Source organism: Malania oleifera, chromosome 4 (assembly GCF_029873635.1).
Source record: "Malania oleifera isolate guangnan ecotype guangnan chromosome 4, ASM2987363v1, whole genome shotgun sequence".
In the NCBI taxonomy this organism is placed as follows: Eukaryota; Viridiplantae; Streptophyta; class Magnoliopsida; order Santalales; family Ximeniaceae; genus Malania; species Malania oleifera.
Genome location: NC_080420.1, coordinates 118,727,819 through 118,799,907, shown reverse-complemented (window position 1 = coordinate 118,799,907; position 72,089 = coordinate 118,727,819). Strand labels below are relative to the sequence as shown.

At 36.7% G+C, this 72,089-nt stretch overlaps 3 protein-coding genes across 5 annotated transcripts; all 3 read left to right on the top strand.

Moving 5' to 3' along the window:
• Positions 1-188: 188 nt before the first annotated feature.
• Positions 189-3,324, top strand: LOC131154150 (bidirectional sugar transporter SWEET16-like). 2 transcript variants are annotated; one of them, XM_058106707.1, is made up of 6 exons: positions 189-516; positions 611-647; positions 740-950; positions 1,114-1,275; positions 2,254-2,373; positions 2,768-3,324. In XM_058106707.1, the coding sequence occupies exons 1-6, from the start codon at positions 483-485 to the stop codon at positions 3,080-3,082; spliced, it is 879 nt and encodes a 292-aa protein (XP_057962690.1). In that variant the 5' UTR covers positions 189-482; the 3' UTR covers positions 3,083-3,324. The 2 variants fall into 2 exon arrangements, with proteins under 2 accessions (XP_057962690.1, XP_057962691.1); XM_058106708.1 differs by lacking the exon at positions 611-647 and having other exon boundaries at positions 280-553.
• Positions 3,325-48,838: 45,514 nt separating this feature from the next.
• On the top strand, positions 48,839-52,898 carry LOC131154149 (bidirectional sugar transporter SWEET16-like). Of its 2 annotated transcripts, XM_058106705.1 has the most exons (6): positions 48,839-49,181; positions 49,276-49,312; positions 49,393-49,603; positions 50,034-50,195; positions 51,082-51,201; positions 52,367-52,898. In XM_058106705.1, the coding sequence occupies exons 1-6, from the start codon at positions 49,148-49,150 to the stop codon at positions 52,688-52,690; spliced, it is 888 nt and encodes a 295-aa protein (XP_057962688.1). In that variant the 5' UTR covers positions 48,839-49,147; the 3' UTR covers positions 52,691-52,898. The 2 variants fall into 2 exon arrangements, with proteins under 2 accessions (XP_057962688.1, XP_057962689.1); XM_058106706.1 differs by lacking the exon at positions 49,276-49,312 and having other exon boundaries at positions 49,074-49,218.
• Positions 52,899-53,905: 1,007 nt separating this feature from the next.
• On the top strand, positions 53,906-54,703 carry LOC131154531 (uncharacterized). The gene has a single exon (XM_058107356.1). The coding sequence runs from the start codon at positions 54,085-54,087 to the stop codon at positions 54,604-54,606; it is 522 nt and encodes a 173-aa protein (XP_057963339.1). The 5' UTR covers positions 53,906-54,084; the 3' UTR covers positions 54,607-54,703.
• Positions 54,704-72,089: the final 17,386 nt, after the last annotated feature.

The following is a 72,089-nucleotide window of genomic DNA, read 5'->3' as shown; positions in this document are numbered from 1 at the left end:
ATTATAAAATAATCACTAAATTTTCTTATATTTACAAAATTGACTCCACCTATAAATAGAATTACTTATAAGTTATAATTACATTATTTTTTAAATGTTTCCAAACAAAATCTTAGCCTCTTACGTCACCTTAGCGCTCATTTATATATATATATAAGACGACCAAGATTAAAGTTTCGAACTTTAGTATACCATGGTTGTAAGATTGTCGGATTGAGAACCGTATTGCCAAGCATTTCTCTCCACTACAAGATGAAGAACATGAGTTTAGGAGTGCTCAGTTAGTTAATGTACGTTTTCACACCCAAAAGAAGAAAGAAAGTCACCGCAAGAAGAGGAGAAGGGAAAGTAAAGGCACCATCAATCTCCACTATATATCGTTCGTCAGCCACACACTCTACATCTGGTCAATTCTCTGACATGCCCCGGATCTTCCCTCTTCATTCCTTCTTCATTACTCTGTTAATTGCTTCGGTACTCCCATGGCTGCCTTCAGCTTCATTGTGGGCATCATCGGTCGGACCCTGAAATACTTCTTCTCTGTTCTACACCTGTTAAGTTTCATCTTCAATTCTCCAAACTAACATTTTCCTGCAATTTCCTTTTCCAGGCAATGTAATCTCCATACTAGTTTTCGCTTCTCCCATGTAAGTAAATTCTCTGTGTCTGTCTGTCTCTGTCTCTGTCTCTGCCTCTGCCTCTGCCTCTGCGGCGAGTGACATGTAAGTGGGTGTGTCAGAAAAACGTTCTCAGGAGTGGTGAAGAAGAAATCAACAGAGGATTACAAAGCGCTTCCATATATAACCACGCTGCTGAGCACAAGCTTGTGGACTTTCTATGGGCTTCTCAAGCCGGGAGGCCTGCTCGTCGTCACCGTCAACGGCACCGGAACTGTTTTCCAGTTCATCTATGTCACTCTGTTTCTCATCTATGCTCCCAATAACAAAAAGGTACTGATAATCAAATCAATCAATCTCTGTTCTGTAATTGGGAATGTGAAGTTTTTATCTGCAGTAAAGGGCTCAAATGTGCAGCAATTGCAGAGATGGGTCACGGGTTACAATTGAAGAAGTAATGAAATCATCACTGTGACTTTGTTTCTTTTTTTTGCAGGTAAAGTTGACGAAGCTGGTGGGCTTGTTAGATGTTGGCTTCCTTGGTTTAGTAATTGCAATCACTCTGTTAGCATTCCATGGAGACATGAGACTCACTTTCTCTGGAGTAATTTGTGCAGCATTCACCATTGGCATGTATGCAGCACCCCTATCAGTCATGGTAAGCTTTTACATTTTTTTTTTTTTGGTTTTTTTTTGGTTTTTTTTTAAAGGATATTAACACACTTGAGATTGGATCCTGCTATTTAACTCTGATAGCGATAATATGGTTCGTGTGACTTTAATATTTTTAATTATTTGTTTGAAAATTTTAAAATTACTTCATTAATCATTTTGAAGCTTGTACCCGACAGCATGAATAGAGTCGACATGGATCCGAATGGAAGTAGGGTCCATTTTGGCCCTATGTGTTGAGATGCTCCTGGGATGCTAGCTTTAGAATGCTGTTTTCCTTAATGGTTTGTTTAGAATTTGAAAAATATTAGGAAAAGAAAAAGAAAATAAGAAGGATTAATAAAAAATATATATACAAAATCAATGAACAAATATTCAATTTTCCACATATTTAACATTTGCTTTTATTACTTTTTAGTCATATTATAGTAACTTTTATTTTAAATGGTATTTAATTTAGAGAGAAGATATAGCGGAAAATGAATTTCTTTCTCATTTTCCTTTGCTTTTCATTTCAAAAGTTTTAGACTTGAAAATTTTATTCTAGGTACACTTATACCTCATCCCCTGACTTGATGTTAAGTTCCGAAAAAGGTATAAGGTAGCATAATTTGCTTATCAGAAAAAAGAAAAAAAAAGAAGATATTATGGGTCAATTTGGATAAAAAATTTAGTGGAGAGAGAAAAGAAAAGAAAGAAAAATGGGAAGGAAACTCATTTTTCATTATATTTTTCTTTCTATATCGATTACAAATAAAAAGAAAAAATTATTCTAATATAAATAAAATTAAAAAAAATTAAGCTTTGATGGAGTATAAAATCAAATTTGTGTGCATTGATTTTATATATATATATATATATATATATTTTCTCTTTCACTTTTTTTGATAACCAAACAAAAGAAAAAAGCTTTTTTGCAATTTAGAAAGAATGTTAGGTGCTAATTCAATTGGATGTGGAACAGAGAACAGTGATAAAGACGCAGAGTGTAGAGTTCATGCCATTTCCCCTTTCATTTTTCTTGTTCCTCAACGCCAGCTCCTGGTCTACTTACGCCCTGCTTGTCAAAGACTACTACATTGGAGTAAGTTTTCTTATTTTCTTGACCTCTCTGCAACAATTTCTTCTTACCATTTATGGTTTTAATGAGAGCATGATTCACAATTTGGTCAAATTCACAACCAACAAGTAGTGTTTGGTTTACACCTAATAATAAGTAATTATTTCAAAAAGTACTTATAATAGGTAACCTAGACAACTTTTAGATAAGCACTTCTTAGAAAAATATAATTTAAAAAAATTACTTTTTCATGAATAATCCCAAACAATCCCTCAAGAAAAGTTTGACTTATTTTTAAGGACAAAGCTGTGAGCTCCGCCACCGAAAGCTTTTAGCATATATACAGCAGTGGCCAATGCTGAAAATTAGAGAATACCTACATGATTTTTCCTTTTCAACAATTCAAATGACTCCATAGGTGCCAAATGGAATTGGGCTTGTGTTGGGTTCTTCCCAACTACTGATCTATGCAATCTACAAGAACAAGTCAGAGTCTCCAACCTCAACTGAGAAGATGGAGGAGGAAGAAGGCTCAGCCCACCTGGTTAGAGGAGCAGTTGAAATGCAGGCCTTCGACAACGACGACGCTGCCAAAACGAAAAACCAAAACCTCCGCAAGGGGCGGAGCCTCCCGAAGCCGAGCGTGTTGCGGCAGCAGAGCTTGCAGAAGATCATGAAGACATTTTCACTGAGTCCATATGAGTTGCACCATGGTTGGCCCAATGAGAAGTGAACTGGGAATGTGAACAATGGCCACCTCCCTCTTGATGATTCCAATGGAAGCCCAAATGGTGATCAAGAGAGTTTTGAGTCTTGGATGGAACTCCAAGTGCATTATATTCCAAGAAGCCTCATTTATATTGTATGTGAATAGAGAGGTGGAAGAGGGAGTTAGGGTTGGCTTTGATCTAAAGTTATCTTTGTGAAGCCTTTTTAGGTTTCCTCAATGTGCAATAAAAATGGGATAGATTTCAAGTTATGGGCCCAAAATGGCCCTCTTTTTTCTTTTTCTTTTTTTCGTTTGAAAGTGGAGTTTTAATCTTTTGGCAAAACTCACGTTGATAAAACTAAACTATAAATTTCACGAAGGACGACTTTAATTATGAGTTTTTGAACAAATTAGATGATTTCGAGCATAAATTGTCAAGCTATTTACTAAAACTTGGAAGGGTTAGCCCTTATGTAGAAATTGGATTTTGAAATTTTAAATTTGAATAAGTTATTATATCTAATTTCTATTTTTTGGCCATGTTTTTAATATTTCCAAAATATCCTTATAACTACTAATAAAAATTTCAAAAAAAGCTCCTAGAACTACCCACATATATTTTTAAAAAATTCCTATAACTCCCTATAAATATTTCAAAACAAATACCCCTAAATCACCCATTGCTTTTCTAGAATAATATTTTTTTAAAAAAATTTATTTATTTACTAACTTTTTAAAAATTATTTTATCATAATTATCACTCAAAAGTCATGGAGCCCGCAACTAGTTTTTTATAAGAACGGTTAGTTTGGGTTTTGAAAATTTAAATATACAGCAAAACCCTTAATTTTGTTTAAAAATAAGTTTTTGGCTTTTTTCAATTTTTGAAAATATTTTTTTGACAAATTAAATTATTAGATTAGTTTGTCTAATCATGTCAAATTATAAATAGTCATGCTTATATGAAAAAAATTTAGCACTAGAAGTAACGCTTAGCATATATATTCCTGGCCTAAAATGAATGCGATGTAGTGTTTGAATTGTATTTAAAATAAGTGGTATTTCGAACTATTTTTAAACATATTTTAGATTACAAATATTACTATTTTTAAATTAAAAATTTTATTAATAATTATTTTAATTATTTATGATTAAAATTTAATTATTTTTATTTAAAAAATAATATAAACTTATTAGTTTTAATTAAATATAATCTTTTTATTAATGTTCATTTATAACATATTACCATCATATTAAATTATGATAAAAATAATATTATTAATCAAATTTAAAATTTAATTTATTTAGTGCTCATTTAAATTAATAAATAGTTTTTGTTCAATCTAGAATTGAATTATAATAACTAATATACCATAACATATGGTAAAATAATATATAGTTATTTTAAAATATATTTTAAATAAAAATGATAATATATTTACAACTAAATTTAAATGATAATAATATTAATTTTCTATTTAAAATTTAATTATTTTATATTAACTAAAATAGTATAATATTCTTATTTATTAGCTAACAATAATCTTACTATTAATTTATATTTATAAAATATGATTATCACATTAAGTTATATTAAAACAAGTATTAATAACTAAAATAACAAATTTTAATTTATTTAATATTAATTTAAATTTAAATATGGTTTTTATTTATTTATTTTAGAATTTGATTATATTTTATTAATACTTAATAGACTATAGTGCATTGTAAAATAATGTATTGTAACGACTCGAAGAATAATGGTATTTAAATAATAAAAGAAAGGGAAATGGAAATCGGAAACAGAAGGAAGCAGTCGACGACGTTGCATTTTGAAAAGGATAATCCCGAGAAAATTTCCAGCTCTTCATCGACAAATACAGGGGACTCGTCGACGAGGGTATAACAGGAGCTCGTCGACGAGGACAAGATTTGTCGACGAAAATATAATTGGGCTCGTCGATGAAGAAATATCGAGGGGATGACTTTGGGGTTCTGAATTTCGTCGACGAAGGGGAGAGTTCGTCGATGAATTTTCTATTGACCTCGTCGACGAGGTGACATGGCTCGTCGACGAAGGCCACCGTTTAAATAGGCCTAAAATTCATTTTTAACCAAAATTTCCTGCGCAGAAGTTCTCTATCTCTTACCCTTCGGTTCCTCCTCCTTCTTTCTTCGATTTCGGGTTGGATTTCCGCCGCAAGTCTACCGAAGCGGATCGTTGGTTGGGCTAAGTTGGAAACCATCCCAAATCTAGGGTAAGGCTTTCTACTCAGTATTTGGTTAATTGACAGTTGTAGGAAGTGAAATACGCGTAGAAATACTGAACTTTAGTTATGAGGAATTCCGTTGGGAACCCTACGGGTGCGGGACAAATTTTCCTAGGGGCTTTTCAAGAATTAGGTAAGGGGATAAATTAAGCTAGTTATTTTATGAAAATGCATTATATTATTAGAGCATCTGATTTCAGAAAATATATATATTTATTTATGATTATATATTTGGGAAAATACTGTTGAAAATAATGGTATGTTGAATATGCGAAAAATCTATTAGTGTGGCATGAGTAAAAAAATTGTTATGAAATACTGTTTTCTAGGAATGTGTGAATGATACAAATTTTTATAATGGAAAACCAGCGTATGGGTCGAGATTTTGATATATTTGCTGGCGTACGGACCGAGCTATGTGTATGATTTGCTAGCGTACGGGGTGAGCTATGGATATGTTTGCCGGCGTACGAGCCGAGCTATGGAAATGATTTGTTAGCGTACGGGCTATGCTATGATTTGCCGGCATACGGGCCGAGCTATGGTAAAATGTGTAATACCGGCGTACGAGCCGATGATTTTCATGATATACGTATATATGCAAAATGATATGATTGATTTAATAATTAATGATATGAAATATCCATGTATCACAGTTTCAGTATATGTTATATGATATCAGAACCTGGTTGGTTTGGTCTAGGCTAGCATTTGCACGGTATCGTTACTATGTGTCCATGGTCTTCGTGATCATGATATTTGTGTTAACACCGCTGTACGGAGTGGTGTGAGATTGGATGGTCGATGTGGTTTTTAAAAAGTGTGTGAGCGCCACTGGTGTACGTACCAGGTCTGGCAGACCCATCAGACTTACAGACTGTACTTTTGACTTGGCAGTGGTCGGCCAACCATTGTCAGATCCCGCCTTCGGGCATAGTCATGTGGGGGTAATACATGACAACAGCCAGCTAACCTACTAGGGATGTTTTTGTATTATTATTATTATATAAAATGAAATATGTTTATGGAAATGTAGTATGTTCTGCCATGTTTTGATGATATATATGTTTTCCCAGATTTGATATAACAGTTACTGAATATGTTCTGTATGGTATATGTATAAGTATAACACGAAATACTCATGTTGCCACACACTGGTATTAGTTTATTTCCCTTACTGAGAGGTGTCTCACCCCAAAATTTTATAAATTTTTCAGGAGCCCCAGATAGGAGAGCAGGAAAAGCCCCGCTGAGCTAGTGCTATTTGTCTACCCTCTTTGAAGGGTAAGTTTTAGTAAGGACAATCGATTTTTGTGGGAAATGTCTCTAGATCTTGTTTTTGGGATGTATATACTGAAATACAGTGAATATAGTGACGCTGGTATTTATGGTATTGTGATGGATGTTTTGGTATTTATGATAATGTGATTGTATGTTTCCTACTACTTAGGCTTCCGTTATGTGTTCTGATGTATCCTTTGTACCCATGTGTCTAGGTGGATTATGATCTGCTGAGATTTATGATATTGATTTTATTATATAAAAAAAAGAAAAATTAAGCAGGTCGTCACAGTTTGGTATCAAAGCCTAGGTTGTTAGGTTCTGTAGACTTTAGAATGCAGTGGAAACAATACCAGAGTTTAGGAAATGATTTGAGGTTTTGTTCTATAGTCTAGAGGCAGGAATTCCGTAGTAGTTTCTGTGTTTTTCCTAGGGTGACGATTTCAGGAAAACCATAGTAAGCTATTGTCGGGTTGTGTTCCTAGAATGTAGGACTGAGGATTGGAAATGAGTTAGAAATGTTAAGATAAGTGGTGAGGATAGGTGGGTAAATTATGAGGATAGGATTACTGAGTTGCAACTGCTATTTTTCAGGATGGATCCAGGAGGAAATAGTGCCCATGCGAGTGGCAGTGATGGAGAGGACCATCAGGTGCATCTGGGACCGAATCTGACGCGGTATTACGTAGCGTGGCTCAACAAGTTATGGCTGAGATCGCTAGGAGTTCGAGGGAGCAGATTGGTCCATCTGCAGGCAATGGGTGCACTATAGAAAAGTTTACGAAGATGAATACTCCAACATTCTCAGGTGGAGTTGATCCTGTAGCCACTGAGAACTGGATGCAGGAGACTGAGAAAGTCTTGGCTATGTTGCAGTGTACTGAGGAATAGAGGGTCCTCTTTGCCACCTATAGATTAACGGGAGAGGTCGAGAGGTGGTGGACTGCGGTGAGACTGCTGGAGCAGCAGAGAGCGACTTCGATAGCCATGGCATGGCACCGGTTTAAAGAATTGTTCTTTGATAGGTATTTTCCAGCTACGGTTAGGGAGGCTAAAGTAGAAGAGTTCTTGAGTCTGAAGCAGGGATAGCTATCCGTCCAGTAGTATGCTGTACGTTTCATTGAGCTCTCTCGCTTCGCCTCGTATATTGTTCCTGATGAAGTGAAGAAGGCGAGGCAGTTTAAGAGAGGCTTGAGACGGAGTATATTCAAGCAGGTGGTGGTGCTACGGATCCAGGACTTTGCTAAGTTAGTCGACAGGGCAGCCTTGGTAGAGATTGGTGAGCATCTTGATGCAAAGGAGCAGGGATAGAGGAAGAGATCTGCATCTACCGGCTACCAGCAGGATCATAAACCGGGTCAGTGGATGAGAGGAAATCATGGCAGAGGGCGGAGGTAAAAGACGGGAGGACGCGAGGTGCAGACAGGGCAGGGTCCTCCAGTCTGTCAAACTTGTTGTAATGACCCAAATAATAATGATATTTAAATAAAGGGAAATGGAAATCAGAAATAGAAGGAGGCAGTCGACGACGTTGCATTTTGGAAAGGATAAACCCAAGAAATTTTTCAGCTCCTCATCAACAAATACAGGGGACTCGTCGATGAGGGTATAATAGGAGATCGTCGACGAGGATAGGATTTGTCGATGAAATCTCTACAGGGTTCGTCGATGAGGTGACGTGTCTCGTCGACGAGGAAATGCGGAGAGAGGTTATGGGGTAGTCTAAATTTCGTCGATGAGGAGTGGGTTTCATCGACGAAATTATTGAAGGACTCGTCGATGAGATGATGTGGCTCGTTGATGAATCTAGCCCTATAAATAGTGAAAAACTCAGATTTTTTTATGGAAAGTCAGTGCAAAAATCCTCTCTCTCTCATCCTTCGGTCCTTCCCCCTTCTTTCTTCAATTTCGGGCCGAATTTCTGCCTGTTCGACGATCTGAAGCCACCATGACGCTCTTGGGAAAGTTCTTTGCAAATCTACAAGAGCGGATCGTCGGCAGGGCTGGGTTGGAAACCATCCCAAATCTAGGGTAAGACTTTCTACTCAGTATTTGGTTATGTGAAAGTTGTAGGAATTGTTATACGCGTAAAAATGCTGAACTTTAGTTCTGGGGAATGCTGTTTCCAAGGTCTTGAACGGGGAACCCTACGGGTGCAGGACAGATTTTCTTAGGGGCTTTTCGGGAATCAGGTAAGGAGATAAACTAAGCTAGTATTTTATGAAAAATGTGTATATTGTTATAGCATTTGATTTTAGGAAAATAAATATATTTATATAGGATTTATATTTGGGAAAATACTGTTGAAAATGATGATATGTTGAATATGCAAAAAACCTATTAGTGTGGCATGAGTAGAAATTGTTATGAAATACTTTTTTTCTGGGAATGTGTTAATGATACAGATTTTTATAATGGAAAACCGGTGTATAGGCTGATATTTTGATATATTTTTAGGTGTACAGGCCGAGTTATGTGTATGATTTGCCAGCGTACGGGCTGTGCTATGATTTACCGACGTACGAGCTGAGCTATGTGTATGATCTACCAGCATACGGGCTGAGCTATGGATATGTTTGCCGGCGTACGGGCCGAGCTATGGAAATGATTTTCGAGCGTACGGGTTGTGCTGTAATTTACCGATATACGGGCCGAGCTACGGTAAAAATGTGTAATACCGATGTACGGGCCGATGATTTTCATGATATACGTATATATGCAAAATGATACGAATGATTTGATAATTAATGATATGAAATATCCAGGTATTACAGTTTCAGTATATGTTATATGATATCAGAACTTGGTTAGCCTAGTCTAGGCTAGCACTTGCACGGTACCGTTGTTATATGTCCATAGTCTTTGTGATCATGATATTTGTGTTAACGCCGCTGTACGGAGTGGTGTGAGATTGGATGGTCGATGTGATTTTTAAGAAGTGTGTGAGCGCCCCTGGTGTACGTACCAGGTCAGGCAGACCCATCGGACTTACAGACTGTACTTTTGACTTGACAGTGGTCGGCCAACCATTGTTAGGTCCTACCTTCGGGCCACACAACCCAGTCATGTGGGGGTAATACATGACAACAGCCAGCTAACCTACCAGGAATGTTTTTGTATTATTATTATATGAGATGAAATATGTTTATGAAAATGCAGTATGTTCTGCCATGTTTTGATGATATATATGTTTTCCCAGATTTGATATAACAGTTATTGAATATAATCTGTATGGTATATGAATAACACAGGATACTCATCTTACCACACACTGGTATTAGTTTATTTCCCTTACTGAGAGGTGTCTCACCCCAAAATTTTATAAATTTTTTAGGAGCCCCTGAAAGGAGAGCGGGAAAAGCCCTACTGAATTAGTGTTATTTGTCTGCCCTTTTTGAAGGGTAAGTTTTAGTGGGGACAGTTGGATTTTTTTGGAAGTGTCCCTATATTTTTTTTTTGGGATGTATATACTGAAATACAGTGGATATAGTGACTCTAGTATTTGTGGAATGTGATGGATGATTTCGTATTTATAATATTGTGATTGTATGTTTCCTGCTGCTTAGGCTTTCGTTATGTGTTCTGATGTATCCTTGTACCCACGGGTCTAGGTGGATTATGATCTGTTGAGTTGGGATTTGTGGTATTGATTTTACTTGTTAAAAAAAATGTGGAAATTAAACAGGTCGTCACATTTTGGTATCAGAGCCTAGGTTGTTAGGTTCTGTAAACTTTAGAATGCAGCAGAAACAATACCGGAGTTTAGGAAATGATTTGAGGTTTTGTTCTACAGTCTAGAGGCATGACTTCCGTGGTAATTTTTGTGTCTTTCCTAGGGTGATGATTTCAAGAAAACCATAGTAAGCTATTGTCGGGTTGTGTTCCTAGAATGTAGGACTGGGGATTGGAAATGAGTTAGAAATGTTAAGATAAGTGGTGAGGATAGGTGGGTAAATTATGAGGATAGGATTACTGAGTTGCAACTGCTATTTTTTAGGATGGATCTAGGAGGAAATAGTGCCCATGCGAGTGGCAGTGATGGAGCAGGACCATCAGGTGCAGCTGGGACCGACTCTGACGCGGTATTACGTAGCATGGCTCAGCAGGTTATGGCTGAGATCGCTAGGAGCTCGAGGGAGCAGAGTGGTCCATCTGCAGGCCATGGGTGCACTATAGAAAAGTTTACGAAGATGAATCCTCTTATGTTCTCAGGTGGAGTTGATCCTGCAGCCGCTGAGAACTGGATGTAGGAGACCGAGAAAGTCTTGACTGTGTTGTAGTGTATTGAGGACATAGAGGGTCCTCTTTGCCACCTATAGATTGATGGGAGAGGCCGAGAGGTGGTGGACTACGGTGAGACTGTTGGAGTAGCAGAGGGCGACTCCGATAGCCATGACATGACACCGGTTTAAAGAATTGTTCTTTGATAGGTATTTTCCAGCTACGGTTAGGGAGGCTAAAGTAGAAGAGTTCCTGAGTCTGAAGTAGGGACAACTATCCGTCCAGTAGTATGCAGCGCATTTCATCGAGCTCTCTCGCTTCGCCCCGTATATTGTTCCTGATGAAGTGAAGAAGGCGAGGCAGTTTGAGAGAGGCTTGAGGCGGAGTATATTCAAACAGGTGGTGGTGCTGCGGATCTAGGACTTTGCTGTGTTAGTCGACAGGGCGGCCTTGGCAAAGATTGGTGAGCGTCTTGATGCAGAGGAGTAGGGATAGAGGAAGAGATCTGCATTTACGGGCTACCAGCAGGGTCATAGACCGGGTCAGTGGCGGAGAGGAAATCATGGTAGAGGGCAGAGGTAGAAGACAGGAGGACACGAGGTACAGGCAGGGCAGGGTCCTCTAGTTTGTCAGACTTGTGGCAGGAGACACTGGGGAGAGTGTCGAGTAGGAGGCGTGGTGTGCTATCGCTGCTGTAGATCGGGGCATATGGTGCAAGACTGCCCTACCCCACCAGATACAGTTCCAGCTCCCAGACCATACTAAGGAGGTTATCAGGTGCCACGTGGGGGCCAGTAGAGGAATACAGCTCCAGCCAGGGTGTTTACTCTGACGTCGGGTGAGGCTGGGACAGCAGGTGACGTGGTGACATGTATGGTTATTATGCTTTCTTTTAAAGTTATTGCATTATTTGATTCAAGAGCTACACACTCGTTCGTGTCTTCGGGTGTGTTAAATTATGTGGGGCTGAAACACAATCATTAGATGTTGAATTGTTGGTATCTATGTCGATCGGGTTAGTAGTGAGGTGTAGTAGGGTGCTCCGAGGTTGTCCAGTCGATATTCAAGGAAAGACTTTGTTTGCTGATCTGATAGTGCTGGACATGCACGGGTTTGATGTTATATTTGGCATGGATTCATTGGATTGGCTAGCAGTTAATTTTGCCATCATAGATTTCCGAGCACGAGAAGTGATATTCACATCTCCGGGGGAAGCAGAATTCAAGTTCGAAGGGTCACAAGTGCAATCCCCACCTCAGCTAGTTTCAGCTATTCAGGCCAGAAGACTACTGTTGAGTGGTTGTCAAGGGTTTGTAGCTGTTGTGAATGAGATGTTAGAGAATGAATTGAAACTTGCTAGCACGCCTGTAGTAAAGGAGTTTATATATGTTTTTTCAGATGAGTTACCAGGCTTGCCACCCGATCATGAGGTAGACTTCCCGATCGACCTACCTTCTGGTACAACGCCGGTTTTTAAAGTACCTTATTGGATAGCGCCAGCAGAATTGGTAAAATTGAAGAATCAGTTGCAAGATCTACTTGATAAGGGCTTCATACGACCCGGTGTATCTCCGTGGGGAGCTCCAATTTTATTTGTGAAGAAGAAAGACGAGACTATGAGGATGTGTATAGACTATAGGGAGATTAATAAAGTGACAATCAAGAACAAGTATCCTCTACCCCGTATCGACGATTTGTTTGACCAGCTCCAAGGTACACGGGTGTATTCGAAGTTTGACCTCAGATCCAGCTACCATCAGGTAAAAGTGAAAGCAAAAGACGTCTCGAAGACGGCCTTCAGGACCAGGTACGGGCATTACGAGTTTCTTGTTATGCCGTTTAGTTTGACGAATGCTCCTGTGGTATTTATGGACTTGATTAACAGAGTCTTCCACCAATACCTAGACCAGTTTGTTGTTGTTTTTATTGATGATATACTGGTCTATTCGAGGAGCTATGAGGAGCATAAGACGCACTTGAGGCAGGTTTTGCAGACACTTCGAGGAAAAAAGTTGTATGCCAAGTTCAGTAAATGTGAATTCTGACTTGAGAAGGTCGTGTTCTTGGGGCATGTTGTATCTAGAGACGGTATTTCTGTGGATCCTAGCAAAATTGAGGTGGTAGTGAATTGGGCTAGACTGAGAAATGTCCAGGAGATCAAGAGTTTCTTGGGGCTAGCTGACTATTACCGCCATTTCGTTGAGGGATTCTCAGCTTTGTCAGGACCTTTGACATGACTGATGAGGAAGAATGTCAGATTTGAGTGGGACAACAGCTGTGAGCATAGTTTTCAAGAAATGGAGCAAAGATTAGTCATAGCACCAGTATTCGTTATCCCATCAGGGAGTAAAGGGTATGCCATTTACAGTGATGCGTCCTTGAAGGGACTTGGCTGTGTATTGATGCAGTATGGTAGGGTAGTGGCGTATGCGTCCAGACAGTTAAAAGAATATGAAAAGAACTACCTTACACATGATCTTGAATTGGCTACAGTGGTACACGCATTGAAAATTTGGAGGCATTACCCGTACGGTGAGCAGTATGATATTTTCTCCAACCACAAGAGCTTAAAGTATTTCTTCACGTAGAAGGAACTGAATATGAATTACGTAGAAGTATTTCTTCAAGAGCTTAGAGTTAATTACGGATTTTGATTGTACCATCAATTATCACTCGGGGAACCCAAACGTGGTAGCTGATGCATTGAGCAGGAAATCTAGGGAATCAGCGTTGGCAGCTATGGAGATCCAACATCCGATCATGATAGATCTAGAGAGACTTGACATTGAATTGATCAAGAGTAATCCTTCAGTATATATCACCAGTCTAGTGGTACAGCCTACTCTGCAGGAAAGAATTAAAGCCGCTTAGAAAGAAGACCCAGAGTTAGTAGAGGTGATGGACAGAGTGCAAAGTGGTTAGGGGGAGGAATTCAGTATTGCAGATGACGGAACTTTGCGGTTCCGTTCCAGATTATGCGTTCCTGCCGATACAGAGAACAGAAAGACTATTTTAGAGGAGGCTCACAGATCTTTGTATACAGTTCATCCCGGTAGTACGAAGATGTATAGAGATCTGCGAGAGTCGTACTGGTGGAGTGGTATGAAGAGAGAGATCGCCGAGTATGTAGCCCAATGTTTGATGTGCCAGCAGGTAAAGGTTGAGCACCAGAGGCCGGCAGGCTAATTGCAGCCGTTATTTATCCCAGAGTAGAAGTGGGATCATATATCTATGGACTTCGTGTCAGGATTGCCGATGGGATTATATGGCTAGAATGCCATCCGGGTGATTGTTGACCATTTGACTAAGACCGCCCACTTTATACTTATCAAGATCAGCTACTCCCTCAACCGTTTAGCAGAGATCTACATTCAGAAGATAGTTCGTTCTCATGGGGTGCCTGTATCGATTGTGTCAGATTGAGACCCGCGTTTTACGTCACGTTTTTTGAAGAGTCTGTAGGAAGCACTAAGGTCTCAATTGTCATTTAGCACGACATTACATTCTCAGTTAGATGGGCAGATTGAGAGGACGATACAGATACTAGAAGATATGCTCCGAGCATGTGTTTTAGATTTTGGGGGTAGTTGGATTCAGTTCATGCTGCTGGTAGAGTTCGCATATAATAACAATTACCAGTCTAGTATTGGCATGCCACCATTTGAAGCCTTGTACGGTAGGAGATGTCGATCTCCTTTGTATTGGGACGAGATAGATGAGTGGCGAGTTGTGAGACTAGAGCTGGTACAGCAGGCGTACGATAAGGTTCGGCTCATCAAGGAAAGAATTAGTGCAGCTCAGAGCCGACAGAAAAGTTATGCTGATAATTGTCGTAGGAATTTGGAATTTGATGTGGGTAATCATGTGTTTTTGAAGATAGCTCTGATGAAAGGGGTTATGCGATTTGGGAAGAAGGGTAAACTTAGTCCTAGGTTTATCGGTCCATTTGAGATTTTGGATAAAGCGGGGCCGGTGGCCTACATGCTAGCTTTACCATCTGTGTTGTCTAGGATCCACAACGTATTCCATATTGTTATGTTAAGGAAATACGTCCCAGATCCTTCTCATATTATCAGTTATGATGAATTAGAGCTTAGTGATTCACTGGTGTATGAGGAAGTACCAATACAGATTCTGGATAGGAAAGTACAGGAGCTACGTAACGAGAAGATTCCTCAGGTAAAAGTTTTGTGGAGGAATCATGCAGTAGAAGAGGCTTCTTGGGAGTCTGAAGAACAGATGAAACAGAAGTATCCTCATCTATTCCAAGGAGTCTAAATAGGTAAATGTAAGTAGTTAGGTAGTATTTCCTTTGCAGGTACATATAATGGTTTAATTAGTGAGGTATTTTAGTTTTGTGAGAATTTTTCTTTTGTATATGTAATCTCCCAAGACTCGGAATGTAACCACGGTATTCCTCTACCATAAGTGAGGGTAAGTAATAAAATAAGTAGACCCTTGTCTTGTTAAGGGATGACGTGTAACGACCCGAAAAAAATTGATATTTAAAATTGAAGACAGAGGAAAATGGAAACATAAACAGAAGGAGGCCGTAGACTTCATCGATCAAAGAAATTGCCAGAATTCATCGACGAATACAGGGGTTCGTCGACAAGTGCATGAAGGAATTCATCAACGAATACAGGGGTTCATTGACGAGAAAATATCAAGAGAGGTTTTGGGGCAGCCTGAATTTCGTCGATGAATATAGGGAGTCGTCGACGAATTTACTGAAGGATTCGTCGACGAATCTAGTCCTATAAATAATTAAAAATCGGATTTTTATCTCATTTCAGCGCCCCTCTCTCTCTCCTCTCTCTCTCTTTCTCTCTCTCTCTCTCTCTCTCTCTCTCTCTCTCTCTCCTACGACTCTCTCTCCTTCTCTCTTCATTTCTAGGCCTATTTTTTCGCTGGATTGAAGATTTGAGGCTACCACGACGCTCTTGGCGAAGTTCTTTACAGTCTGCCGGAGCTGATCGTTGGAAAAGTAGAGTTGAATTTCGTCCCAATCTTAGGGTAAGGCATTTTATTCAGTATCTGTCTTTCCCTCAGTTATAAGAAATGTTGTAGGTAAGAAAATACTGATATTTTGTTATGGGAGATTGTGTTTTCAGGATGTTGAGTTAGGAATCTTGCGGGTATAGAGCTAGAGTTTTATAGGGGCTTTTCAGAGTCAAGGTAAGGGAAATATGCTATGCTAGGATTCTTCATAATGCTATCAGAGATTTCATAGACACATATTTATACTAGTTTATTATACAGTATTTACAGAATATGAGTTTAAATGCTTGTGTGGCCTGAGTAGATTTTCGTGTGATGAAGGAATTTATATAGCTTTTATAAAGTATCATACTATACTAAATACACAGATATAGACAGTATATACAGTTTATATAGTTTTTCCAGTATATGAGATTACACAGAATATAAAGATATAGATTTATATTCACAGAGAGTATACAGAGAAATGTACATGCATATACAGCTTTTATATGGATAGTTTCATGAAACAGATATATATATACATATACATGTATACAATTTTACTCAGATCAGTATTTATATTACAGTTTTATACAAAATAGTATATATAGAGTTATAGCATGCTATGTTTCCTATTACCATAACATACAGAGTATACAGATAGAGTATATAGACAGAGTATACAGATAGAGATACAGAGGTAGCATCAAGATGCTACAGATACAGTATGCAGATATTACAGTATTTACAGTACAGAAAGATAGAGTTATGGTAATTTTGGAAACATGATGAAAACAGTAAATGAGTATATATGTGTATATATATATATATATATATATATATATATATAGAGTATCAGATCCCTGAGGAAAAATTACAGACAAATATAGATAAAGATTACAGAGCACAGTATCGTTGCTAGATACAGATAGAGTGCAACCACATATCTTAAACAGTGTGTAGGTACCGTCAGCTGTGCTCGGAGAGTATGCAACTCTCCAGTTCGCTGGGTGGAGGGGGCTGGTTTGACGAGGTAGTAGCCAGTCCCGAGCTTAGGAGTGGATGCAGTTTGGCTGGACGGAGGTAGTGTAGAGTATATTGACTTATTTGGAGGGCCGACTAGATGAAGTCCCGCCTACGGGCCGCACAACCCTGTCATGAGGGGTCAAATCATGATGTACAGAGTTTCAGGGATAAAGCACACATATGTATATGTATACAGTTTTACAGTATATGTATATAGTTTTACAGTATATGATAAGTATAGTATGATATTAGCAGTATGAAAAGTAGAAAATATAGATGATATAGTTATATTTTAAATTATGAAAAGAAATATATGCTTTATAGATTGTTTATTGCATTACAGTTCAGTTGCTATTCAAAAAGTATTCTTAACTTAGTTGTCACACACTAATAATAGCATATTTCCACTTACTGAGTGTCGATTCACCCCATTACTTTAACATTTTTCAGGTGAGCCAGTTAGGCGAGCATATCAAGCTTGCGGATAGAGAGTAGTTTGATTATCCTGGTTATAGGGTAAGTTTTTGACAGAATTGTGTATGTTTTTGAGTAGATGATGCTAGGGGATATTTTTGTATGACTATGGTTTATATATACTAGATTATGGTATAGTATAGTATATATATGTGAATGGTTATATAATATGTGTTCCCGCTGCTTAGGTATGGATGTAGATACACAGATATATATATATATATATATATATATATAAATGACGAGAATTTTGAGGTTGTTACATGACGAGTTACGTAAAAAGTAAATTTTGAGGAAGAAATTTTATAAGGAGGGGAGAATGTAACGACCCGAAGAATAATGATATTTAAATAAAGGGAAATGGGAACCGGAAACATATATAAATGGCGAGAATTTTGCGGTTGTTACATGACGAGTTACGTAAAAAGTAAATTTCGAGGATGAAATTTTATAAGAAGGGGAGAATGTAACGACCCGAAGAATAATGATATTTAAATAAGGGGGAATGGGAACCGAAAACAGAAGGAGGCAGTCGACGACGTTGCACTTTGGAAAGGATAAACCCGAGAAATTTTTCAGCTCCTCGTCGACAAATACAGGGCACTCATCGACGAGGGTATAACAGGAGATCGTCGACGAGGATAAGATTCGTCGATGAAATCTCTACAGGACACGTCGACGAGGTGAAGTGTCTCATTGACAAGGAAATGCCGAGAGGGGTTCTGGGGTAGTCTAAATTTCATCGACGAGGAGTGGGTTTCGTCGACGAAATTATTGAAGGACTCGTCGACGAGATGACGTGGCTCGTCGACGAATCCAACCCTATAAATAGTGAAAAAATCAGATTTTTTTAATGGAAAATTAATGCAGAAACCCTCTCTCTCTTATCCTTCGATCCTTCCCCCTTATGTCTTCGATTTCGGGCTAGATTTTTGCCGATTCGACGATCTGAAGCCACCACGACGCTCCTGGGAAAGTTCTTTGCAAGTCTACCGAAACGGATCGTTGGTGGGGCTGGGTTGGAAACCATCCCAAATCCAGGGTAAGACTTTCTACTCAGTATTTGGTTATTTGAAAGTTGTAAGAATTCTTATACGCGTAGAAATACTAAGGAATGCTGTTTCTAGGGTGTTGAATGGGGAACCCTGTGGGTGCAGGATCGATTTTCTTAAGGGCTTTTCGGGAATCAGGTAAGAGGATAACTAAGCTAGTATTTTATGAAAAATATATATATTGTTATAGCATTTGATTTCAGGAAAATAAATATATTTATATAGGATTTATATTTGGGAAAATACTGTTGAAAATAATGATATGTTGAATATGTGAAAAACCTATTAGTGTGGCATGAGTAAAAATTGTTATGAAATATTGTTTTCTAAGAATGTGTTAATGATACAGATTTTTATAATGAAAAATCTGCGTATGGGCCGAGATTTTGATATATTTGTCGGTGTACGGGTTGAGCTATGTGTATGATTTGCCAACATACGGGCTGTGCTATGATTTTCTGGCGTATGGGCCGAGCTATGTGTATAATTTACAAGCGTATGGGTTGATCTGTGGATATGTTTGTCGGCATACGAACCAAGCTATGGAAATGATTTGCTAGCATACGGGCTATGCTATGATTTGCCGACGTACGGGCCGAGCTATGGTAAAATGTGTAATACCGACGTACAGGCCAATGATTTTCATGATATACGTATATATGCAAAATGATATGATTGATTTAATAATTAATGATATGAAATATCCATGTATCACAGTTTCAGTATATATTATATGATATCAGAACCTGGTTGGCTTGGTCTAGGCTAGCATTTGCACGGTATCGTTGCTATGTGTCCATGGTCTTCGTGATCATGATATTTGTGTTAACGCCGCTGTACGGAGTGGTGTGAGATTGGATGGTCGATGTGGTTTTTAATAAGTGTGTGAGCGCCCTTGGTGTACGTACCAAGTCTGGCAGACCCATTAGACTTACAAACTGTACTTTTGACATGGCAGTGGTCGGCCAACCATTGTCAGATCCCGTATTCGGGAAAAGAAGTTGTACGCCAAGTTTAGTAAATGTGAATTCTGGCTTGAGAAGGTTGTGTGCTTGGGGCATGTTGTATTTGGAGATGGTATTTCTGTGGATCCTAGCAAAATTGAGGCGGTAGTGAATTGGGCTAGACTGAGAAATGTCTAGGAGATCAAGAGTTTCTTGGGGCTAATTGGCTATTATCGCCATTTTGTTGAGGGATTCTCATCTTTGTTAGGACCTTTGACACGATTGACGATGAAGAATGTTAGATTTGAGTGAGATGACAGATGTGAGCATAGTTTTCAAGAATTGAAACAAAGATTAGTCACAACACTAGTATTGGTTATCCCATCAGGGGGTGAGGGGTATGTCATTTACCGTGATGCGTCCTTGAAGGGACTTGGTTGTGTATTGATGCAGCATGGCATGGTAGTGACATATGCATCCAGACAGTTGAAAGAATATGAAAAGAACTACCCTATACATGATCTTGAATTGGCTACAGTGGTACACACATTGTAAATTTAGATGCATTACCTGTACGGCAAGCAGTGTGAGATTTTTTCCGACCACAAAAGCTTAAAGTATTTTTTCACGCAGAAGGAACTGAATATGAGGCAGAGAAGGTGGTTAGAGTTAATTAAAGATTTTGATTGTACCATTAGTTATCACCTAGGGAAAGCAAATGTGGTAGCTAATGCATTGAGCAGGAAGTCTAGGGAATCAACGTTGGCGACTATAAAGATCCAGTATCCGATTATGATGGATCTGGAGAGACTCGGCATAGAGTTGGTAGAGAGTGATCCTTTAGTGTGTATTGTCAGCCTAGTAGTACAGCCTACTTTGTAAGAAAGAATTAAAGCTACTTAAAAGGAAGACCCAGAATTAGCAGAGGTGATGGATAGAGTGCATAATGGTCAAGGGGAGGAATTTAGTATTGCAGATGACAGAACTTTGTGGTTCCGTTCCAGATTATGCGTTTCTGCCAATATAGAGATCAGAAAGACTATTTTAGAGGAGGCTCACAGATCTTTGTATACAGTTCATCCCGACAGTACCAAGATGTACAGAGATCTACAAGAGTCGTACTGGTGGAGTGGTATAAAGAGAGAGATCGATGAGTAGGTAGCCCAGTGTTTGACGTGCCAGCAGGCAAAAGCTGCGCACCAGAGGCCAGCAGGGCAGTTGTAGCCGTTATTTATCTTAGAATGGAAGTGGGATCATATATCCATAGACTTCGTGTCAAGACTGCCGACGACATTACATGGCCAGAATGCCATCTAGGTGATTGTTGGCCATTTGACTAAGACCGCCCACTTTATAACTATCAAGATCAGCTACTTCCTTAACCGTTTAGCGGAGATCTACATCCAAGAGATAGTTCGTTCTCATGGGATGACTATATCTATTATGTTAAATTGAGACCCGTGATTCACGTTACGGTTCGGGAGAAGCTTGCAGGAAGCTTTAGGGTCTCAACTGTCGTTTAGTACGACATTCCATCCTCAGTCAGATGGGTAGACTGAGAGGACGATACAAAAATTAAAGGATATGCTCTGTACATGCGTATTGGATTTTTGGGGTAGTTGGACTCAGTTTATGCCGCTGGTGGAGTTTGCGTATAATAATAGTTACTAGTCCAGTATTGGTATGGCACCGTTTGAAGCCTTGTACAATAGGAGATGTCGATCTCCTTTGTATTGGGACAAGATAGGTAAGCGGCGAGTTGTGGGACCATAGCTGGTACAATAGGCGCGTGATAAGGTTCGGCTTATCAGAGACAGGATCAGTGCAGCTTAAAGCCGACAGAAGAGTTATGCCGACAATTGGGGCAGAAATTTAGAGTTCTACGTAGGTGATCACGTATTTTTGAAGATAGCTCCATTAAAAGGAGTTATGAGGTTTGGTAGGAAGGGTAAACTTAGTCCTAGGTTTATCGGTCCATTTGAGATTCTAGATAAAGTAGGGCCGGTAGCCTACAGGCTAGCTTTACCACCTGTGTTGTCCAGGATCCACGACATATTCCATATTGCTATGTTGAGGAAATACGTCTCAGATCCTTCTCATATCATCAGTTATGATGAATTAGAGCTTAGTGATTCACTAGTGTATGAGGAGGTACCAGTACAGATTCTAGATATGAAAGTATAGGAGTTACGTAACAAGAAGATTCCTTAGGTAAAAGTTTTGTGGAGGAATCATGCAATTGAATAGGCTTCTTGGGAATCCGAGGAATAGATGAAACAGAAGTATCCACATATATTCTAAGGATTCTAAATAGGTAAATGTAAGTAGTAGGTAGTATTTCTTTTACACGTACATGTAATGGTTTAATTAGTGTAACATTTTAGTTTTGAGAGAATTTTTCTTTTGTATATGTAATCTTCCAGGACTTGAAATGTAACCATGGTATTCCTCCGCCATAAGTGAGGGTAAGTAATAAAATAAGTAGACCCTTTTCTTGTTAAGGGATGACGAATTACGTAAATAGTAAATTTGGAGGATGAAATTTTATAAGGAGGGGAGAATGTAACAACCCAAAGAATAATGGTATTTAAATAATAAAAGAAAGGGAAATGGAAACCAGAAACAGAAGGAGGCAGTCGACGACGTTGCATTTTGAAAAGGATAATCTCGAGAAATTTTTCAGCTCTTTGTCGATGAATAAAGGGGACTCGTCGACGAGGGTATAACAGGAGCTCGTCGACAAGGACAGGATTCGTCGATGAAAATATAATTGGGCTCGTCGACAAGGTGACATGACTCATCGACGAGAAAATACCAAGGGGATGACTTTGGGGTTCTGAATTTCGTCGACGAAGGGGAGAGTTCATCGACGAATTTTCTATTGACCTCGTCGATGAGGTGACGTGGCTCGTCGACGAAGGCCACCGTTTAAATAGGCCTAAAATTCATTTTTGGCCGAAATTTCCTGCACAGAAGTTCTCTCTCTGTTACCTTTCGGTTCCTCCTCCTTCTTTCTTCGATTTCGGGCCAAAATTTCATCAGTTCGACGATCTGAAGCCACCACGACGCTCCTAGGAAAGTTCTCTGCAAGTCAACCAAAGCGGATCGTTGGTGGGGCTGAGTTGGAAACCATCCCAAATCCAGGGTAAGACTTTCTACTCAGTATTTGGTTAATTGACAATTGTAGGAAGTGATATACACGTAGAAATACTGAACTTTAGTTTTGGGGAATTGCATTTTCAGGGTGTTGAATGGGGAACCCTGCGGGTGCAGGACAGATTTTCTTAAGGGTTTTTCAAGAATCAGGTAAGGGGATAAACTATACTAGTTATTTTATGAAAATGCATTATATTATTAGAGCATATGATTTCAGAAAATAAATATATTTATTTATGATTATATATTTGGGAAAATACTGTTGAAAATGATGGTATGTTGAATATGCGAAAAATCTATTAGTGTGGCATGAGCAAAAAAATTGTTATGAAATACTATTTTCTGGGAATGTGTGAATGATACGAATTTTTATAATGGAAAACCAGCGTATGGGCTGAGATTTTGATATATTTGCCGGCGTACGGGCCGAGCTATGTGTGTGATTTGCCACCATACAGGCTGAGCTATGGATATGTTTGTCGGCGTACGGGCCAAGCTATGGAAATGATTTGCCAGTGTACGGGCTGTGCTATTATTTGCCGGCGTACGGGTTGAGTTATGGTAAAATGTGTAATACTGGCGCACGGGCCGATGATTTTCATGATATACGTATATATGCAAAATGATATGATTGATTTAATAATTAATGATATGAAATATCCATGTATCACAGTTTCAATGTATGTTATATGATATCAGAACCTGGTTGGTTTGGTCTAGGTTAGCACTTGCACGATACCGTTGCTATGTGTCCATGGTCTTCGTGATAATGATATTTATGTTAACACCGCTGTACGGAGTGGTGTGAGATTGGATGGTCGATGTAGTTTTTAAGAAGTGTGTGAGTGCCCCTGGTGTATGGACTACGTTTGGCAGATCCATCAGACTTACAGACTGTACTTTTGACTTGGCATTGGTCGGCTAACCATTGTCAGGTCTCGCCTTCGAGCCACACAACCTAGTCATGTGGGGGTAATACATGACAACAGTTAGCTAACCTACTAGGAATGTTTTTGTATTATTATTATATGAGATGAAATATGTTTATGAAAATGCAGTATGTTCTGCCATGTTTTGATGATATATATGTTTTCCCATATTTGATATAACAGTTACTGAATATGTTCTGTATGGTATATGTATAAGTATAACACGAAATACTCATGTTGCCACATACTGGTATTAGTTTATTTCCCTTACTAAGAGGTGTCTCACCTCAAAATTTTATAAACTTTTCAAGAGCCCCAAATAGGAGAGCGGGAAAAGCCCCGCTGAGCTAGTGCTATTTGTCTACCCTCTTTGAAGGGTAAGTTTTAGTATGAACAGTTGGTTTTTGTGGGAAATGTCTCTAGATCTTGTTTTTGGGATGTATATACTGAAATACAGTGAATATAGTGACTCTGGTATTTATGGTATTGTGATGGATGTTTTGGTATTTATGATAATGTGATTGTATGTTTCTTGCTGCTTAGACTTCCGTTATATGTTCTGATGTATCCCTGGTACCCACGGGTCAAGGTGGATTATGATCTGCTGAAATTTATGATATTGATTTTATTATATAAAAAAAAATGTGAAAATTAAGCAGGTCGTCACATGTATGGTTAATTTTTAATTAACAATATAATTAATAATTATGTTAACTATCAGTTTAATTAATATTTAAATCTTCTTATTAGATTAAAATAATATAATATTATTTTTGATTAACAATAATTATGTTCTTAATTTATATTTATAAAATATAATTATTATATTAATTTATATTAAAATAATATTATTAAGTAAATTAGTATTTTTAATTTTTAATATTATTTCAAATTAATAGATATTTTTTTATATTTCATTAATAATTAATATATTATAATACATAATAAAATAGTACATGTAACGCTCCTAAAAAAATGTGCATGGAAGTATAAAAAAAATTAAAATTAATTAAATTAAATATTTATTATTATTAATTTAATAATAAAATATAATATAATAGTATATTAATATAATATCATATAATATAATAATATTATAATTATATATATGTATATGTAATCTGGATGCTTCTATGCATCCAGATTGAATTGATAAATCAATTTACCCCCTTCTGCATCTCGTCTCTCTCACTCTCTGTCTCTTTCCTCATCTTCTCTCCCTCTCTCCTTGATTTCCTCGGCCAAACGGGCACCGATCGAAAAACGGAGGATACCACTGTGTTCCATTCTCCGCCACTGACATTCTTACCGGAGTGAATTTTTCATAAGAGCATTATAGGCACCACTCCTAGAGTAAGGTAAACCCACTCTCTCTCCTCAATTTCTCTTAAATTTTTAGCCTAACTGATGATCTGAAATCACCACATAGTTTTAGGAGTGTTTCTCTACAAGTCTAGTGGAGTGAATTTTTGAATTGAGTTTTTCATGCACCAATCTAAGGTTAGGGTAAGATTTAAGAAATTGAACAAATTTGTGATTTTTGACAATTGAATTATTTATTTGAAGTTTATGAGTTTAGGAAATGTGGAAAATAATGGTATTTTATTTGGGGTGGTATTAATAAATTAGGATTTATGAATTCATGGTTTGGGCGAGCGCCGCAGGTATAATTTCGAGATCCTTGCTAGCATAGTTTTTGAAAACCAGGTAAGGGGAATAGATTAAGTCAGTAATTTTGTGAATTTACCGGTTAAAATGAGAAAATAATGTGTAAGTATATGTTTATTATGTGAATTTTAGAAAAGTCAACCATTTGAATTGTGATTTTGAGCTTAGGGTTGTGTTATTAGTTATTATTTGTGAAAATGGAATGATGAAAGTAATAGACTTTCTGGATAATTGTGGGAGATAATTGAATGTTATTTACAGTAATGTGAATGATGAATGTGGGTTGGCGTATTTTTAGTAAATGTATAAATATGTATATTATTCTAAATCATGTGGCATGAGTAAAAAGAATATATTGCGAAGAATTATGATATATATATATATGTATGTATATATTTATGAGATATTGGAAATACTGAAATGCGTTGAGAATATTTATTGTGTGTGATTGTTAAATCAGAGTTGAATGTGAATGTTAAATTGCAAGTTATGGTTTAAGAACTCCAGTGGATTGTGGTTTCGTGTTATGCACAGTACTGTTGCGCGTGATTTCTGAAGAGCTAGTGCACCCACACGTCTAGTGAAGAGTGTGAAGACGAGATGGTCGATTTTGCTGTGTAGGGTAGTGTTCCCCTTGAAGTCTGAACCAGTGTGGGAAAGTCAATCTAACTTACAGACTGAAGAGGTAACTCTAGTGGGTCGACCAGGGTTAAGTCCAGCCTTCGGGCCGCACAACCTGTCATGGGGGGAAGCATGATAGTGTGTTATCCATCTGGTAGTGAGCTCTAAATACATAATTGTTAATTTAACTAGTGAATGCATATGAGAACACAGAGAAAGTGAAATGTGAATGTGAAATGTGGAAGTGAGATTTATGTGATGTGAAATACTAAGAAGTGTGAAAACTAAGAACTTGAAAAGATGAATAATACAGAGATAACAAACACAGAGTAAAGTAATAAATGTATTATATATTATAGTATTATATGTATTTGGGCGAAGTTTACTCTCTGCCCGAGGGCTTACTAAGAAAGGCGAGTATCCTGATAAGTATCAGATGTAGCCATACTAGACTACATAACGTATTAGGGCAGAGGGAAACTACTTGTACGGGCGGGTAATCTTCTCTATCCTTAGGAACCTTCGCTGATAAATAATTGTGTGAATGTGTGTGAATACGAGACAAACTATCCACCTAATGGCTTACTGAGTAAGGTAAGTGCTCTGATGAACATCACTTGTTGCTATACCCGGTTGCATAAGGTATCATAGTAGAGGGGTGCTACTTGTATGTGCGGGTAATCCCCCCAATCCTTAGGAAACTCTCGTTATAAAATACGCTGCACGTGTGTGAGTAGGAACAGAGAATAATTTCATAATTGTGGATTAATTTGTAAATGATGATTATATTTTGTACACTTAACCTTATGATGGTCACACACTAGTATTAATTTATTCTGTCTGAGATGTGTCTCACCCAATATGAATTTCATATTTTTCAAGACCTCCGCGTGATCGAGCTTAGCGAGCTCGAGGTTGGGTTTGTTGGCATAGTATTTTTGTAAGAGGGTACAAATTTTGGTTTTATTTTTGGTTTATGATTTTAGTTTTTTGAGATATATATGCGGATACTAGATGTTGGGAAATTCTGTTTAGGATGTTTATATAAAACTCTGTTATATTATTAAGGATGTTTATTTATTTTTCCGCTGCGTGATTAAGGTTATGGTATCAGACACAGGTGATTGGATCACATCACACCTCGGAGCCCACTTGACGGGTTCGGGGCGTGACAGTATATATATCTTCTAATTTATTTTTAAAATTATAAATAGCCACTAAATTTTTTATATTTTCAAAATTGACTCGCCCATGAATAGTGTTCCTCATAAGTGGCCAAAAATTTATCTTAAATTATTTTTCAAAATTCATTTAAAAAGTTCTCAAAAAAGTAATTTTAGAAACATAGTTTTTACAATAAATGTTTGCAAGTGATAAGTTATAACGACCCAAAGAATAATGCTATTTAAATAATAAAGAGGGAGAGAAATGGAAACAGTAATAGAAGGAGGCAGTCGAGCGTTCGTCGACGACATCGTGTTTTGGGAAAATACCCCAATAAATTTTTCAGGGCCTCGTCGACAAATAGAAGGGATTTGTCGACGATGGTACAACAGGACCTCGTCAACGAGGGCGAGCTTCGTCGATGAGAAAATACTAAGAGGGGTTTTAGGCCATCTGAAATTCGTCGACGAGGAAGTAAGGTTCGTCAACGAAATTACTTAAGGACTCGTCGACGAGATGACGTGGCTCGTTGATGAGGGCCGTAGTATAAATAGTGTTTAACTCAGATTTTGACGCAGAATTTTCAGCCGAAACCCTCTCTCTCTCTCTCTCCTCTACGACTCCTTCTCCTTATTTCTTCGATTTCGGCCCCGTTAGTCGCCGGATCGACAATCTGAGGCCACCACGACGCTCCTGACAAAGTTCCCTGCAAGTCTGCTCGAGCAGATCGTTGGTGAAACAAAGTTGGAATTCATCCCAAATCCAGGGTAAGGTCTTTTATTCAGTTTTTGGCCTTCTGACAGTTGCAGGAAATGATATAGGCTAAGAAATATTGATATTTTGTTCTAGAAAATGTGGTTTTCAGGGTGTTGAGTGGAGAATCCTAGGGGTGTAGGACCTGTTATAGAAAGGGGATTAAGTAAGGGAAATATGCTATGCTAGGGTTTTAAGAATATTAACAGAGTTTTCATAGACACACACACACACACACACACACACATATATATATATATATATACCAGTTGTTATGCAATTTTTACAAAATGAATGTTTAAATGTTGTGTGGCCTAAGTAGATATTTACCTGATGTAAAATTTATATAGTACTACAGCATATCATGTTATATAGCATGTACATATAGTTATTCACAGATGACTAATAGACAGATTTATATAGATTTTATTCAGTTCAGTATATCATAGTTTTTACAGAATGTTATGTTTTCTTGAATACCATAACACAGTTTATAAAGACAGATTATACAGTTATAGCATCGAGATGCTACAATTACTCAGATTTTACAGTATTTACAGTACAAAATTATAGCGTTATGGTTATTTTGGAAACATAATGAAAACAGTAAAGGTATATATATATATAGATGTACTTATATAGTATCAGATCCCTGTGGAGATATTACAGACAGATATAGCTTACAGAGCACGGTACCGTTGCTTTATACAGATAGAGTGCAAGCACATATCCGAGATAATGTGTGGGTACCGTCTAACCGTGCTCGGCGTGGATGCAGCTCCCTAGTACGCTGGGTAGAGGGGGCCGGTTAGACAAGGTAGCAACCAGTCCCGTACTTAGGAGTGGATGCAGTTTGGCCAGACTGAGGTAGTGTAGAGTATGATGACTTACCTGGAGGGCCGACCAGGTTAAGTATTGCCTACGGGCCGCACAATCCTATCATGAGGGGTCAAATTATACATGTGTTTTATAGATTTTCTAGATCATGCAGTTTCAAACATCATTATTATAATTTTATGACCAGGTCGCCACACACTAATAATAGCATATTTCCACTTACTGAGCGTCGACTCACCCCATTACTTTACCATTTTTCAGGTGAGCCAACTAGGCAAACAGATCAGGCTCGCGGATAGAGATCACTTGGTCACCCTAGTTATAGAGTAAGTTTTGTGTAGGGTGTTGTAATTTTTGAGTAGTTGACATTGGAGAGAAGAGATGTATTATGTAGCTATAGTTGAAAATACTAAATTATGGTATTGTATATACATGTATATGTGGTTATGTGTTTTATGTTTTTCTGCTGTATAGGGGTGCCCATTACATACAGATATTGGAGTAATTTATTATCATAAAAAAAATGGTGAAAATTTTGAGGATGTTACATAAGTAATATAAGTACATTTTTTTAATATATATATATATATATATATATATATTGTTATAAAAGATGCAAGAAAATAAATAGAAAATTAAATAAAACGAGACAAAAATTTTACGTGATTCGGATATACCTATTGTAGACACCTCAATTTTAACCAGACCCCTTTTCCGAGAAAACCTGGCATAATAAAGGTTGACTTCGAGTCCTGAATGATCCCGGGCTTCGAAATTAAGTCCTTTGAGTCTTGAGTTTTAAATTGAGTCCTTGTGGGTCCTTTGATTTTAAGATTAATTTCCTTTAACTTTAAAAATGAGCGCAAATATTGGGAGTTTGAGTGAGCTTTCACAACCTTAGTAGAATTGTCTTTAGTTGCAAAATTAATCTTAGACCAAGGTTTGTGAAATAGGTCCTGAGTTTTAAAATTTAATCCTAGTATCAATTGCCGTTAGTCGGGCTCTTTATTTTCAAGATTGATTTTATTTAAGCGAGTCCCGAAGTGCAAAATCAAGTCCATCATTTTCAAAAAAAATTGAGTCCCTTTAAACTCAGGATCTCTAACTGTTGACTCTATGAGTCTAATCCCGCTTTGATAATGACAAATCACATAGTGTAACGGCACGAAGAATACTGGTATTTAAATAATAAAGAGGGAGGGAAATGGAAACAGTACTTTGGGTTGTAATGACCCAAGAAAATATATCAGGACCTCGTCGACGAACAGAGGGGATTCTTCGATAAGGGTACAAGAGGGCCTCATCGACGAAGATAAGTTTCGTCGACAAGAAGATACCGAGAGAGGATTCTTGGAAGTCTGAAATTCCTCGACGAGGGTGCAGGTTCGTCGACGAACTTTCTGAAGGACTTGTCGACGAGGTGATGTGTCTTGTCGATGAATCCGGATCTATGAATAGCTGAAACTCAAATTTTTACGCAGAAAATTCACAGAAACTCTTTCTCTCTCCTCTCTATGGTCTCTCCCTCCTCTATTTTTGATTTCGGCCCCGTTAGTTGCCGGATTGATGATTTGAGGCCACCACGACACTTCTGGGGAAGTTCTCTTCAAGTCTGTTGGAGCGGATCGTCAGTGGGATGGAGTTGGATTTCATCCCATATTCAGGGTAAGGTATTTTAAGCAAAATTTGACTTTCCAGCAGTTGTAAGAAATGCTGTAGACGTAGAAATAGTAATATTTTGTTTTGGAATATATGATTTTCAGGGTGTTAAGTGGGGAACACTATAGGTGTAAGACCCGTCACAGTAGGGGGATTTTAGTAGAAATCAGGTAAGGGAAATATGCTATGATAGGCAGTTCTAGAATGATTTTCAGTATGAAATGTATATTTTTACCGAATTATTATTCACAGCAGAACTTTATACAGTTTACCAATTATGGATAATATGTTTTAAATTACTGTGTGACTTGAGAATATATATATATAGTACAGAGACATGTTTTACATTATTTTTCAGAGTTATGTTTTACAGGATATATAGACAGTGGTTATGTTTTATAGCAATTACATGATTATACAATTTACAGTATCATGACATACAAATTTACAGTTAATTTCAGAAACACAATTGATGTAGATACAATTTACTACAACGTCACGGTGAATACAATTATTACAGAATCATGGTAAAACAGATAGTTGTATATAGAGACGTATTATATAGTATCAGACCCTGATGGACCATTACAGAAACAGTTTACAGAGCATGGTACCGTTGCTACATATAGTATAAAGTGCAACCACCTATTCAGATAATACATGGTAGGTAGGTCGATCACATGCCCACGAGTGGAAAGGCTTCCCATCAGATATGGGTTGAGGAGGGCTGATCAGACTGACGGAGTATAATGGTTTAACTTGGTCAGCCAGTTAGGTTAGATCTCGCCTATGGGCTGCACAACCCTGTCATGAGGGGTTAAATCATGACATACAGTTATCCATCCAGGGAAGTTTTCAGTTATTATTATGTATGTACAGTTTCACAAAAATAGGGAATATACGTATGTATATTAAAAGTATTATGTATAGAAACTTAAAATATAGATATGTTAAGCAACATGGAAAAATGAGGGTGGTTTATATTACTTGTACTGCATTTGCAGATTTAGTTGTACATGATTATATAGAAACAAATTTTCATAGTATTGTAACTCATTTGCCACACACTAGTAATAACATATTTCGTCTTATTGAGCGTCGTCTCATCGCATTAAATTAATATTTTTTAGGTGATCCAACTAGGCGAGTAGATCAGCCTCGTAGATAGAGGAGGTTACAGTTCAGGCCAGTCAATAGAGTGAGTATTTTAGGAAGGTTACTCAATTGAGGGTATTTTGGGAAACAATCGTATATGTATATTTTGGGAACATTTTAGCACTCTAGTATTATATATTTACTTGATTGTATTTATATGAATTCTGCTTCTCGCTGCTTAGGTTGATGGTTTGGTATTAGAGCATTATAAATTTCAAAGTATATAAAAAAGAAAAAACACAGATCTAAAAAATAAATAGCAGGTCGTTACAGTTTGGTATTAGAGCCTAAGTTGTTAGGTTCTGTAGACTTTAGAGTGCAGCGAAAGCAATACGAGAGTATAGGAAATGATTTGAGGTTGTTCCGTAGTCCGGATATAGGACTTTCCGTGGTGGTTTCTGTGTTTTTCCTGGGGTAATGATTTCAGGAAAACCATAGTAAACTATTATCGGATTGTGTGTCTAAGTTGCAAAACTGGATATCGAAGTAAGATTAGGGAAGGTAGTTGATTTGAATTGGTATAGGATAGGTCTGTGTAGGAGATAAGGTTCTTAAGTGTGTTTCTTGTTTTCAGGATGGAGCCAGGAAGTGGTGGCACAAATGCTGGGGGAGACAGGCCAGGACCTTCCAGCATGGGTGGTGATATAGATGTTGTACTGCGTAGTGTCAATCAACAGGTGATAGCTGAGATGGTTAGGAGCTCTAGGGTGTAACGACCTAAAAAATCTTAATATAAAATGAAGCATGATAAATAGAAAAGTCAACCTGAACCCGTGGGTAACGGGAAAACCTGTCAATCACAGCGGAAACCTAAAGAGCACTAAGTATAAAATCTCAACCATCTAACCATAAAACATAATACTAGAGTTTACTACCTCATCAAAATACTGTTTTTATATACAACCTCCAAAACATCAAAATAACCATAGGATCATATGACAAAAATCTCCTAATCCTAGATCAAAATCTTACCCTCCTAGTGGGGTAACTTAATAAGCTCAACGGCGGCCACGACCCGCCGGTCTCTTAGGGTCTCTTGAAAAATCAATTATGTTCGGGGGTGAGACACTTTTTAGTAAGGGAAAATAAACTAAATGCAGTTGTGTGACAACATGAATATATAATGTAGTTATACATATACAATACATTTCATATATCTGTAAACATTCGTCATAGCATACTGATTCATCATATACTTTCATATTTTTCTAGTAACTCATATCATTTATAAATTGTCTGTTATATCTGATAATACTAAAAACATACCCAGGATGAATAGCTAGCTGATGTCATGTATTACCCCCCATGACGGGTTGTGCAACTTGAAGGCGGGACACGACAATGGTTGGGCGACCACTGCCGAGTCAAAAATGTCTGTAAGTACGATGGACCCGCCGCACCTTGGTCCGGACTGCCAGGTGGACGTCTACAACTCTACACTGAAAGCCACATCGACTATCCATCTCCTACCCCCTCGTGGGGTGGTTAGCACAAGTCTGAACATAGATATATAATCTATATAGCTACGGTACCGAGCTCCTGAAACTGAACTAAACTAACATTCGGGTTCTGATAACATATAATACATGATATTATAACATTTTTCATAATTTCATAAATACGGCCTTATGTCGAACATTTCATAATTATTTCCTCGTGCCGAACATTTCATAAATACGGCCTCGTGCCGAACATTTCATAAATACGGCCTTGTGCCGAATATTTCATAAATACTGCCTCGTGTCGAACATTTCATAAATACGGCCTCGTGCCAAACATTTCATACATATCATTCTGAAAATAAATCAATTATCATGTATTTCAAAATCATCATATACTGTATTATTACGTAATTCCTGAAAACATGCTTATTCATAAAATTGCTATAACATAGTACTTTTCATGAAAAATAATACTCGTGCCACACAATGTTGAATTAAATCATACGTTCCATCTAAAATCGTAATTCCTGTATACAGCAGTATTTTTCCAATATACATTTACTCAATAGTATTCATATATAATATATGTTTTTCTGAAAATCAATTTGCTGAAAAATAATAGTAATTTGCGTGGTAAAAAATAACTGCTTTAGTTTATTCCCTTACCTGGCAACTAAAAAGCACTTATATATTCCTAAACTCACACCTGTAGGATTTCTTGATTAATACCCTGAAAATGAAAACTTCAAATTCTAAACTTTAGTATTTTCACGTGTATATCATTTTCTATAACTACAGTAAGACCAAATTTGGCATAAAAAACCTTATTTCAACTTAGGGATGATTTCCAACTTGCTTTCACCAATAATTCGCTCTGACAGATTTGAAGAGAACTTCCCTAGAAGTGTCGTGGTGGCTTTATATCGTCGAGCCAGTGAAAATCCGGCTCAAAATTGAAGAGAAAAGAGAGAGAAACCGTAGGGAGAGAGAGAGAGAGAGAGAGAGAGAGAGAGAGAGAGTGAGATATTTTCTTAATTTTCTCGTTTAATTCTAGATTTCTACTATTTATAGGGTCAGATTCATCGACGAAACACGTCACCTCGTCGACGAGTCCTGTAGAAAGTTCGTCGACGAACCTGCTCCCTCGTCGACGAATTTCATACTCCCCCAAAACCCTCTCTGGGTATCTTCTCATCGACGAATCTTGGCTTCGTTGACGAGGCCCTGATAATTTTCTTCAGTTATTCCTTCCAAAGTGCAATGCTGTCAACTTCCTCTTTCTGTTACTGTTTCCATTTCCCTTCCTCTTTATTATTTAAATCCCATTATTATTCAGGTTGTCACATGGGGAGCGTGGCTGTTTGATCGAGCAATTGACGCGGATGAAGCCCCATCCTTTGCTGGAGGAGAAGACCCGATTGTAGCTAAGAAATCCCATTATTATTCGGGTTGTCACATGGGGAGCGTGGCTATTTGATAGAGCAGTTGACGCGGATAAAGCCCCCATCCTTTGCTGGAGGAGATGACCCAATTGTAGCTGAGAATTGGGTCCAAGACATCGAAGAAACGTTGGTAGTGCTTCCTTGTTCGGATGAGCAGAAGGTAGTATTTGTAGCATTTAAGATGACAAGGGAGGCGAAGCGCTGGTGGAGATTAGTACGATTGATAGAAGAGTAAAGACCGGTTCCAGTGCCAGTGACATGAGACCGATTCAAGAAGCTATTCTTTGAGCGGTATTTCCCTGCTATCGTTCAGAGCGCGAAGGCAGTAGAGTTTATGCACCTGATACAGGGACAGATGTCCGTATCTCAGTACGCGGCTCGATTTATCGAGTTGTCGCATTTTGCTCGACATCTAGCACCCGACGAAGAGAAAAAGGCAAGGAAGTTTGAAGAGGGACTGAGGCAGAACTTGTTTGAGCAAGTGATTGGCTTTAGAGCTTATACATTTATGGAGGTTGTAGACAGAGGTGCAATCATTGAGAGTGGTATACAGAGGGGTATAGAGGCTCAGAGTCAAAGAAAGAGGCTTGCGCCTCAGGACTTTTAGGCTGGCTCCAGTAGGGGTCCATGGAAAGGAGGTCGTGATAGGGGAGATCAGAGGCAGATGGCAGGACCTCGTGGGAACCAGGGTACGCCGATTGTCCCAGTACGTCAGAAGTGCGGGAGACATCATTTAGGGGAGTGTCGGGTAGGGAGAGATGTATGCTATCGCTGTGGGAGACCCGACCACATGGCACGTGCATGCCCAGGTCCGCTAGACCAGGTCCCAACTTCTAGGCCCTATCGGGGAGGATATCAGGCACCTCGTGGAGATCAGCAGAGGAATGTAGCCCCGACAAGGGTTTACGCATTGATGCTAGGTGATGCTACGGCTGCTACGGATGTGGTGACAGGTAAATTTACTGTTTTATCATACCCATTTATTGTTTTGTTTGACTCAGGTGTTACTCATTCATTTGTCTCTGTATTCTATGTTAAATTATTTGAGAGTGAGACTCAGTTATTAGATAGAGAATTGTCAGTAGCTACACCGTCTGGGTCAATGATGAGGTGTAAAAGGGTACTCAGAGGCTATCTTATAGAAATTCAGGGGGAGAGTGCTACCAGCAGACCTGATTGTGTTTGAGATGTGTGGGTTTAATATAATACTGGGTATGGATTAGTTGGCAATTAATCACGGCAATATTGATTATTATCTAAAGGAAGTAATTTTCAGACCTCCTGGTGAGCAAGAATTTAGGTTTGTTGGCTCTCGTGTACGTGCTCCATTGCAGATAGTATCAGCTATACAAGCGAGTAGACTACTCCGAGGCGGAAGTCGGGGAATTATGGATTTTGTAAAAGAAGTAACATAAAATGAATCGAAATTTGGCTGTACACTAGTTGTGTGAGATTTTCCCGATGTATTTCCAGAGGAACTACCAGGGTTGCCACCCAAACGCAAAGTGGATTTTTCTATAGATTTGCCTCCACGGACAGCGCCAATCTCTAAGGTTCCTTATCGTATGGCTCCAACTGAATTAGGAGAATTGAAGAATCAGTTGCAAGACTTGTTGAATAGGGGATTTATATGACTCAATGTCATGGGGAGCTCTTGTGTTGTTTGTAAAAAAAGAAAGACGGGTCTTTGAGGATGTGTATTGATTATAAGGAAATCAACAAGGTTACTATTAAGAATAAATATCCTCTACCCCGTATAGACGATTTGTTTGATCAGCTTCAGGGTACATGGGTGTATTCCAAGATCGACCTTAGATCAGGATATCATCAAGTGAGAGTAAAAGCAGAGGACGTCGCGAAGACAGCCTTCAGGACTAGGTATGGGCATTATGAAATCCTCATTATGCCATTTGGTTTGACGAATGCCCCAACTGTGTTCATGGACTTGATGAATAAAGTTTTTCACCAGTATCTAGATCAGTTTGTGGTGGTTTTTATTGATGATATACTGGTATACTGCAGGAGTTTTGAGGATCATAAGGTGCAGTTAAGGCAGGTACTGCAGACACTCAGGGAGGAAAAACTTTATGCCAAGTTTAGCAAGTGTGAGTTCTGGCTTGAGTAGGTTGCGTTTTTAGGCCATGTGATCACAGGGGATGGTGTTTCAGTGGATCCTAGAAAGGTCGACGTGGTGGTGAATTGGGCCAGGCCGAAGAATGTGTAAGAAGTCAGAAGTTTCTTGGGACTGGCAGGTTATTACCATCGATTTGTGGAGGGATTTTCAGCCTTGTCAGGACCTCTCACGTGTTTGACCAGGAAAAAAGCCAGATTTGTGTGGGATGAAGAATGTGAGCAGAGTTTCCAAGAATTAAACCAGTGGCTCATCATTGCACCAGTATTGACGATCCCATTAGGAGGTGATGGGTATGTGATTTATAGTGATGTGTCTTTGAAAGGACTTGATTGTGTGCTAATGCAGCACGGTAGGGTGGTAGCGTATGCTTCCAGGCAGTTGAAAGAATATGAAAAAAACTACCCTACTCACGATCTGGAATTGGCTGTGGTTGTACATGCACTGAAGATACAGAGACATTGCTTATATGGCGAGAAATGTGAAATATTTTCTGATCAAAAGAGCCGAAAGTACTTCTTTACACATAAAAAGTTGAATATGCGTCAGAGGAGATGGTTAGAACTCATCAAGGATTACGACTGCACCATCAGTTACCACCCAGGTAAAGCAAATGTGGTGGCTGATGCTTTGAGCCGTAAATTAGAAAATACAGCACAGCTAGCAGTAGTAGTTCAGTACCCAATTCAAATGGACTTGGAAAGACTCGGCGTGGAGCTAGTGGAAGATAATCCTCAGACACTTATTGCTACTCTGGTTATACAGCCCACACTTTATGAAAGGATTAAAGCCCCTCAGGGGAATGATCCAGAATTGGCAGAAGTGATAGCCAGAATACAGGTCAGTCAGGGAAAAGAATTCAGTATTTCTGACGATGGGTCTTTGAGATTTTGCACCAAATTGTGTATACCTGCAGATGACAATATCAGGAGGACGATTCTAGAAGAAGCACACAGATCCTCGTACATTGTTCGTCCTGACAGTACGAAAATGTATAGGGATCTACGAGAATATTTCTGGTGGAGCGGCATGAAGAGGGAGATTGCAGAATTTGTATAGCAATATTTGACGTGCCAGCAGGTTAAAGCTAAGCATTAGAGGCCGGCGGGTCAGTTGCAGCCACTTTTCATTCCTGAATGGAAGTGGGATCATGTATTCATGGATTTTGTTACTGGATTACCACCGGTGCCGCATGGTCAGAATGTCATCTGGTAATTGTTGATAGGCTGACAAAGACAACTCATTTCCTGCCCATGAGAGTTAGCTACCCTATGAATAGGGTAGAAGAGATTTACATACAAGAGATTTTTCGACCCCATGGAGTGCCGGTATCCATAGTCTTGGACTGTGATCCACATTTTACATCGTGGTTCTGAAGGAGTTTACATGAGGCACTGAGGACTCGGTTTGCACTCAGCACCGCTTTCCATCCTTAGACAGACGGTCAGACAGAGAGAACTATTCAGGTACTTGAGGATATGTTACGAGCATGTGTATTGGATTTTGGGGGTAGCTGAACTCAATATTTGCCATTGGTGGAATTTGCCTACAACAACAGCTATTAGGCTAGCATTAGCATGACTCCTTATGAAGCACTCTATGGCAGGAGGTGTCATTCCCCTTTATGTTGGAGTGAGCTGGGTGAGAGGCAAGTTTTGGGGCCAGAGATAGTTCAGTAGGCGTACGATAAAGTTTGACTCATTCGAGATAAGATTAGCGTAGCACAGGGTCAGCAGAAAAACTACGCGGATACTCGCCCTTGGGAGCTGGAATTTGAAGTGGGTGATCATGTATTTCTGAAAATCGCACCATTGAAGGGGATCACGAGGTTTGGGAAGAAGGGTAAGTTGAGCCCTCGGTTCATTGGCCTATTTAAGATACTCGAGAAAATTGGGTTAGTTGCCTATCGGCTAACTTTACCGCCATCTCTATTTAGGATTCACGACATGTTTTATGTTTCTATATTAAGGAAATTCGTCCCAGATCCTTCCTATATCATCAGTTATGCAGAATTGGAACTCAGTGGTGATTTAGCATATGAAGAAGCTCTAGTGCAGATTCCAGATAGAAAAGAATAGGAATTACGCAATAAAAAGATACCACTAGTAAAAGTCCTGTGGAGGAATCACGCAATAGAAAAAGCCTCATGGGAACTTGAAGATGAGATAAGACGGAAATATCCCCACTTGTTTAGTGGGTTATAGCAGTGATGTGTAAATTAAAGTAGTGGTAATTTTGTTGTATTTAGTACAATGTAATTGTAATGTAGAGTATAGGATATGTAGTATTTTGATTTTGGGGGAATTTTCTTTTATAGTTGTAATCTCCTAGAACTACCCATGTTACCACGGTATTCCTCCACCATAAGTGAGGGCATGTAATAAAATAAGTAGACCGTTTTGCCTTTAAAGGATGATAAGTTATATGAATAGTAAATTTCGAGGACGAAATTTTATAAGGAGGGGAGATTGTAATGACTTGAAGAATAATGGTATTTAAATAATAAAGAGAGAGGGAAATGGAAACAGTAACAAAAGGAGGCAACAGAGAAAATAAATCAGGACCATGTTGACAAACATAGGGGATTCGTCAACTAGGGTACAAGAGGGTCTCGTCGATGAGGACAAGTTTCGTCGACGAGAAGATACCTAGAGAGGATTCTTGGAAGTCTGAAATTCATCGACGAGGGTGCAGGTTCGTCGATGAACTTTTTGAAGGACTCGTTGACGAGGTGACATGTCTCGTCGACGAATACGACTCTATAAATAGTTGAAACTCAAATTTTTACGCACGAAATTCACAGAAACTATCTCTCTCTCTCTCTCCCCTCTCTATGGTTTCTCCCTCCTCTCTCTTCGATTTCGGCCCCGTTAGTCGTCAGATCGACAATCTGAGGCAACCACGACGCTCTTGGGGAAGTTCTCTTCAAGTCTGTCGGAGCGGATTGTCATTGGGACGGAGTTGGATTTCATCCCAGATTTAGGATAAGGTCTTTTAAGTAAAATTTGACTTTCCAGCAGTTGTAGAAAATGTTGTAGACGTAGAAATAGCAATATTTCGTTCTGGGATATATGGTTTTCAAGGTGTTGAGTGCAGAACCCTACGGGTGTAAGACCTATCACAGTAGGGGGATTTTAGCAAAAATCAGGTAAGAGAAATATGCTATGCTAGGCAATTCTAGAATCATTTTCAATATGAAATGTATATTTTTACCGGATTATTATTCACAGCAGAACTTTATACAGTTTACCAATTATGGATAATATGTTTTAAATTACTGTGTGACTTGAGAATATATATATATATATAGTACAGAGACATGTTTTACATTATTTTTCAGAGTTATGTTTTACAGAATATATAGACAATGGATATATTTTATAGCAATTACAGAATACCATGATTATACAGTTTATAGTACCATGACATACAAATTTACAGTTAATTTCAGAAACACAGTTGATATAGATACAGTTTACTACAATGTCACGGTTAATACAGTTATTACAGAATCATGGTAAAACAGAAAGTTGTATATAGAGACGTATTATATAGTATCAGACCCTGATGGACCATTACAGAAACAGTTTACAGAGCATGGTACCGTTGCTACATATAGTATAAAGTGCAACCACCTATTCAGATAATACATGGTAGGTAGGTCGATCACATGCCCACGAGTGGAAAGGTTTCCCATCAGATATGGGTTGAGGAGGGCTGATCAGACTGACGGAGTATAATGGTTTAACTTGGTCAGCCAGTCAGGTTAGAGCTCGCCTATAGGCCGCACAACCCTGTCATGATGAGTTAAATCATGACATACAATTATCCATCCAAGGAAATTTTCAGTTATTATTATGTATGTACAGTTTCACAGAAACAGAGAATATACGTATGTATATTAAAAGTATTATGTATAGAAACTTAAAATATAGATATGTTAAGAAACATGGAAAAAAGGGGGTGGTTTATATTACTTGTACTGCATTTACAGATTCAGTTGTACATGATTATATAGAAACAAATTTTCATAGTATTGTAACTCATTTGCCACAAACTAGCAATAACATATTTCGTTTTACCGAGCGTTGTCTCATCCCATTAAATTAATATTTTTCAGGTGATCCAGCTAGGCAAGTAGATCAGCCTCGCAGATAGAGGAGGTTACAGTTCAGGTCTGTTAATAGAGTGAGTATTTTAGGAAGGTTATTCAGTTAAGGGTATTTTGGGAAACAGTCATATGTATATTTTGGGAACATTTTAGAACTCTAGTATTGTATATTTATTTGATTGTATTTATATGAATTCTGCTTCTTGCTGCTTAGGTTGATGGTTTGGTATTAGAGCATTATAAATTTCAAAGTATATAAAAAAAAAAAACACAGATCTAAAAAATAAATAGCAGGTCCTTACACATAGTATCTTACCTGTGCAACCATTGTTTATTCCAAAGTGGAAATGAGATCACGTTTTGATGGATTTCGTTACGGGATTACCACTGGCACAACGAGGATTAAATGCGATTTTGGTGGTTATTGACCGTTTGATGAAGAATGATCATTTCATTCTGATTAAAGTCGGTTATTCCGTGGGCAAATTGGCAGAAATATATGTTCAGGAGATAATTCGCGTCCATGGTGTGCCGGTATCAATAATTTCAGACTAAGATCCTCGGTTTACTTCACGTTTTTGAAAAAGTTTTTAGGAAGTTATGGGTACACAGTTAGCTTTTGGCACTGCTTTTCACCTTCAGACAGATGGACAGACTGAGAGGACGATCCATACATTAGAAGATATGCTTCGTGCTTGCGTACTAGATTTTTAGGGTAGCTTGACTCAGTTTCTACCACTAGTTGAATTTGCTTATAATAACAGCTACCAGGCTAGTATCGGCATGGCTCCATACGAGTCACTGTATGGCAGGAGATGTTGTTCTCCTCTTTTCTGGGATGAGGTAGGCGAGAGGCGAGTTTTGGGTCTAGAGATTGTACAGCAGACATATGATAAGGTCCTACTAATTAAAGAAAGAATCAGAACTACACAGAGTCAGCAGAAAATTTACGCAGACACTCATCGTTGGGAATTAGACTTTGAAGTGGGAGATCAGTTATTCTTGAAAGTAGCTCATTTGAAAGAAATTATGAGATTTGAAAAGAATGGCAAGTTGAGCCCTAGGTATATTTGTCCTTTTAAGATACTAGAGAAAGTAGGGCCAATTGCCTATAGGTTAGCTTTGCCACAAGTTCTATCTAGAATTCACGACGTATTCCATGTTGTTATGTTGAGAAAATACGTTCCAAACCCGACTCACATCATCAGCTATGTAGAGATAGAACTTAAGGATTCGTTGGCTTATGAAGAAGTACCGGTACAGATCTTGGATAGAAAAACACACACACTGCGCACAAAAGAAATTCCGTTAGTAAAGGCTTTTTGGAAAAATCATGCTATAGAGGAAGCTTCTTGGGAACTCGAAGAGCATATCAGACAAAAATACTTGCATTTGTTCTAAAAGGTTACTGATAACAGGTAAAGTATAAGTAATTAGATAAAGTTTCTTTTGTAGGTACATGTATTGAATTAGTTAGTAGGTGGTCTTTTAGTTTTATATGTGTAATCTCCCATAACTTAGATTGTAACCACGGTATTCCTTCGCCATAAGTGAGGGTAAGTAATAAATAAGTAGACCATTTGCGTTTATAAGATGATAGAAGGTAATACAGATAGTAAATTTTGAGGACAAAATTTTATAAGGAGGGGAGAATGTAACAATCCAAGAACTAATAAGGTTCTCGTCGACGAACACAGGGAAACTGTCGACGAGGATACAAGGGGATCTCGTCGACGAGGACAAGTTTCGTTGACGAGAAGATACCGAGAGGGGGTATATGATTGTCTGAAATTCGTCGACGAGGAGAGAAGGTTTGTCGACGAAACTTCTTCAGTACTCGTTGACGAGGTGACGTGTCTCGTCGACGAATCCAGCTCTATAAATAGATGAAACTTGGATTTTTGCCAGATTTTGGAGCAAGAAAAACCCCTCTCTCTCTCTCTAAAACACACCCCTCTCCTTCTCTCTTCTATTTCAGTCCCGTTTCTCACCGGATCGAAAATCTGAGGCCTCCACGACGCTCCTGGTGAAGTTCTCTGTAAGACTGCTGGAGTTGATCATCGGTGGAAATGGTTTGAAATTCATCCAAAATTCAGGGTAAGGTGTTTTATTTAGAATATAATTTCCCTGCAGTTATAGGAAATGTTGTATGCAGGAAAATAATGATGTTTTGTTCTGAAAGATGTTATTTTCAAGGTGTTGAGTGGAGAACCCAGTAGGTGTAGGGCCAGAATTCAGTGAGGGCTTTTCAGAAACTAGGTAAGGGAATATATTATGCTAGGAGATTTAATTATTTCAGAAACTAGGTAAGGGAATATGTTATGCTAGGAGATTTAATTATATTAATAGAAATTTTACAAATGTGCATATATACCAGTTATTATGTAGTTTTTATAGAATATGTGTTTTTAAAATATGTGTGGCCTGAGTAGATAATATTTGATGTAAAACTTTATACAGTTTTTCAAGTATATGAAGTTATACAGAGCATACAGATATAGTCAAATATTCACAGATATTATACAGGCAAATATATGTACATATACAACTTTTATTCAGATAGTTTCGCAGACAAATATATATATATATATATATATATATATGTATACAGATGTTTACTCAGATTAGTATGTATAGTATTTACAGAATGTCATGTTTTCCTAAATGCCATAACACTCAGAGTATACTAACAGATTATATAGACAGATGATATAGACAGATTATATAGTATAACATCAAGATGCTACAGTTATTCAGATGTTACAGTATTTACAGTACAAAATTATAGTGTTATGGTTATTTTGGAAACATGATGAAAATAGTCAAAGAGTACATATGTATATATATAATATCAAATCCTTGTGAAAAGATTACAGACAGATACAGAATACAGAGTACGGTACCGTTGCTAATACAGATATAGTGCAACCACATATCTCAGATAGTGTGTGGGTACCGTCGAACTGTGCTCGGAGAGGATGCAGCTCCCCAGTTCGCTGGGTGGATGGGGCCAGTTTGACGAGGTAGCAACCAGTCCCGAGCTTAGGAGTGGATGCAATTTGGCCGGACTGAGGTAGTGTAGAGTATAGTGACTTACCTGGAGGGCTGACCAGGTTAAGTCCCGCCTACGGGCCGCACAACCCTGTCATAAGGGGTCAAATCATGACATACAGAGTTCCAGGGATAAAAGACAGTTATGTATATGTATACCGTTTTACAGTATTCGATAAATATAGTATAATATTAGCAGTATGAAAAGAAGAAAACTCAGATGATACAGTTATGTTTTAAACTGCGAAAATTGTAAGATATGCTTTACAGATCTATCTTTTATTACAACTCAGATGTTATTTAAAGTATATATATAACTTAGTCATCACATACTAGTTATAACATATTTCCACTTACTGAGCGTCGTCTCACCCTATTATTCTAACATTTTTCAGGTGAGTCAATTAGGCGAGCAGATCAGCCTTGCGGATAGAGATTTCTCGGTTACCCTAGTTTCAGGGTAAGTTGGTGCAGGATTTTGTATTTTTGGGGTAAATATTACTGGAGAGAGATGTATTATATAGCTATAGTTTAGAAATACAGATTCCTGGTGTTGTATGGTATATATGGATGTATAGTTTATGTTTCTGCTGCGTAAGTATGATTATTGTATACAGGAATACCCAAGTGTCTTTTTGAGGCCTGAAATTTTCATAGAAAGGGTATTAGAGTAGCTCATATGTGTTTATAAAAAGAAAAAAATATATATGAAATGATTTAAATTTTGAGGTTGTTACATAATAATAATAATAATAATAATAATAATAATAATAATAATAATAATAATAATAATAATATTTTCAAGGTAAGCTGCTCACTCCATGTGCCTTCCATGCACCATCATATATACATGCACGCATAAGGAAGATCATGACTTTTTCGCGATCCTGCAGGAATGCTGTATTTCCATCTAAAATAGTATTTCTCATTTTCATTGCATTTAGATGAGTTTCAATATCAATAATCCACGATAAATAATTATTGCCTTCGATGTCAAGAGGGAAAAAAAAAACAATTTTGTTTAGGTTCGACATCTGAATAAATTAACAATAATAAGACAATTTAGAAAACAAAATATAAAAATTGAAATAAAACTGAGATAATAATATAATTGTAAGAACCCAAATTGTGTTGTACGGGTTAATAATGTAAAAGAGGGGTAAAAATGGAATTCTGCAGACTTCGTAGATGAGGCCATAATTTGTCCACGAAGGTAGAAGGCTTCTTGTCGACGAAATTCAGAGGTTCGTCGATGAGGAAAAGCCGAGAGGTTTGGGAAAATTTAAATATCAGGGTTCGTTGACAAAATCGCTGTCTCGTCGACGAAATCCCTAAAGACCTCGTCGACGAGGACACCAATTCGTCGACGAAATCCCCCGGGTCAAAGGTCTTTATAGGGATATTTTCAGTTGCTTCTTGGCTAAGTTTTAGTTTTCCTCTCTCTCTCTCTAGGATTTGAAGCTCTCTCTCTCTCTCTCTCCTCGATTGCTTCGTTGTTTGTCGCTGGAATCATAAATCCAAAGTTACTGCGAGGATCAGTGAAGGATTCTCTACATTTCTAGCGGATCAGAAGTCCGTTTCGAGCGTTTTCGAGTTTTGGGCTAAAATTGAGGTAAGGCCCGATTTTCATTTCTGATTCAGTATATATGTAGTAGTATGAATTGTAAGTATGTATTATACTATGGTTGGTAGGTTTTGGAGTCTCGGTTCGTAGTTTTGGGGACCGTAAAGTTCGTAATTGGAATTTGAGTTAAGTATGGGGATTCTGTTTATATAAGTCCATTTTTGAAATCAGGATCAGTAAGCCTGTAGGTTACGATCATATGTATGTTTTGACCACTTATTTAGGAAAATCTATCGGGTAAAAATGCGGGATTTTTGGGTTACAGTTTTTGGAAAAATTGGGGATTTCGGGTATCATCTCTATTTTGTTTGAAAATCTGTTGGTTGTGTTAAAACTGTATTATTGAGGTGACCGTAATCTATATTTGCATAAACTGTATACTTGAAATTGTAAATGATATGATTTGCCATAAACTAAATAAGTGTGGTATGTATGAATGTATGTATTTGTTTCAAGTATTTGTAAAACAGTTATGTGGGGGCTAATTACCGTACGTTGAAATGTATAAGGACGTGAGTTCCAAAATGATTCCAGGTTTTGTGAAATTGGCTAGTGGTGGCTAATTACCGTACGCCGAAATAGCTCTGTGGCGGCTAATTACCGTACGATGTGCCATGGATCGGTTAACTACCGTAGGCAAGAGTGTCCGACTCTATATCCAAGGGTGTGAAATATCACCAGTCTAATTCCGGTTGGTCATCGAAGTGGTGTGAACTATATGCTACATCGTATGAAGCAATGGATTCACTATTGGGCCTAGGTCGTCGCAGCATAGTTGTACATGTGGCAATGTAATCGTGGTGAGGCTAGGTGACCTTGTGTAGTTGCGTATGTAGCAATGTAATCACTATTGGGCCTGAGTTGTAGATCTTCGTAGTTGCACGTGTGGTAATATAATCGCTGTGAGACTAGGTGACCTTTGTGTAGTTGCGTCTGAGGCAATGGATTCACCATTGGGCCTTGATCGTTGCAGCGTAGTTGCGTATGTAGCAATGTAATCGCTGTGAGACGAGGTGACCTGGTGTAGTTGCAAACTAGTGTGACGACACTGACCGTATGTATGTATGTATGTATGTATGTATGTTGGGTATCGTATGAACTGGAATGGTTTTCTAAAAATACTGGAACTAGATGGAATTGTATGAAACTATACGAATTGTTTCAAACTGTATCGTATGTATAGTGTTATGAAGTATGTAAAATGACACTGGTATGTCACATACTGATATAAACTGTTTTCTTCCTTACTGAGAGGTGTCTCACCCCGAATGTACGTACAATATTTTCAGGGCCTTCAAGTAGCGGTAAATAACATCCTAACGTCGGGAAGCAAGGGGTTTCGTAGCTACTGCTAGTACCTTTTAGGTACGAGTTTTGGTATCCAGGTTGTCGGGATAGTTTTTGTAGACACCTGGGGTATATTTGTATTATGGGAATGTATATCCTAGTTCGTGTAGACTCTGGTATGATACTGTTATTGTACAAAAGACCGTATTCCGCTGTGTATTATGGATGAGTATGGATGATTGTGTGTATGTAAGTGGGCATCCGTTTACCCCACGGGGTCGGACCCCTTTATGTATTGTATCATGTATGTTTAAATTGATACAGAGACAGGTTAGGTTACTTAAATTCACACCTGGGACCCACCTGCGGGTTCGGGGCGTGACAATAATATTATTTCCACCTTTATGAGGTACTTAAATATGTTTGTTCAAGAATATTATTTTATTTTTCTCAATTTGTACTCTTTAGGAGTATGATTCCAATTTACAATATTAAATTGGATAATAATTTACCACCTCTTCCGTTTGTTGAATATACTACGTCATCTGGAGGATAAACATTTCATCACTTCAGGAGGTCGATTTGCACATCTTTTTGAAAGGTTAAAAATATACCCTTTTCAGAAGGTAAATATTTACCATCTTTTATGGAGATTAAATATATATAGTCTATTCATGAGGTTTATTTCTCGAGGAGATTAAATATGTAGACGAGAGATTTAAATATATTGCTTCTTTAGGAGGTCTCTTTCTTCGGGAGATTAAATATATATATGGAAGATTTAAATATATAGCCATAGCTGAATTCAGGAGGAGGACTATCTATTCAAGAGATTTAAATATACAACCTTTTCAGGAGGATTATGTTACCATCTCTTATGGAAATTGGTACTCTTTAGACTTTAAAAGATATATTTTCTTCTGGAGAATATTATATTTTGTGTAGTAAAACTTACAAGAAATGAATAAATTAAATAAGGATTAAAGAAATAATTCAGTTGGTTAGAATCTCGTGCTAATAACGTGTTATAAAAGATGCAAGAAAATAAATAGAAAATTAAATAAGACGAGAAAATTTTTTTACGTGATTCAAATATACCTATTTCACGGACGGATGAGATCATAACTTCACTATTTTGAAGAACAATTACAAAGTAATATGGAATTGACCTTATAGAAAACGTTTATTCCACTTTATTTTGTATCTCTCATCTTTCTTTCGACTTCATTCTTTCTCTCTTCTTCTTTTTTTTCTCTACTCCACTGTTTATGTGGGAGGAGGCTTTTATGGCCTTCATAGGCTAACTAATGTTGACTTTATTAGTGTAAATACATGAGACAAGTTCACATGAAAACATAATTAATATAAATATAGGAGACATATTCATGGGATATTAATTAATGCAGACATATGAGATATGTTTATGGGGAGATGAATTAGTGCAGACATATGAGAGCTTCATGAGGCTAGGAATAGGTGAACAAAATATGGATGAATGACGCCCAAGGCCGACTCTTCACAATATGGGGCCCTAGACGAATGATTTGAGATGACACTAATTCTTTTTCTTTTTTTTTTCTTTCTTCGTTTTTCATATCCAGATTCATTTTTTCTCGTTGATATAATTAAATTTCAAAATTAACACTAACTATAAATTGATAAATTATGTAAATAAATAAAAATAAATTTAATAAATCAATAAAAATAATAGATTGAAATAATATAACCTGATTATTATTATTATTATTGTAAATCGATCGGCAAGCGAGACTTTAGAGATATTGGATTCTTATCGGATACAACGCTCTAACCTCAAAGTTTCCAAAATCTAAGAAAAAATACAAAAAAAAAAAAAAAAAAAAATTCAGAGTGAAAATAATAGAAAAATAATACACAAACATTGAAATCAAAGTTAAAGTTAATGAAAATTATAGAGAATCGGAGGCTCGAAGATGATGAACATAAGAGTTGGGGTAAAAATCATAGAGAGACCAAGAAATGAAAGTGAGAGAGTATAAGAGATGAAAAAAATTGTTTAGAGGGACTAAGAGAGAGAGATGAGAGTAATAGATAATTAGAAATATAATAAAGTTGTTAGTTGGGAAGTCAATAAGATTTGAAAAAAAAAAAAAGGAATTAAATTATATTTATTTTATATTTTAAAATATAATTTCATTTATTTGTTAGTTGGAAAGTCAATTATAAGAATGAAACTAAAAAAAATTTTGAGACCCAAAAACTATATTATTATATTAAAAAAAAAAAATGGGAGCCCAAAATTTTTGGACCGCTAGCGGGCGCCTCAACTGGCAGAGCCGGCCCTGATGACAGCCACCCTCATCCCATGAAGATTTTTTCGACTCTTTAACAAATAATATTCCTCATTCATAAAAACTATCGTCCTACCCTAGCATAAAATCAAGACAACTAAGATTAAAGTTTTGGACTCTACATGCCATTTGCTAAGTATCTCTCTCCACTACAAGATGAAGAACATGAGTGTAGGAATGCTCAGTCCTTTTCACACCAACAAAGAAGAGAGAAGAAAGAAGAAAGAAGAAAGAAGAAAGAAGAAAGAAGAAAGAAAGTCAAGTATTTCACCCGCAAAAAGAGAAGAAAATGAAAAATAAATGGCTAAGGCGTTACCCAGGAAAGGACAAAGGAGTGTAAAGGCATCATCAATCTCCACTATGGCAGTATATATCGTTCGTCAGCCACAAGCTTCCACGTCTGGTCAATTCCCTGACATGCCCCCTATCTTCCATCTTCATTCCTTTCAATTACCCTGTTAATTGCTTCAGTACTCCCATGGCTGCCTTCAGCTTCATTGTGGGCATCATCGGTCAGCCCCTGAAATCCTTCTTCTCTGCTCGTCCCCTGTTATTTTTCATCTTTAATTCTCCAAACTAACATTTTCCTGCAATTTCCTTTTCCAGGCAATATAATCTCCATACTAGTTTTCGCTTCTCCTATGTAAGTAATCTCTCTATCTCTGTCTGTCTCTGCCTCTCTCTCTGTCTCTGCAGTGAGTAACATATAAAAGGGTGTGTTAGAAAAACGTTCTGGGGAGTGGTGAAGAAGAAATCAACAGAGGATTACAAAGCGCTTCCTTATATAACCACGCTGCTGAGCACAAGCTTGTGGACTTTCTATGGGCTTCTCAAGCCAGGAGGCCTGCTCGTCGTCACCGTCAACAGCACTGGAACTGTTTTCCAGTTCATCTATGTCACTCTGTTTCTCATCTATGCTCCCAATAACAAAAAGGTACTGACAATCAATCCATCAATCAGTCTCTGTTCTATTACCCATTTCCCCACATGCTCTGTTTCTCTAGCTAAATTGCTTTTATTTGGGGCAAAGGGTTCTTCTCTACTTACTTAAAATTGAGTAAAAACAAGTAAATGAGGAAGGATGGGAGCATCACATCTAGTTATGTGATTTTTTTCAAAAAGAAAATGAAGCAATGTGGGAAGGGGCTTCCCCTGCAAATCCCTTCTTTGAGGGGCTGTAATTGGGAATGTGAAGTGCTTAATCTGCAGTAAAGGGCTCAAATGTGCAGCAATTGCAGAGATGGGTCACGGGTTACAATTGAAATTGACAGCTCAAATGGCAGAAGAAGTCATGAAATCATCACTGTGAGTGTCACTTTGTTTTTTTTTTTTTTTGTCCTTCGCTTATTTTATTTTTTTTGCAGGTAAAGTTGATGAAGCTGGTGGGCTTGTTAGATGTTGGCTTCCTTGGTTTAGTAATTGCAATCACTCTGTTAGCATTCCATGGAGACATGAGACTCACTTTCTCTGGGGTAATTTGTTCAGCACTCAACATTGGCATGTATGCCGCACCCTTAGCAGTCATGGTAAGCTTTTACATTTTTTTGTTTTTTGGAAAAAAGATATTGACATATTGACTCGGATCGCAACGGCCCATATGATAGGATGACCTAGTGATGTCCTACCACATGAGCTCGTGTTATTACGGTGTATCAATTTTAACATTTTTATTTGACAAAAGAGGTATGTTTTTTTTTTTTAGAATTAAAAAATTGCTTTGTTAATTATTTTGAAGCTTGTGTTCCACAAATAGAGCCGTCATGGGTCCGAAATGGAAGTAGGATCCATTTCGGTCCTGTGTGCAGGGTGCTCTCGAGATGCTACTTTACAAAGTTGTTTTAATATCAAGGAAAATGAAAAGAAAATAAGAAGGATCTCAACTTTTCAAATTCAGTTATCAAGAAATAATATATATATATATATACATACATACAAAATCAATGAAAAAATTTTTAATTTTACATATTTTTAATATTGGTTTGAATTAATTTTTAATCATATTATAATAACTTTTATTTTAAATGGTATTTAATATAGAAAGAAGATACAGTGAAAAATGAATTTCTTTCTTATTTTTCTTTGTTTTCCATTCTGAAAGTTTTAGACTTAAAATTTTTATTCTGAGCACATTATAGCTTGATGATAAGTTCCAAATACGATATAAGGTAGCATAATTTGCTTAACAGGAAATAAAAAAGATATTATGGGTCCATTCGTTGATTGATTTGATATATATATATATATATATATATATTTTTTTTTTCTCGATAATCAAACAAAGAAATTAAATTCTTTTATATTTTCCTTCTACTTCCCAAATTTCAAATAGGGCGTATAAAACAAAGAAAAGAAAAAAACTTTTCGGCAATTTAGAGAGAATGGTAGGCGCTAATTCAATTGAATGTGGAACAGAGAACAGTGATGAAGACAGAGAGTGTAGAGTTCATGCCATTTGCCCTTTCATTTTTCTTGTTCCTCAACGCCAGCTCTTGGTCTATCTACGCCGTGCTTGTCAAAGACTACTACATTGGAGTAAGTCATCTTATTTTCTTGACCTCTTTTCTACAATTTCTTCTTACCATTTATGTTTTTAGTGAGAGCCCTTTGTTTGTCTAAAAAAATTCTCAGGCATTTAGGATCATAAATTTTAAATTTTAATTTGTATACATTTTGACCAGACTCATTGTAATTTCATATTATATTTTATTCAAATTCATGTTCAAATTCTAATCTCCCAATCATTAGATAAGTTCCCGAAATAAGAAATGTAATAAATTTATGGTTCAGGTGAGTTGCAATTCACATACATAAAATTGACCCGGCTCAGCTCGAATCGTGATAAGAAATGTATTAAATCGAACAAAATTGCAAATTAATATCAACCATAATATATATAAATTTATTGACAAATTAGTAAAGCACACTAAAACACTAAATTGTTATTTTTGTGTTAGGTCATGAATTATGTCTTTTACCTTACATTTAGGAGTAAGAGATTTTAGGATTTAATTTAAATTTATGTGAATTTGGATAAACATAAAATAAAAAAAATAATATAAAGTTTTTTTTTTTTCTAAATTCACATAAATTCGAATTCAAATTTCAAAATATGTACTCCCGAATACTAGTTTAAAGTATTTTATTTTTATATTGACTTGTTTTGTATTTTACTTAAAAGTCAATTTTAATGCCTACATATTTACTTAAACTCAAACAATCAGCTGTCACTATGAGATTTCATGGTTTAGGCGATTTATAGTTCGCCTTCAGTTTATAAATTCTTTAAATGACCAATAATTGATTAGGTTTAGTTAAACCCAACTAGGGTCATGCTAGCATAGAAATTTCATCGATCAATTGAGTCAAATATGTACTTTTAAAAATGAACTTTATAAGTACTTATGGTCGATAAGTAGTGTTTGGTTTACACCTAATAATAAGTAATTATTTCAAAAGGAACTTGTCATAGGTAACCTAGACAACTTTTAGATAAGTACTTTTTAAAAAAATATATTTTTAAAAAATTACTTTTTCATAAATAATCCCAAACAATCCCTCAAGAAAAGTTTGACCTATTTTTAAGGACAAAGCTGTGAGCTCCACTACCCAAAGCTTTGAGCATATATACAGCAGCCAACGCTGAAAATTAGAATGCCTACATCATTTTGCCTTTTCAACAATTCAAATGACTCCATAGGTGCCAAGTGGAATTGGGCTTGTGTTGGGTTCTTTCCAACTACTGATCTATGCAATCTACAAGAACAAGTCAGAGTCTCCAATCTCAACTGAGAAGATGGTGGAGGTCCTGGAGGAAGAAGGCTCAGCCCACCTGGTTAGAGGAGCAGTGGAAATGCAGGCCTTCGACAACGACGACGCTGCCAAAACGAAAACCCAAAACCTCCGCAAGGGGTGGAGCCTCCCGAAGCCAACCGTGCTGCGGCAGCAGAGCTTGCAGAAGATCATGAAGACATTTTCACTGAATCAATATGAGTTGCACCATGGTTGGCCCAATGAGAATTGAACTGAGAATGTAAACAATGGCCACCTGGTGATCAAGAGAGTTAGTCTTGGATGGAACTCCAAGTGCGTTATATTCCTATTTAATTTCTATGTGTTCTGTGTGTATTTTTTTTTTTTTAAATGTTGAAGACAATGTAGAAAATTTAATTCTCTATTTTGTATAAGTATCTAACATGATTATACACGAGTTTATAAATATGACATAAAAATGAGCGTCGAGTTTACTCCCCCTAATTGAAAAACTCGAACTAACTTGAACTATTTAGTTAATTGATTCATAAACTTGTTTGATTTAGCTAAATTCAAAAATTAGATATGGTTATTCTATGAAATTTTTTCTATTATTATTTTTCTAAAAAGATGGTATCTGAGACTTTTAGACATTCAATTAATATATTGGAATAATGAACCCATCTCTCTACCTTTCTCTAATTTAATATCAATGTATTATTTCAAATGCAAAGTCATAGCTTACAAAACTCGAACTTTGATATTTTAACTAGAAGAGTCTTGAGTTTACCACTTGAGTCATCCTTGAGAGACTACTTTTTCTACTGTCATCATCATCATCATCATAGTTATTATTGGTAGGAGAAAGATACAGCGTATGGTTTAGAATAATCAACATCAGTACTTCAATCAAAACAATAAGTGGAGTTAGCGTCATGGTCTTAGACTCAGCTTTGATGAGATATTGTCCCCTTTGGTCCACTTGATTCATAATTTTGTGCTATAAAATGTCTATTATATATTTGGAGTCCAAATCATTCTTATAAGCCCAAGATTTCTCTATTGCACATCTACTGTGGGATTTTGACACTCTTTCTTGTCCAATCCCTGAATTCTTCATCAAAATGATTGTGTGTAGAGTCTCTCATAATAGTACTCTCAGCGTGGTTTTGATATCAAATGTCATGGTTTCGAGAACAACTCCACTTAAGTATTTCCTGTTTTGGCCACTAGGCTTAGGATTTTATCTTATCAAGGGCGCATCACATAGTTGGAATCAAAATCATTCTTTTATTACTACAAAATTTCTTTAGTACACATTCAATGTAGGCCGTTGCAGTTGGTTAGTTGGGTGTGGCTCAGCCGAAGATTAGACTAAAAGAGGCCCAATAAGCCCAACCCAAATAGCTAACTACCATTCTCTAATTTCTCTCTCTCACAAGCAGGCAGGTGACTTTGATCGGGCCCCCAAAATAAGCCCATTGCAGTCGGCCCACTCGAAACACGTCAGGCCCATTCACGTGAAGACCAACCCGGGCAGAACGCAACTACCATTCCAATTTCCAATTCCTTTCTCAGGAAGAATTCCTCTCTCAGAAAGGACAGGATCACAGGAAATATACGGTGACCATAGAGCGATAGAGAGAGAGAGCGAGAGAGAGAGAGATGGATATGGTATTTTCCCAGAGATTCATGTCTTCGTCAACAGTACTGTTTCTAATTCTTATCTGTTCCTCACCGGCGGCATCGTCATCCGCCGGCGACGAGAAGCCGACGGCGTACGAGGTCCTTCAGGGCTACGATTTCCCAATTGGGATTCTTCCCTTGGGCGTCACCGGCTACGATCTCGATGCGTCCACAGGGAAGTTCTCTGCTTATATGGACGGTAGCTGTAGCTTCTCTCTTGAAGGCTCGTATCAATTGAAGTACAAATCCACCATTAAAGGTCACATATCCACAGGCAAGCTCTCCGGCCTGGAGGGTGTGAGCGTAAAGCTCTTCTGGTTCTGGGTCGACATTGTCGAGGTTTACCGGAGCGGCGACTCCCTCGAATTCTCCGTCGGAATTGCTTCCGCCGGGTTTCCGATTGATAACTTTGTAGAGTGCCCTCAATGTGGGTGTGGTTTGAATTGCAACACCGGGCAAGTAAGCAAGCTTAGAACGAACCCATTTGTTTCTTCTTATTAGTGGAATTGATTATGAGATTATGACACTGTACTTTGAATTTTGAACAATGGGTTCTTATTTGATCACGGTTGGTCAATGCAGATTGTGCTTATTTTGATGATTGCTATTATTTATTAAAATTAATTTCTATTGCTTGTGGTTTTATTATTCATTGCACTCTGTTTATCGATGAAATGATATTTCATGCCAGGAAAGGGATCTTGACAGGAAAATATGATGGAAAATTTTGTGAGTACAATATGTTTAAAATAATTGCATTTTTTATTTCTATAAAAAATATTTATTAACTGCAAAATGGGAATGAGGATGTGAGAGTTTGGCCGTTAGCTTTGAAATGTTGGAGCGGCAATGAAAATTAATGCAATGGCATTAGTCTTAAGTGGTCATTTTAGTCAAAGTATTGAATTTCTTTTAATGAAAACGTAAAAGAAAAAATTGCAACATCTAGTTCACAAGGCTCCCAAGTCCAATGCCATTGAGGGAGGGCAGGACATATGGAGGTTTACCTTCATGCTTGTAGAGAATGTTTCCATGATTTGAGTGTGTGATCTTCAAGTTTGGATGTAACTCTTTTACCTTCAGATTTATTTATTTATTCCTATTATATCTAACACACACATGATATCCGCTGTGGATAGCAAGATATTATAAATAAAAATTTGGAATCCATTATTTGTTTGCACCCCTTCATGTTCTTGTGGTCAATGGTGTGTTTAGAGTTAATGAGAATTAGGGGATAACTGCTATAGGATAAAGCATTTGCTTGAATTGGATGTCATTGATTTTCCATATAATTGTAGAAAATACATGATTATGCAGATAGTTAATGCGACGACATTAGAGTAATACCTACTGAGATTTAGTCACCTAAGCTTTCTCCTTTGTGGTGAAGCTGTTTCTGCAGCCGAATTGGAAGGAAGGAATTCCAAGAGTGCTTATTCATCTTGCTAGTTGTTATCTGTATTTAGAAGTACGCGTACTTACATGGAGGTTATGTTTGAGAAGGCAAAGTGCAAATTCTTTTATCTAGAGTATGATGGTGGAAAATGCCAAAAATGGTTTTTATGTTACTGTTGCTTTAATATGAGTTATTCTAACTTAGGTTATTAGGCTAGCTAGCACCAAAGTGTACCCTTTCCACCATGTTATCTTGGCTTCTTGCTTTTTTTCATTTTATTTGTTTTTCTTTTTTTCCCTTATTTACCAGGGTGCTATTGTTAACCATTAGAATGTATGACAAAAATCACCTTCCGCGCCCCCCCCCCCCCCGGGCAAAAAAAAAAGGTGAAGGAAAAAGAATGAAGTGAACTGATTTCAGATTGTTGACTTTGTAGACATGTAGCTAGCAGCTAGCCACATCCTCATCTTTGGTTCAAAGGCTCTTTGTCGCCTTGTATTCCAAAGATGTATTCTCTAAAGAGAGCTTAGGGCCCGTTTGGTTAAGTATTCAAAAATGGGTTTCCATGTTGTAGTTTCTAAAAATGAAAAAAAGGGGTTGTGTAATGTATTTTTTATACTCAAAAATGCGTTTTTTTATTTGTTTTCGAAATTGATTTCATAAATGAAACTGCGTTTGGTTAAGGTACATCCATGGAAATTTGTTAATAATAATGATAATAATATATTACCAAAATAGCTAAAAAATAATAATAATATATTATGATTTTGCAAGTTAGGGCATAGCACATATAGAAGATAAGTTAAGAGAGGGGCAATTGAAGTGCACTTGTAACGTAGGCTAAATGGTGCACTGGTGAGGAGGAGTGAGTTAGTTACTGTTAGAGGAGTCAGGGCAGATCTAAACTATTGTGAAATGAGATATTGAGCAGGGATCACCCTCTAATTGTAGGAATAAATTGCTCATGATCGTGTAAATTGGCGAAAAAAGGATTCATGTTGTTGACCCCTCTTACTAGGACTTAAGGCTTGGTTTGTTGCTGCGTTGTTGTATTATTATTACTGAAAAATGGGTTTGAAAGTCAAGGTGTTATCCCAAGAGGGGGGGGGGGGGGTGAATTGGGTTTATAAAAATTCTTTTAAGTGTTATTACAAATTTACAGCTTTTTACTTAGTAACCACACAAGGAAGTTGCTGACTTTAAATATTCAAACAAATCAACCACGATCACAACACTAATCTCAAACCAAATAATAAACAATCAACCAATCACAATACTTAACCAATTTTATGAGAGCTAGCAGCACTTTCTTATTTCAGCGTTTTGCCAAATTTCAGTTTGTAGCCCTGTGTGAATGAATTTTTATGCACTTCTTTTAATCGAGATTTCCGCAAGCGGTTAATCAACGTACTCCCTTTAAGTTTCCACAAAATATTAACCAACGTACTTTCTTAGATTAAAAAGTCTTCTCAATCTCAGTTTTTTAGCAAACCTGCACTTTGAAACACAATTTATATATGCTGAAATTTAAATAGAAAAAAGTAGAGAGTGAGACCGAAATTTTTTACGAGGTTTGGCTTATCCCCAGCTTACGTTCTCGCCTTAGGCAAAACCACCGAAGGATTTCACTAACTCGTTCCTTTGCAGGTAGAACAAACCGATTACAATCCTCTTTTAGGGTGGAGCCCTCTGCAAGCGATACCCATGCTCGGTTACAACGATCCAATCACATGAATTGTCAAAGAAACAAGAAACAAGAAACAATTTCTTTTGTACAAAGAATGCTCTCAGATAGAGCTGGTTAGTACAATTGAAAACACTATATACTTCAATAACAAATATAAAAAGAAATAGAGTTGAAGTTTAAGAACAATTTCACCGGATTACTTCTTTTAGATAAGAATCAGCAATTCAGATTGTAGTGCTCAGAGAAGAATGATCAGCAGCTCAGAATTTCAGTAATTCTCAGATTGCAAGAGTGAGCAAGAGAGAGCTTTGATAGAACAAGAGAGCTTTCAACTTAAGAGTAGATTTTCAATTGCTTGGTGTGTGTTTGATTTGTGAAAACATATATTTATAGGCTCAAAAAGGTTAATTCGTGTTGCCCAAGTTTACTTGGAGTGTTTTCCAAGTTTTTACAAAATTTGAGGCACAAGAAACTTAATTTTGAATTTTAAAACTTTTAAAAAATATAGCGGTTAACAGTGTTCAAGCACCTGAAGACTCGGGGTTAGTCGCCGGAGGTTCTTTAAAACAGTGAAATTTTAACTGAAAACAGGGTTAGGCGCTTGAGGTGACAAGGGTTAGTCACCTGAGTCTATACTGCCTCTTCAAAAATTCATCAGGAAAATCTTCAGGCGCCTGAGGTTATTCTTCAGTCGCCTGAATAGTTAAAAATTCTGATTTCAGGTTATTTTTCAAAATCATTTGGCTCTCGTGCTTTGTTACTTATAAAAACATTTTCCGGGATTTTAAATCAAGGTCTCTAAGTCCAAGGCAAACCCTAATGAGCTTCAAAACATTTTCACATGATATTTAGCAAGAAGTTCTTACATAGATTCATCCTAAAGCCTTAAACACTCTAAGTTTTGAAGTCTTCATATGAGTCTTTGCTTTGAGTCCTCTTAGACTTTGAGCTTGAGGCAACTTTAGGCTTCCACATGCTTTTGATCGTTTTAGTTCACTTGAGCTTCCTTTGGATCACTTTGAAGATAAGTGTGGCTTTATGGTCCTTGGTGATCTTGAGCTTGCATTTCCTTTGATCTTTTGAAGTTTATCATTCAAGCATTCTTGAAACATCATCACCTAACAACAATATGTTAAATCATCCTTCATTTGTTATCATCAAAACGAGATTCGAAAACCATGTTAGGCCAACAATCTTCCCCTTTTTGATGATGACAAATAAGGAGTAAAAATGAGAGATCTTCTGAAAAGGCTCCCCCTTACAATAAGCATGCCTTTTTAACAAATATGAAAAATGATGAATTCAAGTATGAGTAAGTTCAAAAATAGTTTACAATCAAAAAATCACAAGCAAAAGTGCTTATGTCATCATATATGCTTTTAATAAGTGTTTATTTTAGCTTTTACTCCCCCATGCTATGTGCCAAGAATTTATATGCTTTAGATATTTTCTATTTGTTCATTTTTCATGGTTGCTTTCTTAAAATACTCTTGTCTCATTTTTGCTCTCCAAAATATCTCTCCCCCTTTAACATCATTCAAAAAGATTTGAAGGGTATATGCACAAAGAGGCTTAGCATATTAAAGGCATAGTCATTTTAAGAGTATAGTCATATTACAGAAGGACAGAAGTAATAGAGGTTACAAGCCCAACCAAAAACAAGAACAAACAAAGCAACATAAAACAAGGCCAATACATAGGGAGTTCTGAATACAACACAAAGTGATGAACAAATCAGTTATCATCAGCATCATCATCAGCTTTCTCTTCATCACCTTCTTCTTCATCACTTTCTTCACTGCCTTAGATTCTTCATCATCACTCCGAGGAGCAGAATTAGTGTCCATAGGATAAACACCACGAGAGGAGCTAGCCTAATACTTCTCAATACGAGTGAGGCATTGAGTCGAACAGGTAGTGTGAAGTGAAGATACATCCTCCCGGAGGGATTGAAGTCCTGATCTCATTTCTCTGCTGAAGTTGGAGAATTCATGATGAAAGGGAATGAACCAAGAAGGCGTATCAGCAAGAGGTCCTTCGTCTTGAGCTGGAGGAGGAGGAGGAGGTACAACTGCTGGCCTCTCAGGTCTTCCTCCTTTTAAGAACCAACCCTGATCGTGCTTTTCATAGCCCATTTTCTTGAGGGTTGTGGAGGTGAAGAGGTCATATTGGGTACGTTTGATGAACAACTTAGAAGGTGTACCATATCAAGTGGAGCAAAAATAAGGTTTAACACACCTCCATATGGAAGAGTTACACGAGTGGCCTCTAACTTGGCCCACATCCATTTCAAAATGAGGTTAGACAGATCAAGTTTCTTTCCTTTCAGTAAACACCATAGAAAAAAGCAATTGACATAGGAAAGATGATCGTAGGAGCCAGCCTTAGGTGGGATGTTGTTGGATATGATTTTATGAAGTATTTGGGCTTGGAGGTTCAATTGTTTGTACATAGGTGGATGGCCAAAATATACGGGCTCTTTTACCATAATCAAAGGCAAAAACTCTACGGGTGTGAAACCTTGCTCCAGAATCCAACTTTTAGCAAAGGCGGGACATTCGAATTCACCTGGGTGATATGCAAAATGGGAGCTAGGATTCGAGGAGTCAAAACAATTTTCTTGCCTCTAACCTCAGTGATTAGAACATTCTCTCCATGAATCATGTTAGCGTAAAATTTTTTGACTAAGTTGGGATACATGCCTTTGGCTTGAAAAACAACAAAAATTTTCCAACCTATATTCCTAAACATAGGCAATATTTCAAGAAATTCGGAATTGAAGAAGGTGGTGTCAATCACCTTACCAAAGATTAGGTTCGTAGAACGGATGGTAGAACGATAACGAAGCTTAGATTGGGGAGTGACTAACCATTGTTCGATGTTGTTATCGTCTCTTCAGGAAGAAGATCCTTGATTTGTTGTGGTCTTAGTATGAGGCATCATTGTGTTTTTGGAGAATGGAACCCTAGAATTAGAGGGAAAGAGTGTAGGAGGAGTTTGAGGCTGTGATTCGATGGATTTTGAGTGAGGAAGCAAGGGAGACCAAAGGTTGGAGCTTCGGGTGAGTGATGGAGCAGGAGTCAGTAGCCTGAAGTTAGGGTTTTCACGTTTTAAATATATAGATCCCACGACTTCAGGGCCTTAGGCGCCTGAAGATTAAGTTCAGTTGCCTAAAGATTTACATAATTGAAATCTCAATCGGCAGTAGCACCTCAGTCGCCTGAGGTTTGTTGGCTTAGGCGCTTGAACCTTCAATATACAGTGCTCAGTCGCTTGAGCTTCCAAGCTCAGTCACCTAAAGTCCCTAATTTCTCAATTTTCTCATTTTGCTCAATATGAACCCTACCTAAATCACTTTCCTGCTATGTAACAATCCAAGTTCTCTTCTAATGGATATAAATCTTTCTTCAGAAAGAGGTTTTGTGAAAATATCCGCCCATTGGTCATTTGTGTTTATAAATTCAAGTATGATATCTACTTTTTGAACATGATGTCTTAGAAAGTGGTGTCTTATGCTAATGTGTTTTGTTCTTGAGTGTGATATTGGATTTTTTGAGATGTTTATTGCACTTGTGTTATCACACTTAATTGGTATGGTGAAATATTCTAAATTATAGTCCTTTAATTGTTGTTTCATATACAAGGTTTGTGCACAACTCCCAGCTGCTACATACTCAGCCTCAGTTGTGGATAAGGTTACGGAGTTTTGTTTTTTGGAAAACCAAGACATTAGAGATCGTCCTAGAAAAGGAGAAGTCCCACTTGTACTTTTTCTATCTATCGTACACCCTGCATAATTGGCATCCGAATAGCTAATCATTTCGAATCCGGTGTCCTTAGGATACCAAAGTCCTAAATCGATTGTTCCTATTAAGTACCTTAGAATTCTTTTTATAGCTATTTGATGTGATTCTTTAGGTGCTGATTGAAAACGTGCACACATGCAAACAATAAACATTATATCGGGCCTACTAACTGTTAAGTATAGCAAACTTCCTATCATGCCTCTATAATATTTCATATCTACCGGTTTCCCTTTTTCATCTTTATCGAGGCTTATGGAAGTGCTCATGGGGGTATCTATGGGTTTACTACTTTCCATATCGAATTTCTTAAGCATATCTTTTATGTATTTGGATTGACTTATAAAAGTTCCATTTTTTGCTTGTTTGATTTGTAATCCTAAGAAGTAGTTCAATTCTCCCATCATGCTCATTTCAAATTCCTCTTGCATACATTTGACAAATTCCTTATATAGATTATCATTAGTTGCACCAAAAATAATATCATCTACATAGATTTGGATTATGAGCATGTCATCGTTCTTAGATTTGATAAACAAAGTACTATCAACCTTACCTCTAGAAAACCCTTTATCTAGTAGGAATCCACTAAGTCTTTCATGCCAAGCCCTAGGGGCTTGTTTCAAACCATATAAGGCCTTAGTTAGCTTGTACACATATTCAGGTTTATGTATGTCTTCAAAGCCGGTGGTTGTTCTACATATACCTCTTCATTAATGAAACCTTAAAATGTACTCTTTACATCCATTTGATACAATTTAAATTCCTTATGAATTGCATAAGCTAAGAGCATTCTAATTGCTCTCATTCTAGCTACGGGAGCAAATGTTTCATCATAATCTATTCCTTCTTCTTGGTTATATCCTTTAGCTACAAGTCTAGCTTTATTTCTTACCACTATTCCATTTTCACCCTTTTTTAGAAATTAGTTCCTATGATTGAATGATTATCCGGTTTGGGAACTAATTTCCATATTTTACTTCTTTCAAATTGATTTAATTCTTCTTGCATGACAATTACCCATGAATCATCACTTAAAGCTTTTTCAATATTTTTTGGTTCTTCTTGAGATACGAAAGCATAGTGATTGCGTAGATTTTTCAAAGAGGATCTTGTAGTTATACCTTGTGATGGTTCTCCAATTATTTGATCTTTTGGATGATTTTTTACATATTTCCATTCTTTTGGTAATTCAGTATTTTCAACAGCATCATTATTTGATTTTTCTTCATTTTCTTCTTCTTTTGCTTCTGCTATGTCTAAGTCTTTGGTTTTTGAGTATTTTGAACTTCTTCAATTTTTATTGGTTTATTGAATAGACTTTCTTCATCAAATGTTACATGAATTTATTCCAAGATAGTAAGAGTTCTTTTGTTGTATATTCTATAAGCTTTGCTTTTTAATGAATACCCTAAGAATATTCCTTCATCAACTTTTGCATCAAATTTGCCTAAATCATCTTTATCATTTAATGCATAGCATTTACATCAAAAAACATGGAAATAAGAGATGTTAGGCCTTCTACCTTTCCAAAGTTCATAGGGAGTTTTATTCAAATTTAATCTTATTGAAACTCTATTTATTACATAGCATGCAATGTTTACCGCTTCAGTTCAAAAGTATTTTGGTAGATTATGTTCATTTAACATTGTTCTAGCCATTTCTTGAAGAGTTCTGTTCTTTCCTTCAACAACTCCATTTTGTTGTGGAGTTCTAGGTGCTGAAAAATTATGATTAATTCCATATTCATTGCAAAATTTATTAACATCTTTGTTGTTATTCTCTTCCTTGATCACTTCTTATATTTGAAACATTATATCTTTTTTCATCTTTAAGTTTCTTGCATAGATTAATTAACATATTACAAGCTTCATCCTTGGAGGCTAAAACAATACCCAAGTGAACCTAGAGTAGTCATTAACTATAACAAAGGCATATTACTTACCTCCTATGCTTTGAGTTTTAGTAGGACCAAACAAATCTAAATGGATGAGTTCTAAGGGTCTACTAGTAGATAAATGTTTCTTCTTTTTAAAACTTGTTTTGATTTGTTTTCCAAGTTGGTAAGCATCACAAATTTTATCTTTTATGAATTTTTTATTTGGTAAACCTTTAACTAAGTTATTTCTAGATAAGTTTGATAATAGGTCCATGCTTGCATGTCTTAGTCTTCTATGCCAAAGCCAACTAGCTTCGTTTATGGCAGCCAAGCATGTTACATCTTGAGAGACCAAGTTTTCAAGGTTTATGCAATATACATTATTTACTCTAAGAGTTGTAAATAGAATTTTATGTTTTCTAGGATTTTGAACTATACACTTATCTTGTTTAAAGATTATGTCAAGACCTTTGTCACCAAGTTGACTAATGCTAAAAGGTTTTCAAGACCTTTGTCACCAAGTTGACTAATGCTAAAAGGTTATGTTTTAATCCATCAACTAACAAAACATCATCAAATAGTAAGTGAGGGTTCTTTACCAATTTTACCTATTCCGACGATTTTACCTTTGGCATTGTCACCGAATGTCACATTGCCTCCATCTTTTTGAACTAGAGGCGTGAACTTTATTCTATGTCCTGTCATATGCCTTGAACACCCGCTGTCCAAGTACCATTTTTCCTTTGATGGAGTAGTCCTAAAGAATACCTCAGCATTGTGTGCCATAAAGCACATGTTGGCAACTTCTTGTTCATTTGATTCATCTTCCAATTCGTTTGAGTTTGTGTCGTCCCACGTAGCTTTCATTGCCTTCTTTTTCTTCTTCTTGCCCTTCTTCAACTGTGGACAATCGGGTTTAATGTGTCCAACCTTCTTACAATTATAACATGTCGGTGGATCGTTCTTAGTTTGCTTTGTGTTTGTTTCTTCTTTGTTTGTTTTTTATCCTTTAAACTTTCGAGGGAATTTTCTATTCTTCCTGAAAAATTTTCCATGTCTTTTAGTGATAAAGGCTAATTCTTCATTGTCTAATTCATTTTCTTCATCCTTATCACTAGAACTTTCTTTACTAGCCTTAAGGGCTATTGATTTCTTGTTTTTAATATTGTTCTCTGAATTTCTTTCATTCATTGTCATCTCATATGTGAGTAGAGAACCTGTTAATTCATCTAAGGAGGTGTTTTTCAAGTTTCTTCCTTCCATAATGGTAGTGGCCTTAGGTTCCTAAATTGGTGGTAGTCCTCTAAGGATTTTTCGGATCATTTAATAAGTTGAGTAATTTTTTCTTAAGGCATTGAGGGAGTTTATTATGTGAGTGAACTTAGTGTACATACTAGTGATGGTTTCATCCAGGTTTATCTTAAAAGCCTCATACTCGCTTGTGAGCATGTCAATTCTACTATCTCTAACATCTATAGTTCATTCATAGGTTACTTCTAACTTGTCCCAAATTTCTTTGGCTGACTTACATGTCATGACCCTATTAAACTCATTAACGTCTAAAGTGCAATATAGTGCATTCATGACTCTAGAGTTAACTTGCTTCATTTTATAATCATTGTTGGTCAAGTCTTTTTCTTCTTTAGGGACTTCTTTACCTTCTACTAGTTTAGTAGGAATGTAGTCACCATGTGTGACAACCTTCCATGCTTTCCAATTCATGGTTTGAATATATATCCTCATTCTTTGTTTCTAAAATGTATAATTTAAACCACAAAAGATAGGCGGTTTAGTAGAGGATTGATTTTTAGCAAAAGGGGATACACCTAGGTGTGCCATTGATACCTCTATATAGCTTCTAATTAGGATTTGCTATAACTAGGCTCTGATTCCAATTGAAAGTCAAGGTGTTGTCCCAAGAGGGGGGGTGAATTGGGTTTATAAAAATTCTTTTAAGTGTTATTACAAATTTACATCTTTTTACTTAGTAATCACACAAGGAAGTTGTTGATTTTAAATATTCAAACAAATCAACCACAATCACAACACCAATCTCAAACCAAATAATAAACAATCAACCAATCACAATACTTAACCAATTTTGTGAAAGCTAGCAACACTTTCTCATTTCAGCGTTTTTCCAAATTTCAGTTTGTATCCTTGTATGAATGAATTTTTATGCACTCCTTTTAATTAAGATTTCCGCAAGCGGTTAATCAATGTACTTCCTTTAAGGTTTCTGCAAAATATTAACCAACGTACTTTCTTAGATTAAAAGGTCTTCTCAATCCCAGTTTTTCAGCGAACCAGCACTTTGAAACACAATTTATATATGTTGAAATTTAAATAGAAAAAGGTAGAGAGTGAGACTGAGATTTTTTACGAGGTTCGATTTATCCCCAGCCTATGTCCTCGCCTTAGGCAAGACCACCTGTGGATTCCACTAACTCATTCCTTTGCGGGCGGAACAAACCGATTACAACCCTCCTTTAGGGTGGAGCTCCCTCTCCAAGTGATACCCCACGCTCGGTTACAACGATCCAATCACCTGAACCATTAAAGAAATAAGAAACAAGAAACAATTTCTTTTGTACAAAGAATGCTCTCAGATAGAGCTGGTTAGTACAATTGAAAGCACTATATACTTCAATAACAAATATCGAAAGAAATAGAGTTGAAGCTCAAGAACAATTTCACTGGATTACTTCTCTTAGATAAGAATCAACAATTCAGATTGTAGTGCTCAGAGAAGAATAATTAGTAGCTCAGAATTTTAGTAATTCTCAGATTGCAAGAGTGAGCAAGAGAAAGCTTTGAGAGAACAAGAGAGCTTTCAGCTTGAGAGCAGATTTTTAATTGCTTGGTGTGTGTTTGATTTGTGAAAACATATATTTTTGGCACAAAAAGGTTAATTCGTGTTGCCTAAGTTTACTTGGAGTGTGGGCACAAGAAACTTAATTTTGAATTTTAAAACTTTTAAAAAATATAGCCGTTAACAGTGTTCAGGCGCCTGAAGTCTTGAGGTCGATCGCCTGAGGTTCATTAAAACAGTGAAATTTTAACTGCAAACAGGGTCAGACGCTTGAGGTGACAAGGGTCAGTCGCCTAAGCCTACACTGCCTCTTTAGAAATTCATCAGGAAAATCTTCAAGCTCCTGAACTTATTCTTCAGTCGCCTGGGGAAAATCTTCAGGCGCTTGAGGTTATTCTTCAGTCGCCTGAACAGTTAAAAATTCTGATTTTCAGGTTATTTTTCAAAATCATTTGGCTCTCTTGCTTTGTTACTTATAAAATGATTTTCCGGGGTTTTAAATCAAGATCTCTAAGTCCAAGACAAACTCTAATGAGCTTCAAAACATTTCCATATGATATTTAGCATGAAGTACTTGCATAGATTCATCCTAAAGCCTTAAACACTCTTAAGCTTTGAAGTCTTCATATGAGTCTTTGCTTCGAGTCCTCTTAGACTTTGAGCTTGAGGCAACTTTAGGCTTCCACATGCTTTTGATCATTTTAGTTCACTTGAGCTTCCTTTGGATCACTTTGAAGATAAGTGTGACTTTATGGTCCTTGGTGATCTTGAACTTGCATTTCCTTTTATCTTTTGAAGTTTATCATTCAAGCATTCCTGAAATATCATCACTTAACAATAATATGTTAAATCATCCTTCATTTGTTATCATCAAACGAGATTCGAAAGTCATGTTAGGCCAACACAGTTATACCCGGTACTCTGTGTTTCTGTATTATTTGAAAAATTGTATTTGAGAACATAGGAAACACCTTAAAATTGTTTCCTCAAAACCTATAATTTTTAGGGGTGTTTATGTTTTGAAAAAATGATTTTTTGAAAACACTTGCCCCAATGCAAATTTTGTGTGTATTCTTTGCATCCAGCTTTTCTAGATACAGATAAATTGCATCTGAAACCTTAATCAAATGTTAGTTGTTAAGATGCATAATCTTATAGTTCATGATTCAAATAATAATAACAAAATGTTGTAGTTCATTGCAGCAAGATATTGGCGATGAGCTAGCCAAGTCCATGGGCAATGTTAAACATAACATGGTAGAATTATCCATTGATTTTGTGGCTTTCGCTAGCCCTTGGGACATTCTAAGGTTAACTGATTATCTTTCATCAGCCATATGCCCGGCAATAGAATCCTGTGTGCTTAAAATTCGAGCAAATAATGATCCATGTTAAAGAGTTTAATTTAACTGAGCCTCACTAATAGGAGCTACCTTCTCTAACTAAGTGACTTACCCCTACATGTGCCTGTGCATTGTCATGGGGATTGAGATCTGCTTAGGGCTACCTTTTCAGCATAACCTGGGGCAAGCTTGCAGCCTGTTTGTATGAGGATGTAGTAGTGATCCTAGAATAGCTGATAGAAAGGCAAAATTAATTCGTGGATCCCATCTAAATGAAACTCAAATTTGGGAAGTGATTTCATGATAAATTATAGATTTCTTATGGGTTCCTATTTCTAGGTGTGTTGTTATGAGTTACGACACCCTTCAGTGTGGATGTGTCAATGGAAATTGGTGTCCATGAACTTGTTGGTTGCAATCATTGGTTTGAATTATTGGATTATGCCCTTATGATCTACTTTCTGTGAGGGGCATACATCTGAAGGATTGGTGGGTTTACCAAAATTGTGCTCTCCTCTCCAAATGGTTATATAAATGCAATTCTCTAGTCTCTAAAGAAACTAAAAGTGTAGTCTGGTGACAATTTTCTCTGCTGTGTGCTGATGATCACAAGAAAGTTCTGATCCCTAACTTGTACCATTAGCCCTGTTACCTTTGTTGCTTATGTTGACCATGCACACACCTACGGCATCAATTAGAAGTATCAAATCTTTTTCTTGAGGGTGAAATAATGAACCTATTTGTTAGATACCATTAATGGCACAAATTCATGCGAAATAAATGCATTTATTGACCTGCTTTACTGGTTGTTTGCTTACTGCTATTTAGGTGTACTAGATCACATTTCGTTCCATGACCAGTACGGTGAACTCTGTTGCCTATGTTTGCCCCATGCACAACCATAGCTTAGTTGAAACTATTTAATTGCATGCTTCTTAGGATTGTAAAGTGCCAAACATATTTCCGTGGTGCATAGCTTCGATAACATTCACTTCAATGTATAACTATTTAAAAGGATTGATCTGCTATACTGGGTGGCCTGTTTTTTTTAAGTTTTGCTTTCTATCACAAGAAAATCATCAGAAGAAAATTTTAAAAGTGATGTGGCACTCCATCATTTGTTGAAGTTAATTGATTTTTTCACATTTAATAAATTCTAACAAATCATGAGCTGCCCTCACTTGTGATTTGATCTTGTGATGCTTTTCTTGTGATGAATAGTTTTCTGTTTCCTTTATAACTGGTTTACATGTAATTTTTTATGGTATGACAAGTGACGACATTTTGTCTTGATAGCATCTATAAACTTCTTAAAACTTTTGTTGAATGGATTTTAAACCAAGAAATGTCACATACGCTTGTGTCGCATTTATTTTCTTAATAAACATTGCATTTCTTATTTTTCCTGAGTTCTGCACATTAGCTAGATGAAGCTTAGTTTTTTAGATTACCGAGGCAATTTTGAAATATAACTTCTCACATGTTTTTGTTTACCACTGGCATGTACAAAACCACCGTGTGATAGATTTTACACAAAAAAAAAAAGCACATACATGAGTGTTGCAGCTTAGAAATGCATGGAGAGTACTTATTGATTGTGTATGGTCCATCTAAGTAGGAAATTGAACTGTTTTTTTCCCTAATGATCAACTAAATTTGAGCAATCCATTAAGGCATTAGCCTTGCACATCAATGCAATGGGAGCTCTGGATTTGAAAATACTGGGACAAATTTAAACCATTGCTTCTCACTTGCTTGTGCTTATCATGTGTAATTGTTTGTTTATCATTTGAACTTCACATATATTTTCATTTAAACTTTTTTCATTTATTTATATATATTTTTTGAAGTCTCAGTCTCTGATTTTAAATTGTGATCTGCAAATAATTATGGTAAGGACTGCAGAAGGTATACCATGAACTGAATCAAAGGACTTAATCAGCTTGACTTATCCATGAGGTTAACTGCCTCAATTTGTGGTGTGGGCTGAGAAATTAGATTGGTTCAATGATGATTTGATAATTTCCTTGTGACTGTATCGTTCTTGCACCTATGGATTTTTCTGTTAATACATGTCATTAATTTTGGAATTCTGGAGGTGGTAGCCCTATCTGAAAGGTCTGGCTTCAACTGTACAATTTAATGAACAATATGCATGCATAATAGCTAGATTTGCAGTTTCTTATGAGTTTGTTTTTGTTTTGGAGCAACTTTGGGGTAGAATGATTTCTGGTAGGGCTTTTGAAATAATTTATTCTTTTAGGGAAAAAATGACGTTGAAACTGTAATGCAGTGTTAACTGAATAGTCTTCTTCTTCTAATCAGTTCGTGTGCAAGTTTTTCCAAGAAGTTGTGCTGTCCCATATCGCATTGATTAAAGTATTTAACTAGTCCCAAGTCAGAGTTGAGCCTTGCATGACTAGTTGATCTTGGAATTCACATTTCACACTAACACAAACTATAGCAATTGCAGAGTCATTGACTTGTACTTGGGTAGGTGGAGTTTGGGCTATAAAATTCCGATACTTGAGATATGGTAGTTGATGCAGGGGAATTTTCACAAATCCCTTCCAACAAAAACCAACATGGACTACTTAGTTCCCATGGTTGGCATTGTTGTACTGCATCTTAATTGATCGTGAGCTTATATTATTTTCATGAATTTTTCAGGTATTCTTATCTGTAACTGCTTGCGATTTTTTTGAAAGAAACCTTTTTAATAGAATTATTATGCTTGAAGTTTGAATAATGACATTTGACTTCTACTTCTGAAAGAGGTGGTTTTATGAATGAGTGATTGCTGACTGAGTCATGTGTGTGAGTTTGTACGTGTTTATATGCTTGAGGAGGGGGTGTTGCATGCGAACCTTAAATCTTTTTTTTTTTATTTATATATATATTAATTTTTTCCTGGCTGTTTGGAATTCTTTTTTCGCATAAAAATGCAATTAATCAAAGAAAGTTCAGTAGGTTCTCAAATGGGAAATGCAAAATTGGTTGAATGCATATTACGAATAGATTTTCCCACAATGCATTGTAATTTCCTGTAAGATATCTGAACAAGATGAAACATTTGGTTGGTGTGCAGTTTAATGCGCGATAGTTCTTCCAAGTCATGACAGAAATGACTTTCTGAAGAACTTCTGCTGGTATGTTGAACAGTGATTTCTTTTTTTCCCCGAACCCACCCGATTGCTTCCATTTTTGGCTTGATAGGAAAAATTATATGCTCATACCTGCCCAGAAAATCTTTTCTCCCCATTATTTTTTAATTCAGTTTCTGCTTCTCCAAAATTCTACAGAATGGAAATCAGTTCTGCCCTGTTTTTTTTCCTTTGCTAGCAGTTCTACCCTGCTTTAAGTTGTGCATCATGATGCCCTATTGACTCTCTTCTTGAAATCTCCATTCTTGCATTCAATCATTAAAACGCCATTTTTCTTATGTATCACGATTGTATGCATGTTATATGTATGTCTGTTTATGTATGTATGCATGCATGTATGCATTAGTGTTTGTCTGGTCTGGAGACTGATGATGTATTTTTTTGCTATGTTCCTTGGACCTTATGGGTTAGGTGAATACATTTCCTTCCACCAAACGGTTGTTTGGGAACACTGCTACCGCATTAATTTTGAACACAAACAGAAAAAAGAAAAACTTGACCAAACAAATCCTTCCCAGGTGTTAGATGGTAGGTAAACTGCTGAAGATAATGGTGGGTAAATGCTAATGCTTCAAATTAGTGATTTGTGTATTATTATGGATGATGAATTCAAACTCACCCTCATAAGCTCGAGGATCGTCATGTCTTTTGTTGTGGATTTTTCATTTATCTTTGATTACATGGTTATAACTCAATTGGGCTCTTGAAAATTTTAAATTTATAAGTTGACTTGAACTTTGTCGATTTCATCTCAACTTGGCTATAAATTTAAATCACAAATTTTTGAAAATCGAGTTTGATTCTATTAAAGTTGATTTGGTTATAAAATAATATTAACTATATATCAATGATGCTTAAAAGTATTTTTTGAATGGATATGTGGGGTCTCACTTCTATTCGTCGTTAGTTCAACCCTCGAGTTTATGTTTGGTGAATTTTGATTTGTTTATGATTGTTTTTGTGTTTTTATTTTCTTTGTTAGTCTTGTTTAGTTTGTTGTCTTAGTTTGGTTAGTTGCTGGTGTTGTTTCTAGGAGGATTTTATTTTATTTTTCTGTAATCTCCCTTTTGCTTATCTTGTAACCACGGTATTATTCTACCAAAAATGAGGGTTTATTAATAAATAAATGGAAGTGCTGTCCTCTTTTAGTAAAAAAAATAAAAATAATGCTTAATATATAATATTAAAAACAAGTAATATATATTATCAAATATACAATAAAAAGGATATAAAATTAAAAATTTTAATAAGGTTTATGAGTTGGACAATCAAATGATTCATTAAGGGTTTGTTTGACATAGTTGTTTTATATTTTCTTTTTTTGTTTCTTTCTAGTGAAGAAATAGATTATAAAAAAACATGTTTATTTATGTTGTAAGTTTCCTGTTTCTATTTTCAACTACTTGCCAAAATACTGAAAATCAAATTTTATGGTTTTAAGTTGTTTTGAAATTTTAATATCCAGAAATAGTTTTTTTAGATTAAATTATTCATTCTATACACTTTTAAATTGGTAATAAAATTAAATAATCATATGAATTTAAATATAATTAAAATAAAATTTTATATAGATTTCAAAAAATAGTAATAAAGCCAATTACAAAATGTTTTTATTATTTTTAAATTGTCATATTCAATACAATTTTTACTGTAAAGTAAAATTTGAAAATAGAATTTTTTTATTTTAGTAATTTTTTAATATGTATAATTTGTAATTTTATTATGTTAATCATATTTTTATAATATTATTTGATTTTAAAAAAAATAAATATTTTTTATTTGTATTAGTTTTGTCCATGTTAACCAAACATGTTCCTAATTTCTAGTTTTTAGTTTTTGTTTCTAACTTTTGGTTTTTATTTTCAATTTTTGTTTCTCTTTGAACTTGACTCAAATT

What these genes read in the sequence shown, in the direction of transcription:
- LOC131154150 (XM_058106707.1), top strand. Translation starts at nt 483, where the DNA reads ATGGCTGCCTTCAGCTTCATTGTGGGCATCATCG. An exon ending in CTTCATTGTGGGCATCATCG is followed by an intron (nt 517 to 610) that starts GTCGGACCCTGA and finishes TTCCTTTTCCAG; the next exon opens with GCAATGTAATCTCCATACTA. An exon ending in CTAGTTTTCGCTTCTCCCAT is followed by an intron (nt 648 to 739) that starts GTAAGTAAATTC and finishes TGGGTGTGTCAG; the next exon opens with AAAAACGTTCTCAGGAGTGG.
- LOC131154149 (XM_058106705.1), top strand. Translation starts at nt 49,148, where the DNA reads ATGGCTGCCTTCAGCTTCATTGTGGGCATCATCG. An exon ending in CTTCATTGTGGGCATCATCG is followed by an intron (nt 49,182 to 49,275) that starts GTCAGCCCCTGA and finishes TTCCTTTTCCAG; the next exon opens with GCAATATAATCTCCATACTA. An exon ending in CTAGTTTTCGCTTCTCCTAT is followed by an intron (nt 49,313 to 49,392) that starts GTAAGTAATCTC and finishes AGGGTGTGTTAG; the next exon opens with AAAAACGTTCTGGGGAGTGG.
- LOC131154531 (XM_058107356.1), top strand. Translation starts at nt 54,085, where the DNA reads ATGGATATGGTATTTTCCCAGAGATTCATGTCTTCGTCAACAGTACTG.